The sequence below is a fragment of the Nicotiana sylvestris genome, chromosome 1, assembly GCF_000393655.2.
Source record: "Nicotiana sylvestris chromosome 1, ASM39365v2, whole genome shotgun sequence".
Lineage (NCBI taxonomy): Eukaryota > Viridiplantae > Streptophyta > Magnoliopsida > Solanales > Solanaceae > Nicotiana > Nicotiana sylvestris.
The window spans coordinates 27,048,800-27,120,888 of record NC_091057.1 but is presented as its reverse complement, the minus strand read 5'-3'; the positions used below and the strand labels follow the sequence as shown (position 1 = coordinate 27,120,888).

At 40.3% G+C, this 72,089-nt stretch overlaps 2 protein-coding genes and 1 non-coding gene across 4 annotated transcripts; 1 reads left to right on the top strand and 2 right to left on the bottom strand.

Moving 5' to 3' along the window:
• Positions 1 to 45,782: 45,782 nt before the first annotated feature.
• LOC138882045 (U6 spliceosomal RNA) lies at positions 45,783 to 45,886 on the top strand. Its single transcript, XR_011403506.1, has one exon. It is a non-coding gene; the product is annotated as a U6 spliceosomal RNA (small nuclear RNA).
• Positions 45,887 to 57,744: 11,858 nt separating this feature from the next.
• LOC104218710 (uncharacterized) lies at positions 57,745 to 58,125 on the bottom strand. Its single transcript, XM_009769275.2, has one exon. It carries the CDS (start codon positions 58,123 to 58,125, stop codon positions 57,745 to 57,747), a length of 381 nt encoding a protein of 126 aa, XP_009767577.1.
• Positions 58,126 to 59,204: 1,079 nt separating this feature from the next.
• On the bottom strand, positions 59,205 to 67,623 carry LOC104218709 (probable GPI-anchored adhesin-like protein PGA55). Of its 2 annotated transcripts, none has more exons than XM_009769273.2 (6): positions 67,516 to 67,623; positions 66,784 to 66,895; positions 61,229 to 62,861; positions 60,304 to 60,603; positions 59,905 to 60,158; positions 59,205 to 59,810 (listed from the first exon to the last, which is right to left on the bottom strand). In XM_009769273.2, exons 1-6 carry the CDS (start codon positions 67,568 to 67,570, stop codon positions 59,591 to 59,593), a joined length of 2,574 nt encoding a protein of 857 aa, XP_009767575.1. In that variant the 5' UTR covers positions 67,571 to 67,623; the 3' UTR covers positions 59,205 to 59,590. The 2 variants fall into 2 exon arrangements, with proteins under 2 accessions (XP_009767575.1, XP_009767576.1); XM_009769274.2 differs by having other exon boundaries at positions 66,784 to 66,908; positions 67,516 to 67,603.
• Between the last annotated feature and the right edge of the window lie 4,466 nt (positions 67,624 to 72,089).

Genomic DNA, 72,089 nt, shown 5'->3' with positions numbered 1-72,089 from the left:
ATTCGACCTGTAGTGCCCTGAAGGGTTTTCACCAACAAGACTCTCTCATTTGTTCATCTCTCAACTCACCATCGCCTTACGGTGCCCGCGAGGGTTTTCACCAATAAGACTCTCTCATTTTAAATTTTCTCTCAGCTCACCATCGCCTTACGGTGCCCGTGAGGGTTTTCACTAATAAGACTCTCTCATTTTAAATTTTCTCTCTTGCGCCCATGAACAAAGTGTTACCCATGATGTAAATCATACCTCTATCTCGCTTGACTTGGCATTTTCAAAGATTGATCGGAAGGTCTTTCTTTGGACCGTAATGCAGGCTTTTGGACGGGGTTAAAAAGAAAGGGTGGCATGAAGGCTCAAACTAACTTAAGATGTGAAGGGGTCAAAATTAAAACTTTTGGAATTAGACCTTCTCAAAACCAAAACTTCTGCTCCAGTCTCTTTTGGTCTGGGGAATTTTAATTTTTATTTTGATGGGACCGAACTGTAAGGTTGCCTACATATCCTTAAAAGGAATCAGGTCGAACGTAGTTCAAAAGAAAGTTGTTTGTTTTTGTTACTTTTACTTTTCTTTTCTTTTCTTCTTTTTTTCTTTTTCTTCTTTTTCTTCTTTTTCTTCTTTTTTTTCTTCTTTTTCTTTTTCTTTTCTTTTCCTTTCTTTTTTTCATTTTTCTTATTTCCACTCATTCATCATCAATTTTTTTTCCTACTTCTACTACTGATTCCAAAAGAGGGGTATGAAAGAATATAAATAACGCTCAAAAGGGGTAACAAAGGATGAAAGTGTTTGGGTAGCGGAACAAAATGTCTTCGTCATTTCAACTTTGAACATGCCAAGTACAAAATACAACTGAAGGTAAGCAAAGAAATCATATGTAGTACCTCTTAACTGCATCAGAATTGATAGTCATATCTACACATTTGTCTTCTATGTCTGTTAAATACAAAGCACCATTGGGCAACACTCTTGTCACAATGAATGGCCCATGCCAGTTTGGGGCGAACTTGCCTTTAGCTTCCACCTGATGAGGAAGGATGTGTTTCAATACCATCTGGACCACTTCGAATTTCCGAGGACGCACCTTTTTATTGTATGCTCTTGCCATTCTTTTCCGATACAATTGACCATGACATACTGCAGCCAATCTTTTCTCATCAATCAAACTCAACTTCTCGAGTCGGGTCTTGACCCACTCATCATCATCAATTTCAGCTTCTGCAACGATCCGAAGGGATGGAATTTCAACTTCTGCAGGAATAACTACCTCAGTTCAATATACCAGCGAATAAGGAGTTGCACCTACTGAAGTGCGAATAGTAGAGCGATAACCTAGTAAGGCAAAAGGCAACTTTTCATGCCATTGCCTAGAACCTTGCACCATCTTACAAAGTATATTCTTTATGTTCTTGTTAGTAGCCTCAACAGCTCCATTTGCCTTAGGGCGATACGGAGTGGAGTTCCGATGCATGATCTTGAACTATTGGCATACCTCTTTCATCAAATGACTGTTGAGATTAGTAGCATTGTCTGTGATGATCACCTTGGGAATTCTGAACCGACAAATTATATTTGAATGAACAAAATCCCCCACTGCCTTCTTGGTCACAGACTTGAAATTTACAGCTTCGACCCACTTGGTAAAATAATCAATGGCCACCAGAATAAACCTATGCCCATTTGACGCTGCCGGCTCAACTGGTCTAATGACATCCATGCTCTAGGCAACAAAAGGCCAAGGTGCAGACATTGTGTGTAACTCAGATGGGGGAGAATGAATCAAATCACCATGTACCTGGCATTGATGACACTTGCGAACAAAACTGATACAATCCTGTTCCATGGTGAGTTAATAATAACCTGCTCGAAGTGTCTTCTTTGCCAAAACATCCCGTTCATCTGCGGCCCGCAAACTCCAGAATGCACTTCGGTCATGATAGTTAAAGCTTCTTTAGCATCTATGCACCTCAGAAATCCTAAATCCGGAGTCCTCTTGTACAAGATTCCTCCACTCAAGAACAATCCACTAGCTAGATGTCGAATGGTTCTCTTTTGGTCACCTGTAGCATGTACTGGATATACCCCCGACCTGATGTATTCCTTGATATCATGGAATTAAGGTTCGCCATCGATTTTCTCTTCAACCACATTACAATAAGCATGTTGATCACGAACTTGTATATGCACAGGGTCGACATAAGCCTTGTCCGGATGATGTAACATTGACAATAGAGTAGCCAAAGCATCGGCAATCTCATTGTGAATCCTGGGAATATGTCTAAATTCTACCGACATGAATCATTGACAAAGATCATGCAGACACTATCGGTACGGTATAAGCTTCAAGTCCTAAGTCTCCTATTCTCCTTGAATCTGATGAACCAACAAATCTGAATATCCTAAAACCCGTATTTCCTGGACTCCCATGTCTACAGCTAACCTCAAACCCAATGCATGCTTCATACTCGGCCATGTTGTTGGTGCAATAAAATTGTAGTTGGGTTGTTACAGGGTAGTGTTGCACTATTTCAGAAATAAGTACAGCCCCTATTCCGACATCTTTCATGATAGCAGCTCCATCAAAGAAGAGTTTCCAACCTAGATTTTTATCACGGTCAAAATCGTCAACACGCATGACCTCTTCATCAGGAAAATAAGTCTTCAGTGGCTCATATTCATCATCCACTGGATTCTCGGCCAAGTGGTCGGCCAAGTCTTGGGCTTTCATCGCGGTCCGAGTCACATAGATGATGTCAAATTCCGTAAGTAAAATCTGCCACTTTGCAAGTATTCCAGTGGGCATAGACTTCTAAAAGATATACTTTAGAGGATCCATGCGAGAAATGAGGTAAGTAGTGTAGGACGAAAGATAATGCTTCAACTTTTGTGCCACCCAAGTCAGGGCGCAACATGTCCTCTCAAGTAAAGTGTAGTTAACCTCATAGGGAGTGAACTTCTTACTGAGATAATAGATTGCTTGCTCCTTCTTTCCCGTGATGTCATGTTGACCCAATACACAGCCAAAAGAATTATCCAAGAATGTCAAATAGAGAATTAAAGGTCTTCCAGGCTCTGGTGGGACCAGAACAGGTGGATTTGACATGTACATCTTAATCTTATCAAATGCTTCTTGACATTCGTTAGTCCACTAGACTGCAACATTCTTCTTCAGCAGCTTAAAGATGGGTTCACAGGTTGTCGTGAGTTGAGCAATAAACCTGCTGATGTAATTTAACCTTCCAAGTAGGCTCATTACCTCTGTTTTGTTCTTTGGCGGCGGTAACTCTTGAATGGCTTTGATCTTCGACGAGTCCAACTCAATACCACGTCGACTGACCACGAATCCCAACAGTTTCCCCGATGGGACACCAAATGCACATTTCGCTGGTTTGAGCTTGAGGTTGTACCTGCAGAGTCTTTCGAAAAACTTCCTCAAGTCCTTAACATGGTCAGACTGCTTCTTTTACTTTATGATCACATCATCTACATAAACCTCAATCTCCCTGTGTATTATGTCATGAAATATGGTGGTCATCGCCCTCATGTAAGTTGCCCCAGTATTCTTCAAACCAAATGGCATTACCTGATAACAGTATGTTCCCCAAGGTGTGATGAATGCTGTCTTTTCTACATCTTCCTCATCCATTAAGATCTGGTGATATCCCGTGTAACAGTCCACAAAAGACCCAATCTCATGATTGGCACAATTATCGATCATAATGCGAATGTTCGGCAATGGAAAATCATCCTTTGGGCTTGCTTTGTTAAGATCACGGTAATCAACACATACCCTGATCTTACCATCCTTCTTTGGTACTGGCACAACATTAGTTAACCAAGTGGGATATCTCGTGACCCAAATGAACTTTGCAGTAAAATGCTTTGTGATTTCTTCTTTGATCTTCACACTCATATCAGTCTTGAACTTTCGCAACTTTTGCTTGACAAGAGGGAATGCTGAATCAGTTGGCAATTTATGAACTACTAGATTAGTGCTCAGGCCCGGCATATCGCCATATGACCAAGCAAAGACATCTTTGTACTCAAACAATGTTTTGATTATTTCCTCATTAACTTGCGGTTCTAAGTGCACGCTTATCTTGGTTTCCCTAACATCATCCTGGTCCCCTAAATTGATTGCTTCAGTTTCACTCAAATTAGGCTTTGGTTTTTCTTCAAATTGTTTTAGTTCTTTACTGATTTCCTCAAATGCTGCTTCTTCATCATATTCTATTTCATCATTATATTCCACTTCTTGGATTATTACTTTAGAATTAGATTGACTTTTAAGACTTGGCTGAAACTTCTTCATACATGTCATGTAATTGCAACCAGCATAAAACGAACTGTACAAAAGAGGGAAAAAAGCAAAATAAAACACTATTAGGAATACAGAAAACGAGAAGTTGCATTTTATTGAAAATAAAAGGAGAGAAGGGTTTGAACATCAAAACAAGAAAACACTAAAAATCTGGATTACAACCGTGGAATAACCCAGATAACAGAAACGAAAACAAAGCAAACTACCAAAACTCATTCATGGTGGGGAGTGGAGTAGCTTCTCAATTGCTAAGCTTCACATTTGGGCCAACAAGCTGCACATCCACTTTACTAGAGCCTTCACCAACTTCTATCATATTGACCTCATCGAATAGACTTTGGAACCTCTTGATCAGCTCTTCATCAACATCGACCACAGGTTTTGGGATTGAGGAGGTTGGAGGTTTTTCGGCCCCTGGCTTGACAAAAGACTTAGAGATGTGTGGGACAGGCTTGGGGAGTTACTATACCTTCTGTTTCAGATTTTTAACCCTTTTCACGTCCTTCTCTGTGGGCATGAATCCCAAACCAAATGTACCAGGATTCCTACTGGGGCGCACTGGATGCAAAATACCCTGCAGAGATGAGCCCAGACCCTTGCCCAACACAAAACCATTCTTCAACATTTCATTCACAACCATGACGGACGCGGAAGATAGCTTAGGACCCGGAATGCATTTTCCTTCAGAAATCTTCTCAACAGACACTGTTTCAAAAGTTTGATAGACCCAAGGTCCCTTATCATCTTCAGCGTCGATAAACAAAACAATTGTGTCATTACAAACTAATAGGTCCTCATCACCATGCACAACTATTTCCTGCCTTTACCATTTGATGCAGAGAAGACGGGACTGCCTTAGCAGCATATATCCAGGGCCTGCCTAACAACAGATTGTAGGAGACAGCCACATCTAACACTTGGAATTCCATGGTAAACTCAACTGCCCCTATCGAGAATTCGAGCATTATATCTCCAACAGAATCTTTACCTCCCCCATCAAAGCCTCGAACACACACACTGTTCAAGTGGATTCTTTCGGCGCCAATCTTCAGTTTTTGTAGAGTAGACAGGGGGAAAATATTCACACTAGAGCCATTGTCAACGAAAACCCTTTAGACAACAGAATCTCCGCACTTCACCGTGAGATAAAGAGCTCGGTTGTGTTCTGTATCCTCCATAGGAAGTTCATCATCTGAGAAAGTGATCCTGTTTACTTCGAAGATCTTTCTAGCTATCTTTTCCAAGTGATTCACAGAGATCTTATCAGAAACATGTGCCTCATTCAAAATCTTCATCAAGACCCTGTGATGTTCATCTGAATGTATCAGCAAAGACAAAAGAGAAATCTGAGCTAGTGTTTTCCTTAACTACTCTACAATGGAATAATCCTGCACTTTCATCTTTTTCAGGAATTCCTCAGCCGCTTCCTTGGTGACCGATTTCTTTACTGGCATTTGGCTATCCTTGAATGGCTTGGCTTTCTTTAATTCTTCTGGGGTGAAACATCTCCCAAAACGAGTCAATCCTCCAGTTTCATTAACTTCTTCCTCTATTTCTTTTCCTTTGTATGTCATTATCACCTGTTTGGAATTCCACGGAACAGCCTTGGCATCAACCACTGGCAGCTAGGTTACTAGTTTAATGATGATAGGTGTAATAGGATCCCCTTTCACAACTATGACAGGCTTACTTAGAATCCCTGGCACTACCACTTTTTGAGCTTTCTGGACTTGTCCCAATATCTTTTGACATCCCTTTCATGACCAACACCGGTGGTTTCAAATTGAGCAGGCTCGACTTTTCTGTCGCACCTTCAATTGTTAAAGGCTTTACTTTGGTAGAGTCTGGAGCTTTAACCAAATTACTTTCACTGGCCCGAATCATCATGACGGACTTAGAAGACTTCTTGGGCTCCCCATCCTTGTGAACTATTTCAATCATATGTGTCTCTTCATGGGCTGGCAAAGGGTTTTGGTTGATGTTTGGCGCATCTGGGCTATGGACTACAATTTGGTTTGCATCAATGAGCTCCTGGATTGCCCTTTTCAAATGTCAGCACTTCTCTATGTCATGCCCTGGAGCATCAGAACAATAGGTGCACCTCAGGGAATAATCGAGGTTATTTGGAGGAGGATTTGGCATCTTTGACTCAATCGGCCTCAAGACGTCCAACTGACTTAACCTTTGAAACAGACTAGCATAGGATTCTCTAAGCGGGGTAAAAGTTTTTTTTCGCTATTGCCTCTCTCTTCTATACTCTGGCCTTGATCAAATATTTGAACCATTGGGGTTTTGGTAAGGTTGTGGAGGTGGATAGGCATTTTGTGGAGCTGGGTAGGTATTTTGTGGGACTGGGACACGCCATTGTGGGTGAGGAGGGGGTTGAGCATATGCATGTGCATGGTGAACAAGGTATTGGGATGGCCTGGCTGAGTATTGGGGGTTTTGCGGGGAAAAGTAATGTTGAGGTGGATTATATGGAGCTTGGGCGTAGGTTTAAGGTCGGGGTCAAGGATGGGTGTACTGATGAGGTGAACCCCTCTGGCCATGCCATGATCCGGAGACAACCATAGCGATATCTTTCTTCTTCTTCTTCTTGCCTAGCAAACTTCCGGTACCACTCTGGATTGCCTGGGTGGTTGCTTTTATAGCAGAATAGTTCATGATCTTACTCGACTTGATCCCCTCTTCCACTATTTCTCCCATCTTTACCACATCATTGAAAGACTTACCAATGGCTGAGATCAAGTGGTCATAGTAAGTGGGCTTCAGGGCTTGAAGAAAATATTTAACCATCTCGGCCTCTTCCATCGGAGGATTGACTCGTGCAGCTTGCTCCCTCCATCGGAACCCATATTCTCTAAAGCTTTCACTAGGTTTCTTTTCCACCTTGGTCAGAGATAGGCGGTCTGGAACAGTGTCTATATTGTATTGAAAGTGCCGGGCAAAGGCCTGAGCCATATCGTCCCAGGTGTACCACATGCTGGCGTCCTGGCGGGTGTACCATTCTAAAGCTGCCCCACTCAAACTTTGGTTGAAGTATGCCATTAGTAATTCTTCTTTTCCCCCGACGCCTCTCATTTTACTGTAATAACCCCTCAGATGAGCTACAGGATCCCCATGTCCGTCATACAAGTCAAACTTGGGCTTCTTGAACCCGGCAAGCAGTTGGACATCGGGGAACAAACACAAATCCTTATAGGCCACACTCACCTGGTTTCCCAACCCTTGCATATTTCTCAATGATTGCTCCAGACTATATACCTTCCTAAACATCTCTTCTTGCTCTGCATTCTTGGGTGGTTTGTCAGTTTCAACATGAGGCTCAAATTGGGGAGTGTAAGAGTAAGTATTTGGGACTTTGAAGGTGGGCTCCAGTGCATAGTAGTGGGCATTTGTAGCAGCGAAGGCGGGCTCACTAGAGGATCGGTGAAGGGTAGCTTGTGGAGGTCGTACAAAAATAGGAGCAGATGTCGGAGCAGGGTACGAGGTTGTTTTGGCTGGCGGAGCATGAACAATTTGGGCTGAAGTGTCGGGGTAGTTATGGTAAGGGGTAAAGCCAGGTGCGTGTTGTGGGGAAAGATTAATGGTATTGGGCATCTGGGATTGAGAGAGTGGTGGAATGGAAGCAGGGTTTTCTGTGTAGTTGGTAGGGAACGAGGGTGGAGGGTATCCCTTAATCCAGGCTTTATACATTTCCGCTATCTGGTGCTTCAACCTCCGGACCTCCTCTTGCAATCCGATTCCAACTCAACAATCTCCCTTGGTGGGTCTACAACTCTAGTGTCTATTTCCTTGCTAGCCATGACTGTTTGACGCTTTGATCGAGTGTTGAATGGATGACTTGCTAGGATGCCAACAAACTAACCACCTTCCTGTTATTAAATAAAGATAACAGAGGACAACAACACAAAACCACCATATTAGCATTAAGGCATTTATCAAATAATAATATCACATTACATAAAATGCACCTAGCAACAATTAACAGTTCTAAAATGGCTTTGAGGGTCGCAGGGTCATAGGGCATCATCCCGATTTGCTCATTTCGATCCTTCCTTCTCTTTCTTTTCCAACGCCTCTTATCACTTTTTTCTCTTTTATCTCTTCTCTCTCTCTCTCTCTTTTTTTTTGAACCAAAAATGATTTGATTGAACCTGATATAGGTTGCCTATATATCATATCCCTCATGAATCAGACCAAGCGTAGTTTTGGAAAAGTGATGGAAAATAAACTAAAAACAAAATCTTTTTGGGATTTTTCATTTAAAACTTTTCGATATTAAAATATAAAGGGAAGTACGATAATGAAAGACGTGATAGACTCGACTACACTATGACAGACTCTTACACTACCTAAAGGACTTAGTACTCCTAGACAAGACGCGGAAGTAAAAGACAACATAAGACAATCTCAAAACATCTAAATAGAATGACTCCTCAAGCTGCTCGTAAATGCGACGATCCTGGCTGGGACGGGTCCGATGAAGATCCGGATGGCCCCGTCAATCCTTTCAAATCTAAGCTCTGTATTATACTCTGCAAGGACATCTCGAAGCTGGGAATGAGAATCCTGGAATGCGCGTCTGCATCTAGAAGGCTGACTCTAGTAAGGTACTCGCGGTGCTATCCCGTGTTTTCTACCAACCCTGCCAACTGTGATCTCAGTGACTGAAGTGTAGCTCGAACCCCAACCCTTTCTACTGCATGGGCCTCCTATGCCTGGGTAAATCGATCCATCAACTATCTAAGCAATATCCGTAAGGTGGCCTCCTCATAAAATACTCCTCTAACATGTTGGGGCAATGGCCTGCTAACCCCCCGCTGAGTAGACTGTAGCCATATGAAGTACTCATGGGTATACCCAGGTGAATATGGGTCAGCAGCTAAAGTATCCCTACCCATCTTCATTGCATGAAGGAAATAGGTCTGGATGTCGACCTCCCTATGCGGCATAGTGTCAAATTCCTTAATGAAGTCACGAGAATCGGGAATGTAGGGGACTTCTTGTCGTCTCCCTAACTGACGCATCACTCTAGCAGGGGTATATGGTCTAGCACACCAAAGTCCAATCAGTACCAAGAAATCTTGCACGCGAGATCATGCTAAGATCACGTCTAAATCAATCCATAAGTATGACCACAAAATCTTCTCTTCAGTCAAGGATTCTAAATAATCAACCCAATCCTGAACTCCGAGTGGTAAGGCAAACTTATCGAATGTCATCCTATGCTCGATGCACTTCACTGGATCTCTTAGACAACAGTCAATCACATCTTTCTCAAACATGGTGGCGGGATATAAGTGTTCCATCATCCACAGCTGTAGCAACAAGTTGCTTCCCTCAAAGAACCTCCAACCTTCTCGAATCCTGGTCAAAGCACGATAGATCTCTGCCAAAATTGTCAGAACCACGGTGACCTTACTACTGTGTTTATCATGGAAGAGTGCAAAGTCCATTGACCCCAGACACGTGCTAATATGTCTACCCTCCTAAGGAAATACCAGGAGACCCAACAATGCAATAGCGAAGACCATAGGGCGCCTCTTCTTCCAAGAATCATATGATATGGAAAATTCATCTACGAAGCTCTCATACCCAGTAGGATGAGCAAACCTCTCAAATAAAAAGTCCAAAGGTACCCAATATTGATCTAGACATCCCATGTGAGTTTCCAAATTCATCCCTATGATCTTAAGGAACTTGGTTCTTGAATGAGCCCTTGTGTAAATCAAATCCTTGTCTATGTATGGCAGGCGGGTTAGCCCGGCTATCTCAGCTAAGGTGGGTGTCATCTCAAGATCCCCAAACTTGAATACCATTCCATGTGGGTCCCAAAATGTCAACATTGCTTCTACAAGGTCGGGACGGGGAGTGATGTCCATCAAAGAAATAAGAGTCCCTAATTTACCCATCAAATCATGTTGCTCAAGTAATCTGAACATGTTCCACCATTTTACTAGCCTTCTAGGGACTTTGACCACCATTGATACTCTAGCATTGGTGAGTGGATCCATACTTGAATGGGAACAACATGGTTAATGACTCAAGACATTATGTGACATCACAACATTTCCTAGGGGATGGTTGGGCTATTTCTGCAGAATGGCCTAAGGGGCCAAAAGTGGCTAAGAATGCAAACTCAAGAAAGGTGACCTCAAAGACATGGGAATACCTCACTAAAGCTTATATGAATTCTAACTCTTAATAATCATGGCCCAAAATAAATTTGCAGAAATGACCAATTTTGCAGAAACGGCTGATATGGCCAGAAGTGGGTAAAGATGCAAACTTGAAAAGGATGGACCTTAAAATAATATGACACCTAGTTGTAGACTCAAGATCCTAAGACATGAGTTATTGAACCACTTTTGCGGAAAAAAACCCCAATTTGCAAGAATGGCCGAAAGTGGCTAGAAATGCAAGATATGGCTAAGACCCCGCAAAGCCAAGAACCTAAGACACTAGGAAGACCAGACCCTATGTGGGTTGCCTACGTATCTCGCCCCGAGAGACAAGAATCAGGTTCGCGTAGTTCGGGAAGATTGGACATGGGAGAAAACCTTTAAAAAAATGCAACTAATTTGGAAAAACCATATTTTTTGTCTTCTTGAGAAATGACAGAAAATGTAAAATCTTTTGGATTTTCTTTTTCTCCTTTTTTAAAATTTTTGGAAAAAATGATGGAAAATGTAAAATCTTTTTGGATTTTTTTTGAATATTTTGGAAAATAATGGAGAAGTGTACAATCTTTTTGGATTTTCAATTTTCATTTTTTTTGATTTTTGGAAAACTATGAAAGAAAAATGCAGGTGGACCCTACTTGCTTCATTTTATACTTCTCCCTCAAATATTGTTGGTCCGCCAAATGACCTTTTTACCCTTAAAGAGATGCAACATGTAGCACATAGGGATGATTAAATGTCTTTTTGGGCCATAAGCCCACTTTTGACATAATTTGGATAGGCCTCCTACAACGGGACACGGTGTGGGACCGAACCCTGCTAAGTTTAAATGATATGATGCACATAAGTATGACCTAAAGGCTAACCTACGGTTGGGGTTCACTAGACAAGGCAATTCGGGGCGGCACGTGGTCGATGGCGGCTGCTCTAGCTGTCTGCCCACTCCACACTCCCACGCCACTCCCCTAAAGACACGGGTGACTCACAAAAGTCCGTGTACGCACAAACGTACTCCGGAAGACTTGTTGCAGAAAGAAGACTCGGGGTTATGCAAATGATGATAGTTATAAAGCAGTAAACAAATAAAGCAAAAACTGTAAACACATAAACAACTAGCAAATAATAACAAAAATATAAAAATATAATAAAAATCAAGTAAAGCTAATGAAAAAGCATAGAAACCTCAACCAAATATTCTAAAAGCCAACAAGATCGTAGAACTAGCTCGAACCTGCAAGTCCCCAGCAGAGTTGCCAGAGATGTCATACCTCTTTTTTCAACCAACTTCACTAACCCTCTTAAATAAATAAAAAGATTTGTAAGGCTCAAAAGGGTTTTTAATTAAAAAGTGATAAAATTGTGTTCAAAAGGAAACAACTCAGAGTAGCCACCTGACTTTGATTTCGGTGTGCCAGGTCACCATTTTTTTTAAAAATAATATTTCCTTTAAAACACTTTGGACTCCAAACTGAGTCTACACCAGAGATTCGGGTAAGGGGGTTTATTTGACTCGGGGAGAAGGTGTTAGGTACTTCCCAAGTCCCGTAACTAGTACGGTTGAATACTTGATCAAATCGGCTTTTAAAATATTCAAGTTGAGGTAAAATCACGAAAAAGCAAAATAAACACACATGAGGTTCGAGGTTGTCCCTGCCTAGATAAAAGAAAAATAAGATAAGAATAAAATAAAATACTACACTAAGCTTCCTTCACAAACTCATCACGGCCTCCAGAATATTTACAAAGTACTTCGGGGCATTCCCCGGATAATATAATCAGCTAAAGGGACAACCTCTCGCCTCGACAAAACAAAACTAATATATAAACACCCTAAAGATTTGCCTACCCGAATGTGGTCGGCCTAAGCATGCTCCTAGCGATTAAAAGATAGAAATAAAATTAAATAAAACTCATTTCATGTTCACTTTTCGTTTAACTTCTTATTTCATGCATTTGACCAAGCCCAATTCCTAAAACATGCGAGTAATTTCAAATCACTAATGGGCTAGGCCTTTACCGACCTCCACGGCCCATGATCCAACAGACATTCAAGATAACATCATTTTAGTAGATGAAATGTTCCAGACAAGAAAACATCCAAACAGGTAGATCAAATATACTAGCGTAAGAAAGAACGATAGTGAAGAAATGGAACAGAAAAATGGACTTAAAAATGTGGCAAGAGCCAATTACCAACCCCACCCCATTCTGGCAATCATTAAGTTAATGAACTATCAATTTAATACAAAAATTTCCTCCTTTAAAGATAATTAAGGACTTATTATGAACTGTCACTTAATTTACTCCTCACCCCTAAAATTACAATTGAAACTCGACAAATATGTACAGCTAATAGCATCACCTTCCCATTCACCCAAAATTCTTGTATTGACACTTTGCAAACAAACTGATGGCAACCAAAATACAATATTAGGAAAGGTAACCTACATGATGAGCACTTCATGAAATCATGATATGAGCAGGACAAGTTACCAATAGATCAGGAGGGGGATAGTCTAGTTATTTAGAAAGATCTAACAAAAAAATGAACCTGAAAGAACAGCTTGACCTTTAGTCATCAATAGCGGACAATGCAACCAACTACAGATGTAAAAGGATATATGCATTAACAGTCAGAATGCATACAATGCCGCTCGATATCAGACCATAATCATAGACATGCCATTTTTGTTAACTATTCAATCCATACAAAACTCAATACATGGATAAACAACATGAGCGCGAGAATCTAAATTCTAGTAAATTAAACAGAGGCAGCTATGATCTGGGTGTCCAAGATCAACAAATATAGACAGTAACTCCTTTTGCCGTAATAATCACGGGATCGATCGAATTCACAGTCATTCGTCTTGATAAACAAAGCAAATTCAAACTAAAACAAGGCTTTAATACTTACAAGCAAACTAGATTAGCATTGAAGTCTTAGATTCATTTTTATTCCCCGAATTAGCAAATTGTATTAACTTCGACAAATAATTTTGTAATATGACTGGGATGTCAAAACACCTAACTGAAGCCAGCAAAGAAAGGTATCATTTGTAACACTATTGCAGTCACTAACAGTAAGTAACTAGCAACAAACATTTATAACAGTGATACAAACAATCTAAGCTAGTATTGCATACCAAGCTTTATATTCCAATCACACCAAAATAGTCAACAAAAGAAGAGAAATGAACCTGGTGTGGTGAAAATTTTGATTAGTTCTGTAGATTAAACACAAGCAGAGTTGACAGCGAGGTTTTAGAATGAACAGCAAACAACAGAAGGAATCAAGAGCCCCGAACAGAAACCTCGATCAGCAATCAAATAGCGACTTCAAAACGACCTTGGCAAAATCTCGGACTACAGCTTCAACTCCACGATGTCTCCATTAATCTCCATCAAAGAGAATCAAAACCAAACTGAGAATAATAATTTTTTTGTATTTTTCGAAGATTTAAATCAAACTAAAAATCTAAAAAATAGAATCCGAAAATGAAGAGGGCTAACTGAATCTTTTTTTTTCATTTGTATTTTTCTGGTTGCTCCAAGAAAACCAAGAAAATTAGAGGAGGGGATTGATGATTTCTCAAACCCTAATTTTTATCCCAATCCCCCCTTCAATCTCTGTCCAAACCCAAATATATAGCCCTCTCGAAGCTTCTCTCCTTCCTTTGCAAGAAATCGTAAAACCCTTCAAAAATCCGAAAATCCCCACGAAATTCTCAAAAAATTAAAACCAAAATCGGAAAATCTCTTCTATTGGTGAGATAAGAAAATGGAGGAAGTAGATCGAGTGCAACTCAATCCTACACACCCCATTTATCCTATTTTCGCCTAAAAGAGAAATCCGAAAAATGAAAAATAGGAAGAAAATGCGTAGAATCAAATCCTAATGATGAGGGGGACCATGAGGGGACCGTGTGAGTTAACTCGGCCGATTTGCTGAGTTTTACGGCGAGGTAGAGTGGCAAGGGACGCGGGCAGAGGCTGGGAAAGGGGGGGCACCGATTTGGGTTGGGATTTAGGTTTAGGGTTTGGGAAATATTAGGGTTTTATATGGGGTTAAAATGAAATGTGGGCCATTGGATGAGAGTAAATGAATGGCTGAGATTTAAGGCCAAAATCGGGGCGGATCAGGTAGGTTTGGCGGGTCGAAGGGGTTAGGTGTGGGTCACGAATTAAGGGAATTAGGTTGCCCCAATTTAGGCTCAAGCTTGGCCGAATTTGGGCCTAATTTTGGGACTATAACCCTTTAAAATCCATCAATTAAGAAAGACTTAAACCTTTTCTTATCAAAATATAATTCAATTCTAATTAACTAGGGTAAATTATATAACAAAATGCAACTATATTATATATATATATATATATATATATAAATTAATACATTAAAAATAAAAGTAGAGAAAAATACCTAAAAATCATAGTAAAAATAAAAAATAAAATAAAAAAATTTATTTGCTATAAAATATTGATGGCCTTAAGTTAAAAATAAGAAAATATATAAGGAAACTATTTTTGTTTTTTTATTCAATTTTTGTTCCTTTAAAAATAGAATTAAAATTAATAATAAAGTGAAATCTTATAGAAATAAACCCAGACAAATATCCTAAAAAAATTACTAGGACTATTAAAGGTAACTCGAAAGTGCGGGTCAAAATTACATATCTACAGCATCATCGGGCCATGGTTCGCACAGTTCACATCAGGGTCACTCATCTCTTAGTGCCCTTCCAGCACTGAGCTCTCATCATGCCCCGTCTGCTCAGATTCTACGGGTAGTTCCATAGGGTATCAAGAGCAGCAGTTTCATCAGAGGAGGGGTTGTTTCAAGTGTGGGGATCTTGGTCATATCAAGAGAGACTACTCTAGGTTGTTGAGTGGGACCCCGCAACAGAGTTCTAGGCCATCGACTTCAGTACCAATTACTTAACCACCCGCCTAGTTATCTAGGGGTAGGGGACAGTCGGCTAGGGGTCGCTCTAGAGGGGGAGATCAATCAGGTGGCAGTCAGGCCCGTTTCTATGCACTCTCAGCCAGACCAGATGTTATTGCTTCAGAAGTTGTGATCACAGCTATTGTTTTAGTTTGCCACAAGGATGTCTCTGTATTATTTGATCCCGGTTCTACTTTTTCATATGTGTCATCATATTTTGCTCATTATTTAGATACGCCTCGTGAGTCTCTTGTTTCATCTGTTCATGTATCTACTCTGGTGGGCGATACTGTTGTTATGGACCGCGTAATCGGTCGTGTGTGGTGACTATTGGGGGATTGGAGACTCGAGAGGACCTTTTGTTTCTTAGTATAGTCGACTTTGATGTGATATTGGGCATGAATTGGTTATCTCTGTATCGTGCTATTTTGGACTGTCATGCTAAGACAGTGACGTTGGCTATACGGGGGGTTCCACGGACTGAGTGGCGAGGTTCGACAGATTATGTTCCCAGTAGGATGATTTCATTCTTAAAAGCCCCAGCGGATGGTTGGGAAGGGTTGCCTTTCTTATTTGGTCTTTGTAAGGGATGTTAGTGCAGAGTCTCTTTCCATTGATTTAGTTCCGGTAGTGAGGAATTTTCCGGATGTGTTTCCTACAGACCTGTCGGGCATGCCGCCGGACAAGGATATTGATTTTGGTATTGATCTGGTGCCGATCACTCATCCCATTTCTATTCCATCGTATCATATGGCACCGGCGGAGTCAAAGAAGTTGAAGGAGCAGCTTCAGGAACTCCTTGATAAGGGGTTTATTCGGCCTAGTGTTTTGCCTTGGGGTGCGCATGTTCTATTTGTGAAGAAAAAGGATGGCACGATGAGGATGTGCATTAATTGCAGGCAGTTGAACAAAGTCACAATCAAGAACAAGTATTCTTTGACTCGTATTGATGATTTATTTGACCAGCTTCAAAGAGCGAGAGTGTTCTACAAGATTGACCTCAGGTCATGGTATCACTAGTTGAAGATCAGGGACTCGGACATTCTTAAGACAGCTTTCAGGACCAGATATGGTCATTATGAGTTCTTTGTAATGTCTTTTGGGCTGACCAATACCCCAGAAGCATTCATGCATTTGATGAACAACGTGTTTCAGCCTTATCTCGACTCGTTTGTTATTGTATTCATTGATGATATTCTGATGTACTCACACTGTCAGGAGGAGCGCGCTAAGCATTTGAGAGTTTTATTGCAGCTTTTGAGAGAGGAGAAGCTTTCTGCAAAATTCTCCAAGTGTGAGTTTTGGCTTAGTTTAATGTCGTTCTTGGGGCACGTGGTATCCAATGAGGGTATTCAAGTTGATCCAAAGAAGATATAGGTAGTTTAGAGTTGGCCCAGACCATCCTCAGCGATAGAGATTCGTAGTTTTCTGGGTTTGGCAGGTTATTACCGCCAGTTCGTCCGGGGATTTTCATCTATTGCATCACCCTTGACCATATTGACTCAAAAGGGTGCTCCTTTCAGATGGTCGGAAGAGTGTGAAGTGAGCTTTCAGAAGCTCAAGACTGCCTTGACCACAGCTGCAGTGTTGGTTTTGCCATCAGCTTCGGGTTTATATACATTATATTGTGATGCTTCTATAGTTGGTATTGGGTGTGTGTTGATGTATGAGGGTAGAGTGATTGCTTATGCTTCTCGTCAGTTGAAGCCCCATGAGAAGAACTACCCTGTTCATGATTTGGAGCTGGCTGCCATTGTTCATACGTTGAAGATTTGGAGGCATTATCTCTATGGTGTGTTTTGTGAGGTGTTTACTGATCACCGTAGCTTCCAGCACTTGTTCAAGCAAAAAGATCCCAATCTGAGGCAGCAGAGATGGTTGGAGTTGCTAAAGGACTATGATATTACAATTTTGTACCATCTGAGGAAGGCCAATGTAGTGGCTGATGCCTTGAGTAGGAAGGCGGTGAGTATGGGTAGTTTTGCATTTATTCCTGTCAGGGAGAGACCTTTTGCAGTTGATGTCCAGACCTTGGCCAATCGATTTGTGAGGTTGGATATTTTGGAGCCCAGCAAAACCTTAGCTTGTGTGGTTTCTTGGTCTTCCTTGTTTGACTGTATCAGAGAGCGACAGTATGGTGATACTCATTTGCTTATCCTCAAGGACAAAAGTTCAGTACGGCGATACAAGAGATGTTACTATTGGTGATGATGGGGTATTGAGGATGAAAGGTCGGATATGTGTGCCCAATGTAGATGGGCTTCGGGAGTTGATTCTAGAGGAGGCACATAGCTCGCGGCATTCCATTCATTCGGGTGTCACAAAGATGTACCGGGATTTGAGATAGCACTATTGGTGGAGGAGAATGAAGAAAGATATAGTGGGGTTTGTAGCTCGGTGTCTCAATTGTCAGCAGGTAAAATATGAGCATCAGAGATCGGGTGGCTTGCTTCAGCAGATGGATATTCCAGAGTGAAAGTGAGAGCGGATCACCATGGATTTTGTAGTTGGACTCCCACAGACTTTGAAGAAGTTCGATGCTATTTAGGTGATTGTGTATAGGCTGACCAAGTCCACGCACTTCATTCATGTATGTACTACCTATTCTTTAGAGCGGTTAGCTGAGATTTATATCCGAGAGATTGTTCGCCTGCATGGCGTCCCAGTTTTCATCATTTCAGATAGAGGTACTCAGTTTACATCACAGTTTTGGAGGGTCGTGCAGCGAGAGTTGGGTACTTAGATTGAGTTGAGCACAGCTCTATATGAGGCTTTATATGGGAGATGGTGTAGATCTCCAGTAGGTTGGTTTGAGCCGGGTGAGTCTAGACTTTTGGGGACTGACTTAGTTCATGATGCTTTGGACAAGGTGAAAGTGATTTGGGAGCAGCTTCGTACAGCGCAGTCAAGACAAAAGAGTTATGCTGACAGAAAGGTTTGCGATATGTCTTACATGGTTGGGGAGAAAGTTCTACTGAAGGTTTCACCCATGAAGGGAGTTATGAGATTTGGGAAGAAGGGCAAATTGAGCCATCGATTCATTGGGCCTTTTGAGGTGTTTCGGAGGATCGGGGAGGTGGCTTATGAACTTGCTTTTCCACCTAGTTTGTCGAGTGTTCATCTGGTATTTCATGTTTCTATGCTCCGGAAGTATATTGGCGATCTGTCTCATGTTTTGGATTTCACCACAGTTCAGTTAGATGGTGATTTGACCTATTGTGTGGAGCCAGTGGCTATTTTGAAGCGGCAGGTCCGAAAGTTGAGATCAAAGGATATAGCTTTAGTGAAAGTGTAGTGGAGAGGTTGACCCATGGAGGAGGCTACTTGAGAGAACGAGCGGGAGATGCAGAGAAGATATCCACACCGGTTTGAGGCTTTAGGTATGTTTCTAGACTCGTTCGAGGACGAACATTTGTTTAAGAGGGAGAGGATGTAACGATCTGACCGGTCGTTTCATATGTTATAGCCATGTTTCCCCCATTTCTCCTTCTTTATGTGTTCTTCAGCTGTATTTCAATGCATTGTGTTGGCTAGTTCGGGTTTGGAGAGATTTCTGTGTGGAATGAGACACTTAGTCTCCTATTTAGAAGTTTAAGTTAGAAAAGTCAACTGCATGTTGACTTATGTGTAAATGATCTTCTATGTGAATTCTGATGGTTCGGTTAGCTCCGTTAGGTGATTTAGGACTTGGAAGCGCGTACGGAATGTGATTTGGGGGTCCGTGGTAGATTTAGGCTTGAATTGGCGAAATTAAAAATTTGGCTTTTCTCGGCCGGTAGTGAAAATTTTGATATCGGGGTCGGAATGAAATTCCGAAAATTGGAGTAGGTCCGTAGTATCATTTGTGATATTGTGAAAATGTTTAGGTCATTCGGAGGTGATTTGATAGGTTTCGGCATCGTTTGTCGAATTAGGAAGTTTGGAGGTTCTTAGGCTTGGATCTGAGGGTGATTTGGTTTTTTTATGTTATTTTTAGAGTTCCGAAGGTTTGAATAAGTTTGAATTGTGGTATGTGACTTGTTGGTGTTTTTGGTTGAGGTCCCTAGGGCTTCAGGATGAATTTGGATTGTTGACGGAAGAGTTGGAATTGAGTTGGTGCAGCTGAGATTTGCTGCTTTTGTCATTTCTACACCTGTGGATTGGGGACCGCAAGTGCGAGGTCGCAGATGTGAAAGGGAGGACGTAGATGTGGTTTTGGCCAGTTGAAGCTTGATCACAGGTGTAGAGGTTGTATTGCACTTGCGAGGGTATAGCCGCAGATGCAAAATTTTGCGGATAAGTGGAATCCATTGGTGCGCTTGATGGACCGCAGATGCGGTAGTGCAGGTGCGCTTATATGGACCATAGGTGCGAGACTTCTGGGCAGAAAGTATAAAAGTCATACTTCGCGAATTTTTGCCCATTCTTCACCATTTTTGAACGAGTTTGGAGCTTTTGGCAGTGATTTTCAAGAGGAATCGAGGGATATCAGTAAGGGTAATTGATAGGTTTTAAATGTTCTTGCCTTATGTTTGATAATCTAACAAACTTACTGTTAAGAACCAGATAGGGAACCTGACCTACTTGGACTATACTGCAAGATTAACGGATTCCAGCTAAATGTGAACTGCTACAGCTTCAGGAGCTAGGAACCCAAACAAGGACCTAATACCCTTGTGGTTTTCTCATAGCAGTACAAAGTCAATTGAACATAGCTGAAAACGAAGTGACTGCCTGCACTGTTTCTGACGCACTGCATTGTTTCTAGCGCCCACGCATTCTCTAACCAACTAAAGTGCTCACATATTTTCAAGTGATGTGATCAAGGTGTAGAATCAATGAGTTTATACAAAAACATCACTTAAATGTTTCAGTTTCTCATTCAAGCCTTTTGCAAAAGCAGAGAAATCAATACTCACGAGTTTGAAGAACAAAGTTGAACGCAACTACGGACCAGTTCCTAAAGTTAGCTTGTTCTTGTACTACTTGAATTGTAACTTTGTAATTGTACTTATTATATCTCCTAAATTTCTTATCTAGAAGCGTTGATTAGGAATCCTCTTGTAAATCCGTAAACTCCTTGAGTTTATGTTGCGACTAGGTTTAGTCATAAGCAAAAGCCTTTGTAACTGTAGAGTGACAAAGTGGCTTGTGGTGAGAGCATCACAAGTTAGTAAAAGTCTTTATAACTAGGGAGTCACAAAGTGGCTTGTGGTAAGAGTACCAAAAGTTAGTTGAGTAAATTCTTTGTAATAGAGTCATTACAAAGTGGCTTGTAATAGGTTTTTACAAGTTAGTGAAGTTGAAAGCCTACATGTATAGACCGTGATTTTTTTGATCCCCTTGTGTGAGATTTTTCCACGTAAAAATCTTCTGCCTTATTTACTTGTAGTTTTATTAGCATTCTCAGTAAAATCTCGTAGAGGACCAGGTACTCTACTGTTTTGTGGACTCACACAAACTAAGAGTAAGTTACTTGGGCTTTATGACTTGTATTTATGATGATTTTCCCATTGTTTAATCATGAAATTAGTGGAAATTTGCGGTGAAGTTGAAGGGGTTAGGGCTTGAGTTTTGGAGAGTTTTGATTGAGGATTTGAGGGACCATTTGAGGTCGGATTTTGATGATTTTGGCATGTATATACTCGGGAATGAAAGGAGTTTCTAGTTTTACGATTTTTTTCGGATTCCGAGACGTGGGCCCGGGGACGGGTTTGGGTGAATTTCCGGATTTTAGTATAATTCAATAATTTTTCATATGGTATTGGTTCATTGGCCTATATTGATTGCTTTGTAATGCTTTTGGTCAAACTCGGGACATTTGGAGGCCGGTTCCATAGGCAAGGGCGTCGCGAAGTAGGGGTTTGACCGGTTCGAGGTAAGTAATGATTGTAAATCTTGTCCTGAGGGTATACAACCCCGGATTTCACATTGTTTTACTATGTTGAGGTGACGCACGTGCTAGATGACAAGCGTATGGGAGTGCACCGTTGGGGATGTGACTTGGTCCATTCTGTAGCAACTATTAAGTTGCGTATTTGACTGGAAACTATATTATACTTATGTGTTTTAGAAAAAATTTCGATGATTTGGGCTGAATGCCATATTTGGGCCTCGTGCCAAGCTGTTTGGACCCTTAGGGGCCTTTTCTTATTATTTCCTAACTGTTTTGACTTAAGATCTATACTCAGTCATGTTATGTTTTACTGATTTCATAATTCAGTCTTTATTACTTCGTTTTGAAGCATAAAATAATTTTTTTGGGCTGAGCACCCTGTTTTTACTGATAGCCCGAGTGGCTTGAGAGATCTATGACTGAGTAAGGCTGAGAGCCTGTAATTGTGAGGATATTGATAGTATAGCACGTGAGTTATCTGTGCAGCACATGAGTTGTCCGTGCTGATTCTGATATTGATACTATAGTACGTGAGTTGTCCGTGCAACACGTGAGTTGTCTGTATGTGTTATAGCGCTTGGGCTGTAGGAGCCTCTCCGGAGTCTGCACACCCCCAGTAAGCGCGAGTACCCTGAGTGAGTAATACGAGATATGCCCGGGGGGTTGTTTATGATTGATGTTGCGCCCGAGGGGCTGTTTATGATTTTCATTCACTTTTACTATCAATTGTATTGAGTCTTTGTTAAAAACTGTTGAAAGATATCTTCAATGGCTTTTCCGAAAAATTGGATTTAAAACGAGATGACTTGACTCACATAATGAATTTGGAAGCATGTTATACTTACTGAGATTTCATGATGTGGTTTTTATGTGCTTCTTACTGCTCAGTCTTTATTTACCTTTATTACTTACTAAGTTGGCATAAATTACTCCATGCACCTTGTGTGCAAATTCAAGGGTTGCTGGATGTGATAACGAGCATTGATCTTCATCCGTCGCGGATATTTGGAGTTGGCAAGGTAGCTGCATGACGATCGCAGCCTTGTCCTTCTCCCTCCTATCTCCCTATAGTTATTAGTATTTGATTTCTGGATTATTCTAGTCTTGTTATATTTCGGACAAGTTGTAGTGATTGCTCATGACTTAGTGATACCCGAGGTTAGGCTTTATTTTCCGCGTTTTGATTTTTTACTTTATACTTTTTATGAGGATTTCAGTATGAAAAAGGTTGTTATTTAAATTTTAATGGAATGTTGAACTATTTTGGAAATATGGTGGCTGGCCTAGTTCTATGATAGGCGTCATCACGATCGGGATGGTTTTGGGATCGTGACATAACTATCCGGTATCAATACCCTACTAACATGATTAATTCGAGTTCACGCCAAGTATGTTTTGTTGAGGTAAAACACTCTTTACCATGAAATTCTCTATTATAAGGCTCAAACCTTTGGTTAACGATAGAGAATCCCAATCATCCAACGACAACCCAATACCCCTATTGTTACAACCCATATCTACATGTGTTAGTTCATGCCATATATTAGTTAACATAAATCCAAGAAGGAATTATCTTTGAGATGATAAGATGTCAATCCTATTGGTCTTAAGTGATACAAGAGTGTATAAGGGTAATTAACAAGTATTAGAAGTTAAACGAATCAAGGATGTTGTAACTCGTATTTTCAGGTAATCTAGCAGTGCTTAATACACTCAAGAGGTCATTTATTAATCTATTTTAATCATATAATATCCGTATCACAAGTCTTGAAGTCAAACGAGTTATGAAACAAAAGTCGACAAAAGTTGTCGCAACTTAGGTTCATAATTTTACTTAAACATTAGGTCAAATATTTCTAATCTTTTCTCATAATTTACAAGGAATTACGGGGTGATCTATCAACAAAATTAAAGATCTATGAGTCTAGTTTCCAACTCATTAAACCGTTCATCGATACAATCTCGGAGTACAGAGATATTCGCGTTTTCGCGAGACTGCGCCAAGCACCTCTCTATGGGGCCCACTAAGGCGGTTTAAGATATTTAGACCTATATAGGATGCCTCCAACCCGTTTTAAGTCATTTCTTCTCACTATTTCAGTCCTTAGAACCCTAGGAACATCCTCTCAAGGTTCTCTCAAGATTCAAGACCCAAAAAGGGGCAAACAACACAAATCAAGTGTCGGGAATTCCGTGGCGCTAGTAAGTCTCTTGTTCTTCTTGTTGTTGCTCATTTTTGTGTCGTTCCAGCTCATGTGGGAGGTTGTTTTAAAGGGTTTATGTTCTTTAAATACTCCCTCATGTTCTTAATATCAATCCTAGGTGATTTCAAGCCTTCTAAAGTGATTCTAGTGCCGAAAAACACTAATTGATCGCTAGTTTTGCTTTTTTGTTGTTGTGGCAGCATTGGAGGGATATTTCATGGAAATTTAAGGTCAAATTGGAGTTGTTCTTTCTGTATAAAGGTAAGGAACCTCTTACTCTATATGTATTTAAGATTATCCAAGTTGCGGCTAAGACATTGAAGCTAGAACTTGTGAAATATATATCGAAAGGCTTGGTAGTAATGTTATTATTTTGTGGACTGTTTTGCGTTGTTGTTGGGCTGCGTATTTTACTACTATCTTGTGGAGTTTTGGAGGAGGAAGGGTGTGGAGAAACACCATATATATGTAGGGTTATGGGCTGATAGTTATTCGTAACATTTCCAGGTTGTTTGACACGACTACGGTGGTCGTCGTATGTATGGAGTGATTAGGCTATGTGTGGACTATTTTGGGAGGCTCAATATGTTTATTATTGATGTTGTTTGGGCTGTTTGGTGACTGTTTTGAATGGTGTGAGGTCATATATATAGGGGAGGTGCTGTCCGTTTCATCGTAAAATAGGTTGTGGTCGATACATAATAGTTATGACGCTTAAATGATAACGATAGTATCGTTTCTCTTATTGTAGACTAAGGAGTTTTGACAATTGCATAGCTTGAGATTGGGGAAGTATATACAAGGTATGTGAGGCTATCCCTTTCCTTCTTTTGCACGACTCCGATTGTACATAATGTAATGAACGAGCTTCCAAGATACTCTACTCTTAGAAGCTAGCAGTACTTACATTGTTTTCCCTCTTATGGAACGATTGATGTTAATGTTGCTTCTCTTATTCTTATGTTATCAATGTTGTTCGTACTTCCTAAATCTTATAAGGTTCATAGTGAAGAGTTAGTCCTAATAACGTGTACAGAGGATACCGACCTTACGTCACTCCGAAAGGTTTAGAATGTGATTCCATGAGTCGAGCATGCATTATATATATGTATCTATTTTACTCTACCGAGCCACGCTATAGTTGGCCGGGTACGGCACCTATTGTGCAACCACTGATCAGTTGGGTTTTACCGAGCTCCACGTGGCCGGGTACGATTCTACCGAGCCTTATGATGGTCGGGTACGGTTTTTTTACCGAGCCTATTATGGTCGGGTACGATATGATGATGATGATGCCCACAGAGGCGAATTTTTTAAGGGTTTATGTATTTATACATATGTATCATGCATTTCATGTAAGTAGCCCTCAGAGGTACTAAGATGTTACAGGTTGTATATTCTCTATCCTTGCTTACATTACTGATCGTATTTATGGTTCCCTGCCTTACATACTCAGTACTTTATTCGTACTGACGTCCTTTTATTTGTGGACGCTGCATGTCGTGCTGCAGGTCCTGATAGACAGGCAGGTGCAGCTCCCCCACCACAGTAGGCTGTCCAGTTCAGCGGTGATTGGCGAGATCCCTTCTCCGGACTTGCTTTGGTCTTGGTATGCATTTTTGTTATAGACATTATGGGTATGTCGGGGCCCTGTTCCGGCTATGTTGCAGCACTTACGTTCCTTTAGAGGCTCATAGACAGGTGTCGACTCATGTATAGTTTGGTATGCCTTGTCGGCTAGTTTTTGTTGTATAGTCTTTCATAGTAGCGTGGTAGCTCATACCTTATATGTAGTTTCTTGATTGTCTAGTCATCCCCTGCTTTGTATGTTCATGCCGTCATATTTTATTGCTGGTTGTCCATGATCCAGGTCTACCATTTATATTGATCTCGTCAGCCCTAAAAGATAATAATGAAGGTTAGATGAAATGTACGTTGGTGCTCGGCAAGTGTGGTCGGGTGCTAGTCATGGCCCTCCAGTTTGGGTCGTGACAAACTTGGTATCAGAGCAAGTCTGTCCTAGGGGTTGTCTATGAGCCGTGTCTAGTAGAGTCTTGATTATGGATGTGTAGCGCGCCACATTTATAATCAGGAGGCTACATGACATCTAGGGTTGTTACCTTCTTCCTGAATCTAGATCGTGCGTAGAGTTGAGTCATAAGTGTTTGTCTCTAATATTCACCTTGTTTTTTTCAGTGATGCCTTCGACTAGGAAGCAAACGATTAGTAGACGGCTTGATACAGCAGCGGGAGAGGGTACCAGTCAGGTGCCCCAAGTCAGAGCAGGACAAAGTGAGGCTCAAAGTGAGATGCCCTCTCATACCTCATCTACTCCATCTCCTCCAGAGGATATTAGAAGGCACCCAGCGCCTCCAGTTCCTCCGTCTGGCACTCCAGACCAGGATATGCGGAGTGCTTTGCAGTTATTGACTAGCTTGGTAGCTGCTCAGGCTCAGAGGCAGAATACAGGTGCTGCTGAGAAACCAGTTAGTACAAGAGTTCGTGATTTTATTAATTTAGACCCTCCAGTGTTTACCGGATCAGACCCCAAGGAGGACCCACAGACTTTTATTGACCAGGTTCATCGTACACTTCGGGTTATGCATGTTAGTGATACAGAGGCAGTAGAGTTGGCTTCTTATCGGCTACGGGATTTAGCGGTTCTCTGGTATGATAGTTGGGAGAGATCCAGGGGTCCGAACCCTCCTCCAGCTGTGTGGAAGGAATTTTCTGAGGCCTTTCTTCGTCACTACTTGCCAGTTGAGATACGACGAGCTAGAGCTGATAAGTTCTTGAACCTTAGACAAGGTAATATGAGTGTGCGAGAGTACAGTATGCAGTTTGATTCTTTGGCAAGGTATGCTCCCCATATGGTGGCCGAGATGAGTGATAGGGTGCATATGTTCATGAATGGGTTGGGACCACATCTGATAAATAAGTGTACGATAGCCTCCTTGGTGGAGGGCATGGATATTTCCCGTATTCAAGCTTATGCCTAGACCCTAGAGGATCGTAAGCGCCAGCAGAGGGCAGTTAGGGAGTAGGATAGGGGCCAGCATAAGAGGGCGAGATTTGCAGGGTATTCTGATGATTTCAGAGGCAGCATCAGGCCACAGTTTTCGAGGAGTTCGGCGCCACCTGTAGCTAGTGCTCCTCCACAGTTTCAGAGGCCTCGATATGATCGATCCTATTCTGGTCCAGGTCAGAGTTCGCGGGCATCTGGCTCGCAACATCACAGGGATACTAGTCAGATGAGACCCCCAACACCACATTGTGATCAGTGCGGCAAGGCCCACTTTGGACTGTGTCGTCGAGGTTCTGATGCATGCTATTCGTGCGGGCAGCCTGGCCATATGATGCGGGATTGTCCTAATAGAGGAGGTGATGGTATGGCTCAGCCGACTGGATCTGTGTCTGGTTCTTCCTCATCAGTTCGACCTCCAGCACGGGGTTTTCAGCAGTCGACAGGTCGTGGTAGGGGTAGAGGTGCAGTGCCGAGTTCGAGTGGTGCTCAAAATCGAACCTATGCTCTAGTAGGTCGACAGGATCTCGAGTCGTCTCCAGATGTTGTTACAGGTATTATATCTGTGTTTTCTTATGATGTATATGCGTTGATTGATCCGGGATCTACATTATCATATGTTACACCCTTTGTGGCTAATAAGTTTGGCATTGAACCTGAATTGATAAGTAAACCCCTCGCGGTATCTACTCCGATAGGAGATTCTGTGATTGCTAGAAGGGTATATAGAGGTTGCACTGTGATGATTTGTAGTCGTCAAACCTCGGCAAATTTATTTGAGTTAGAAATGGTTGATTTTGATGTGATAATGGGAATGGACTGGTTGGCCTCATGCTATGCAAATGTTGACTGTCGTACGAAGATGGTTAGGTTCCAATTTCCGGGTGAACCCGTCATTGAATGGAAAGGGAACATTGCTACACCGAAAGGTAGGTTTATTTCCTATCTTAAGGCAAGGAAAATGATCTCAAAAGGTTACATTTATCATCTCGTTCGCGTTAGGGATGCGGAGGCGAAACCGCCTACTTTACAATCAATCCCTGTGGTCAACGAATTCCCAGATGTTTTCCCAGATGAACTCCCAGGCCTTCCTCCTGAAAGGGAGATTGAGTTTAGCATTGATGTGTTGCCTGACACTCAACCGATCTCTATTCCTCCATACAGAATGGCCCCGGCAGAGTTGCGAGAGTTGAAGGTGCAGTTGAAGGACTTGCTGGATAAGGGCTTTATTAGGCCTAGCACTTCACCTTGGGGTGCACCAGTCCTATTCGTGCGGAAGAAAGACGGGTCGTTACGGATGTGTATCTACTATCGACAGCTGAATAAGTCTACTATAAAGAACAAGTATCCACTTCCAAGAATTGATGACCTGTTTGACCAACTCCAGGGTGCCAAGTATTTCTCCAAGATTGATTTACGTTCAGGGTATCATCAGGTGAGGGTTAGGGAGAAGGATATTCCAAAGACGGCCTTCCGGACAAGATATGGGCACTTTGAGTTCTTGGTGATGTCGTTCGGGCTAACAAATGCCCCAACAGCTTTTATGGATCTCATGAATACTATATTCAGGCCCTATCTTGATGTGTTCGTGATTGTATTCATTGATGACATTCTAGTGTATTCTCGTTCGGAGGCGGAACATGCGGGCCACTTGCGGATAGTATTACAGACGCTTCAGGATCGTAAGTTATATGCTAAGCTCTCCAAATGTGAATTCTGGCTGAACTCAGTAGCATTCCTTGGCCATGTGATATCTGATGAGGGTATTAGTGTCGACACTCAGAAGATCGATGCAGTAAAGAATTGGCCGAGACCTACAACACCATCAGAAGTCCGCAGCTTCCTAGGGCTAGCAGGATATTATAGGCGGTTTGTAGAAGGATTTTCCTCTATATCATCACCATTGACTAAGTTAACACAAAAAGCTACCAAATTCCAGTGGTCTGACACTTGTGAACGTAGTTTTCAGGAGCTGAAGAATCGATTGACATCTGCACCAGTGCTCACTCTTCCTGAAGGAACAGAAGGTTATGTGGTATATTGTGATGCCTCAGGTATAGGTTTGGGGTGCGTATTGATGCAGCGTGGGAATGTGATTGCTTATGCATCAAGACAATTGAAGAAGCATGAAAAGAATTATCCAACCCATGATTTGGAATTGGCTGCAGTAATATATGCTTTGAAGATATGGCGGCACTACTTATACGGCGTCCATGTTGACATCTACACAGATCACAAGAGTTTACAATACATCTTCAAGCAGAAAGAGTTGAATTTGAGGCAGCGTAGGTGGCTTGAATTATTGAAAGACTACGACGTCGAGATATTGTATCATCCCGGTAAAGCCAATGTTGTGGCAGACGCTCTCAGCCGTAAATCAATGGGAAGCTTAGTACATATTGAGGCAGGTAGATGGGGGTTGATTAAAGAGCTTCATCAGCTAGCCAATATGAGAATCAGATTGTTAGACTCTGATGACGGAGGTGTTACTGTACAGAATACATCAGAATCATCTTTGGTAGCCGAGGTAAAAGCACGACAATATGAAGATCCTATCTTAGTACGATTAAGAGAAAGCATTCAACAGTGTAAAAGTATGGCTTTTGGGATCGGAAAAGATGGGGCACTGAGATACCAGAGCCGATTGTGTGTGCCTAATGTGGCAGGGTTGCGAGAGAAGATTATGAATGAGATTCATCAATCCCGATATTCCATCCATCCCGGCTCGACAAAGATGTATCATGATGTCAAGGAGCAGTATTGGTGGGATAATATGAAGAAGTCTATTGCAGAATTTGTAGCCCAGTGTCCCAATTGTCAACAAGTAAAGATAGAACATCAGAAACCCGGTGGATTGCTTCAAAATATAGAGATTCCGACCTGGAAGTGGGAGGTGATTAATATGGACTTCATTATTGGATTACCTCGCTCTTATCATAAGTTTGACTCCATCTGGGTGATAATTGATCGACTTACAAAATGTGCCCATTTTCTGCCAGTGAAGACAACTTACACGGCTGAAGATTATGCGAAGTTGTATATCAAGGAGATTGTTAGGCTTCATGGTGTGCCCGTATCTATTATATCAGACCGAGGAGCTCAATTTACGGCTAACTTTTGGAGATCTTTCCAGAAGTGTTTAGGCACACAAGTAAATCTCAACACTGCATTTCATCTGCAGACTGACGGATAGGCTGAACGTACCATTCAGACACTGGAAGATATGCTACGAGCATGTGTTCTAGATTTTAAGGGGAATTGGGATGATCATCTTCCACTCATAGAATTCGCCTATAATAATAGCTACCATTCCAGTATTAAAATGGCCCCATACGAGGCACTATACGGGAGGAGATGTAGATCACCAGTTGGATGGTTCGAAGTCGGTGAAACAGAATTATATGGGCCAGATTTGATTCACCAAGCTATTGAGAAGGTGAAAGTGATACAGGAGCGATTGAGGACGGCACAAAGCAGGCAAAAATCTTATTCTGATGTCCGACGTCGTGATCTAGAGTTTGAGGTTGGTGATTGGGTTTTCCTGAGGATCTCACCAATGAAGGGTATTATGCGTTTTGGGAAGAAAGGTAAGCTGAGTCCAAGGTATATCGGGCCGTATAAAATTCTTCGACGAATTGGACAGGTTGCTTATGAGTTAGAATTGCCATCCGAATTGGAATTTGTCCACCCGGTATTCCATGTATCTATGTTGAGAAAATGTATTGGAGACCCTTCTCGAGTCGTCCCTATCAAAGATGTACAAGTTACAGAGGACCTATCATATGAAGAAGTGCCAGTGGCGATATTAGATCGGCAAGTCCGCAAGCTGAGAACAAAAGATGTAGCTTCCGTCAAAGTATTGTGGAGGAACAAAAATATGGAAGAAATGACATGGGAAGCAGAAGAGGAGATGAAGTCTAAATACCCTTACTTATTCCAGAATGAAGATAACAAGGATGCTGGTAGAAGACAGGATACATTGGAAGGTGAAACGGCTCTATGAGGTAAGCAATAATTTGAGAATACTCCTCCTTAATACAAAATAGTGATATGTAGATAATGTAAATACGCATAATGACTTGTGTAGCCTTGTGAAGCCATATGTTGGGCTTAATTACTTGCAAATTTTGCTAGTGACCATTTTATGGGGGAAAATTGATCGGAAATTTCCATTGGAATCCACGATGATTTAAACTCCCCATAAACCCTTACATTCGAGGACGAATGTTCCTAAGGGGGAGGGTGTTACAACCCATATCCACATGTGTTAGTTCATGTCATATATTAGTTAACATAAATCCAAGAAGGAATTATCTTTGAGATGATAAGATGTCAATCCTATTGGTCTTAAGTGATACAAGAGTGTATAAGGGTAATTAACAAGTATTAGAAGTTAAACGAATCAAGGATGTTGTAACTCGTATTTTCAGGTAATCTAGCGGTGCTTAATACACTCAATAGGTCATTTATTAAGCTATTTTAATCATATAATATCCGTATCATAAGTCTTGAAGTCAAACGAGTTATGAAATAAAAGTCGACAAAAGTTGTCGCAACTTAGGTTCATAATTTTACTTAAACATTAGGTCAAATGTTTCTAATCTTTTATCATAATTTACAAGGAATTACGGGGTGATCTACCAACAAAATTAAAGATCTATTGATCTCCGTTCGGGTTATCACCGGTTGAAGATCAGGGATTCGGATATTCTTAAGAATGCTTTCAGGACCAGATATGATCATTATGAGTTTCTTGTTATGTCTTTCGGGCTAACCAATGCCCCAGCAGCATTCATGCATCTTATGAACAGTGTATTCCGGCCTTATCTGGATTCGTTCGTTATTGTATTCATTGAGGATATTCTGGTGTACTCGCATAGTCATGAGGAGCACGCGGAGCATTTGAGAGTTGTGTTGTAGAGACTGAGGGAGGAGAAGCTTTATGCAAAATTCTCCAAGTGTGAGTTTTGGCTCAGTTCAGTGGCTTTCTTGGGGCACGTGGTGTCCAACAAGGGTATACAGGTTGATCCGAAGAAGATAGAGGCGGTTCAAAGTTGGCCCAGACCGTCCTCAGCCATAGAGATTCGTAGCTTTCTTGGGTTAGCAGGCTATTATCGCCGGTTTGTTCAGGGATTTTCATCCATTGCATCGCCCTTGACCAAGTTGACTCAGAAGGGTGCTCCATTAGTATGGTCGGACGAGTGTGAGGAGAGCTTTCAGAAGCTCAAGACAGCCTTGACTACAGCTCCAGCATTAGTTTTTCCATCAGCTTCAGGTTCATATACTGTGTATTGTGATGCTTCAAGAGTTGGGATTGGTTGTGTGTTGATGCAGGAGGGTAGAGTTATTGCTTATACTTCTCGGCAGTTGAAGCCCCATGAGAAGAACTACCACGTTCATGATTTGGAGTTGGCTGCCATAGTTCACGCATTGAAGATTTGGAGGCATTACTTGTATGGCGTATCTTGTAAGGTGTTCACTGATCATCGCAGTCTTCAACATTTGTTCAAGCAAAAGGATCTTAATTGAGGGAGCGGAGATGGTTGGAGTTGCTTAAGGATTATGATATCACTATATTGTACCATCCGGGAAAGGCCAATGTGGTGGCCGATGCTTTAAGCCGAAAGGCAGTGAATATGGGGAGTTTGGCATATATTCCAGTTGGGGAGAGACCTCTTGCGGTTGATGTTCAGGCCTTGGCCAATCAGTTCATGAGGTTGGATATTTCGAAGCCCAGTCGGGTATTGGCTTGTGTGGTTTCTCGGTCTTCTTTATATGATCGCATCAGAGAGCACTAGTATAATGATCCGCATTTGCTTGTCCTTAGGGACAGAGTCCAGCATGATGATGCCAGAGATGTGACCGTCGGTGATGATGGTGTGTTGAGGATGCAAGGCCGGATCTGTGTGCCCAATGTGGATGGGCTTAGAGAGATGATTCTGGAGGAGGACCATAGCTCGCGGTATTCCATTCATCCGGGTGCCGCGAAGATGTATCAGGATTTGAGGAAGCACTATTGGTGGAGAAGAATGAAGAAAGATATTGTGGGATTTGTAGCTCGGTGTCTCAACTGTCAGCAGGTGAAGTATGAGCATCAGAGACCGGGTGGCTTGTTTCAGCTAATGGTTATTCCCGAGTGGAAGTTGGAGAGAATAACTATAGACTTTGTGGTTGGACTTCCTCGGACTTTGAAGAAGTTCGATGTTATTTGGGTTATTGTGGATCAACTGACCAAGTTTGTGCACTTCATTCCTGTGTGTACTACCTATTCTTCAGAGTGGTTGGCAGGGATTTATATCCGGGAGATTGTTCAGTTGCATGGCGTTCCTATTTCCATCGTCTCAGATAGAGGTACTCAGTTTACTTCGCAGTTTTGGAGAGGCGTGTAGAGAGAGTTGGGTACTCAGGTAGAGTTGAACACAGCGTTTCATCCTCAGACGGACGGACAGTCCGAGCGTACTATTCAAATATTGGAGGACATGTTGTGTTCTTGTGTTATTGACTTTGGAGGTTCATGGGATAAGTTTCTACCACTTGCAGAGTTGCTTACAACAACAGCTACCAGTCGAGTATTCAGATGGCTCCATATGAGGCTTTGTACGGGAGGCGGTGTAGATCTCCGGTTGGTTGGTTCGAGCCCGGCGAGGCTAGACTATTGGGGACAGATTTGGTTCAGGATGCCTTAGAGAAGGTGAAGGTGATTCAGGAGAGGCTTCGTACAGCGCAGTCACGTCAGAAGAGTTATGCGGACCGGAATGTTCGAGATGTGTCCTACATGGTCGGTGAGAAGGTCTTGTTGAAGGTTTCGCCCATGAAGGGTGTTATGAGATTTGGGAAGAAAGGCAAATTGAGTCCTCGGTTCATTGGGCCTTTTGAGGTGCTTCGGAAGATTGGGGAGGTGGCTTATGAGCTTGCTTTGCCACCCAGCCTGTCGAGTGTGCATCCGGTATTTCATGTTTCTATGCTCCGGAAGTATAGTGGGGATCCATCTCATGTTTTGGACTACAGCACGGTTCGGTTGGATGATGATCTGACCTTTGATGTGGAGCTAGTAGCTATTTTGGGTCGCCAGGTTCAGAAGTTGAGGTCAAAGGATATAGCTTCAGTGAAGGTGCAGTGGAGAGGTCGGCCCGTGGAGGAGGCTACCTGGGAGACCGAGCGGGAGATACGGAGCAGATATCCTCATCCGTTTGAGGCTTCAGGTATGTTTCTTGACTCGTTCGAGGACGAACGTTTGTTTAAGTTGGGGAGGATGTGACGACCCGGCCAGTCATCTCATGAGTTACCACTCCATTTCCCCCCATTTCAGCTTCTTTATGCTTCGTTCTCCGTGTTTTATGTGATCGAGTTTATTAGTTCGAGTTCGGAGAGGATTTGGTAAGAAATGAGACACTTAGTCTCTTTTAAGAAGGCTTAAGTTGGAAAAGTCAACCGGATGTTGACTTATGTGTTAGAAGGCTCGGAAGTGAGTTCCGATGGTTCGGTTAGCTTCGGGAGGTGATTTGTGACTTAGGAGCGCGATCGGAATGGGTTTTGGAGTTGTAGAGAAGATTTAGGCTTGAATTGGCGAAATTGATATTTTGGCAAATTCCGGTTGATAGGCGAGATTTTGATATAGGGGTCGGAATGGAATTCCGAGAGTTGCAATAGCTTCATTGTGTCATTTGGGATGTGTGTGCAAAATTTCAGGTCATTCAGACGAGATTTGATAGACTTTTTGATCGAAAGCATAATTCAAGAGTTCTTGGATTCTTAGGCTTGAATTCGATGTAATTTGATGGTTTTGATGTTGTCTGAGGTGTTTTGAGGATTGGAACGAGTTTGGAGGATGTTTTAGGATGCGTTGGTACTTTTGGTTGAGGTCCCGGGGGCCTCGGGGTGATTTCGGATGGCTAACGGGAAGTTTGGATTTAAAAAAAATATAACAAAAAAATGCAGCAACTGTAGCAGGTCCAAGAGGACTGCAGGGGCGCGGCCGCGGTAGGCGTCGCATGGACCGTGCAGTGATGCGGACCGCATAAATACGGAATGCGGCCGCATGAAGACTGGTGCGGACCGCACAAAGTTGTTGTGCGGCCGCATGAGTGGGTTTGGCAGCTTCTCTGATCTTCACTGACGCGGACCGCGTGACCATAGGGTGCGGCCACATGAGTGAGACGCGGGCCGCATGAAGTGGGACGCGGCCGCATGAGTTGACTCGTAGTTTCACAGTCTCTAAACTTGCGCGAACCGCACAAAAACGGGCGCGGTCGCGGTGAGAAGACCTGAAGGGTACTCTATATAAATACGAGGTTTTGGGTTTTATTTAATATTTTGACCTACAGAGCTTGGATTTTGGCAATTTTTCGATGGTTTTTCAAGAATTTCATCGGGGTAAGTGATTTTAGCTCAGATTTGGCTAGAATACATGAATCTATCACTGAATTCATCATTTAATTCGTGATTTGAGATGGAATTTGGGAAGAAAATTGTGAAATCTTTCAAAAATGCAAAATGATGATTTGAAGGACCAAATGGTATCGGAATTGGATAATTTTGGTATGGTTAGACTTGTGAGGGTATGAGGATTCGGAAAATGTAAATTTTACCCGATTTCGAGACGTGGGCCCGGGGCTCGGGTTTTGCTAATTTCGAGATTTTGATATCTTTACGAATGTTTTCGCTTGGGCTATGTTCCCTTAGTATATTGTGACCTATTCGTTCTGATTTTGGGTAGATTTGACGCGTGTGGAGGCCAATTTAAGAGGCAAGGGCATAGCGAGCTAGAGTTTTGGCCAGTTTGAGGAGTAATGATTTTAAATGATGTCCTGAGGGTTTGAAACCCCGGATTTGCACAACGTAGTGCTATACTAAGTTGAGATACACGCTGTGTGACGAGCGTGAGGTTCAATGCTATGGGGATTGGGACTTGGTCCATCCCGAATGATATTTTACTATATTTTTTATTGAGACATATACTTTATTGTTGTGAATTGGGCTTGTTGCCATGCTTGGGGCCTTGTGCCGACCTGTAGAACCCTTAGGGAATTTTTGACTGGTTTTCCTCACTTACTTTGTTAAAGAATTTATATCCTCAGTCATGTTTTCAATTGTTTAAGAATGATATGAACCAAATTTTTGAAATGTTAATCATAAATAGGAAGAGATAGGAGGGCCGAGATCCCGACCGTACATTATGCCCGAGAGGCTGTGATTTTTAAATGACTAGGAGGGGTCGAGGACCTAATAGTGAGGATATTTTATATGATATGGATCGGGCTACGGGCCGCAGCAGATATATATATATATATATATATATATATATATATTATATACATTATGGATCGGGCTACACGCCGAAGCAACTACTTATATGGATCGGGCTGCACGTCGCAGCAATTATAAAGCGTTTGGGCTGAAGGAGCCCCTCCGGAGTCTGCACACCCCCAGTGAGTGTCGTCGCCTATTATTATTATGGATCGGGCTGTACGCCACAGTGATATACGGATCGCGCTGCACGCCGCAGTGATATATATATATATTTATTGACTCGATTATCGTGAGAAGTATATGAATTGAGAATTGAGGATAAGAACGAATAAATGAACTAAAATGCTTGAGGAGCTGATTTATACTGATTATATCTGTTTTACCTGGTTAAAAGAATTTCACATGATTTTCTTATTCACTGATATTTAAATGATTTTACTGTTTTGATATAGAACTGCTTAGTGACTTTACGTGATTTCATACTGTCAGCCATTATTTATTTTTATTACTCACTGGGTCGGAGTACTCACATTACTCCCTACACCATGTGTGCAGGTACAGGTATTCCTGAGGCATAAAGCGAGCTTTCCTGCCGTTCTGTTTTCATCGGAGTTATCGAGGTAGCTGCATGGCGTTCGCAGACCCGGTTTCTCCTTCTATCTCCACTTATTATTCCGCATTTTAGCCATATTTCTGTATTAGATTGTTGAAACTTTGTATTAGAGGCTCAGAATTGTGACACCGGATCAATGGGCTGTTTTACAAAGATTTTTTCGTGATTATGGTTTCCGCACATTTCATCTGTTAAATTCGTACTTCTATTTGTATTAAATTGGTATTAAATATCGAAAATTGGTATTGAATTATAAAGAAAGAGATTGTGAGATTTAGTTGGTCGGGCTTGCCTAGCATTGTGTTGGGCGCCATCGCGGCCGGGGTTGGGGTCGTGACAATATCCCAAAGGAGAAAGATGGGGTTGAGTTGTGTACATCTCTGTTGGAAAGAAGGGAAGATCCAATGGGTCATTTTGAGGGTTTATGGGGTTGAAGTGGGGTGGCATGCTCCATTGTTCTCTCGTCGTTTGAGCCATTTGAGGGTTTATTGATGGAGCCATCGGGTGGATAATATTGTTGAGCCATACTTGATTGAGATAATTGTTCATGGCCAACCTCATTCCCTTCGTGATGAGTTGTGCTAGATATTGAGTGTTGTGGAGGATCACAATAGCTTCTTGGCCATTGACTGGGACTGTGAAAGATAGTGAATGGACCATGAGACCTAGTTCCATCCAACTCGAGGGTTGGTAGTCTTGGGCTTGAGGTGGTTGAGCGTAAATTATCTGGGGTTGTTCTTGGGGATGGAGGGGGAATGTTTTCCATGTTGAGAGGACGGTGTTGCCTTAGAATTTGGATTAGACGATTCCTTCTTCTTAGGGTTGAAGGAACTCTTGGCATTTTGGGTAATGGAAGATGTATTTAATACACTGGTAGTAGGTGTGGGATTTTGGGTAGGAGAAAAGGGGTTATCTGATTGGTTGGGGAAACAATGATTGTTTCTTCCAAGTTTGTTTCTTTTGGTTGCTCTAGGTCTTGATTTATTGGACACTTAATAGCTATGTTTGGGTTTTCTAAGAGAATGTCCATTTGGCTACTTTCTCCTATAGCCATTGCCATTTGGCCAACATGCATGGAGGGGGAATCTTGCCATATCTTAAGGAAGGATCTTGTAGAGATCCTTTAGATAAAAAAATATTTTGGGAGGATTTTTGAATAAGGGGAGGGTTTAGGGCAGTAGGGGTAAGATTAAAGGGAGGGGTAGAAGCGTCCATTCTAGGGCCAATTTGCATGGCATTGTTAGTATCTAAGGATTTGGTAACACTAGATGCCACGTTGGAATCTTTCATGCAAGTGTCTTGTATGTCAAGAGCCAAGTCATCACTTAATTGATTGAATTTATTTTCACAAAGAAAATTAGCATTATCCATAGTGGTTTTTGGCAAAACTGTTTGCCTCTTATATAATTGGTGGTTTTTATCGACGGTAGTAGTTTGATCAATAGCCATGCTAGGATGGGTATTAACTGATGAGTTATGGTTATTAGAGGAATAATTTTTAATTTTTTATTGAAGAGTTTGAGTAACCAAGTATTTACCTGTATTTGCATTGAATAATTTAACTGGAATACCTGGATCATGATTGCCTTTTGCTTGGATGGTGGCCGGTTGGTTAGGAATTTTTTTTTCCTTGATTCTTCCGCTTGTTGAATGAAATAGTTTTCCATTCTGTTTCATTATCTTTCTTTGTAGATTCTTGTTGATGTTCTTGTCCTACATGGTGAGGATCTATGCTATGCTTATTGATATAGGTGCACTGCCTTAGTGTGTGACAAAAACGGCCACAATTTTTACAGAGAAAGTCTTCCCCTTCATAGTGTATATCTTGCTTGTGGTGTCCAACAAATAGGTAGGGTTGAACTAGGATTTCCAAAAGAATTTCAACACAAATCCTTGCATATCGACCTCTTAGAGTTGTTGAAGTGCATGTGTCAATTTTCAGTAGGAGTCCTATTGCATTACCAATTTTTTCTAGGATTTTGCCATCATAAAATTCCGTTGGTAATTGAGGCAGCCTAATCCAAACTGCAGAGGTAGTTAATTTTTCATTTCTACCCACAAAATTTGGTTTCCATTTGGAGATAGACAGGAAATGACCATTAATGAACCATGGACCTAGGTGGATAGCTTTGTCCATGTTTTCTTTCTTTGTGAATTTGATGATGTAATAGTTCTCACCAAGATCAATTAATGAGAAGTCCTATGTTGGTTTCCATAGATCTTGGATGTTCCTCTTTAGGTAATGATGCAGCATATGTTTACCTACTAACTTGATTATAATAGAGTATTTCTATGATTCATAGATACGTTGTCTATCTTCTAATAAAAGGGAACTTTAAATGGCATCTCCTGCAATAATTTTTGGATCATACATAGGTTCCTTGGCTTCCATTACATTTGTTGTGTCGAGCATATCTTCATGTTCTATGGAAGGAGTGAAATCCATAGGGTTTGATTCCAACAGTATGTCCTTGAAGGATGTTAGTTTTCTCAAATCATTTTATAAAGGATTTTGATGGACTAAGTCCGGTGGTTTTGGAGGAATAGTGTTTTGTTTCTCAAGGAGTTGGGAGTACATTCTAGAGAGAAGTTGGAGCTTCTCTCACTAAAACTCTTTGCTTTTTTAGTTTCAAACAAAAAACTAATGTCCACAATACCCTCAAAATTGAGATATAAACTCCAAATAATATTCCCAATTGTTTGCAACAATATTCAATCCAAACAAATAATGGTTTTTGAAAACCCAAATTCTCATTCAAAGCTTCAAAACTTTTTAATGGTTGTCAATGGTGGAGAGTCAAATACCTTCAAAATTTATTGATTGACAATTTTAATTTGAACACCAATTGTGCAATATTACTGGACCAATATTAGATGAGATACTTTTCTTTTTAATCTGTTCCAAAACAAATAACATATTTCTAAATTTAGAAATAATTCAACGTTAAACTCTTCATTTTACTCATTTACCCTTAATGAGAAGCTTTTATAGCCACACAAATATCATGGCCCCACAAACCTTTTACCCTTTAATCTTTTAAGACCACCAATTTCAAAAGTCTTCTTCTTTTTTCTTAAACTTCGTGTCGAGTTAAACTACCTCATCTAATATGGAACGGATGGAGTATTATTTTAGGGGGTCAAATAATGATTTCTTTGATCACTTTTTTTTGCAAATACTTTTTAAATATTGTAAATTGTTAAGTATTGTAACTTGTAGAATTTTTTATGTAGTTCCTAAATATGTAAATTTTATTTCGAAAAATTTAAAATTTAATAATTGAATTCTCGGCTATGTAGTTCCTAAATATGTAGATTTTATTTCAAAAAATTTAAAATTTTATATTTGAATTCTCACCGGAAATTAGTTACTTTAACCTTTGTATTCCGAAAAGATTCACATAATTAAACTGGAACGGAGGGAGTAAAAGAAAGATAAAAGGGAGAAACTTTATTTTGTGTCTCATATTCCACGTCATACTTATGTGCGTCTCTTAATTACTTGACAAGTGGATTCATGGGTCCCATTTGTTTACTTTGAAGATAAAACTAAAAAAAAAAGCAATTTAAAAATTATTTAATATGTCTAACTAAAGATAGAAGTTAGTAATAAATCAAAATGGTAAGAAAATATGTGAATTTAAAAAGCTAATAACTTTTACTTCCGTTCAGCAGCACACATGAATTTTCCTCTACTTGTGTTGAAGAAGAAAAACAAAATAACCTTTTGCTCAAAGAATTGATATGGAGGATGTACATGCTGCCGACGACATTAACTTTACGCAATTAAGCAAGACTTTCGTATCTCGAAATTCTATTCGATTACGTAATTTTTTTAGTCTGCTCATCATTTTAGAGAATGATAAAATTTAATCTTATATATTTATTGTTACTTATATATAAATATTTCACTTTATTGTTTAGATCATATTGGCGTTAATGTTCAAGGTGGTTCTACATTAGTGCATAATGTGATTAATATCGACAACAACTTTGCTTTTAAGATTGGGAGAAAATTTTATTCTGAAAATGAATTATATGAAGCTTACAATTCCTATGTTGTGGCAAAAGGTTTTTGTGACGACCCAGCCGGTTGTCTTATTAATTGTTTTCCTCGAGTTTATTTTTGCTATTTTGATTTGCTGCTTTTGAGTTTCAGAGAGTTTTGGGACACTTAGTTCTTAAATGAGAGCTTAAGTGTTAGAAAGTTGACCGTAGTCGGAACAGTATGAAAACGGCCTCAGAACGGAAATCTAATGGCTCTGTTAGCTTCGTTGGGTGATTTCGAGCTTAGGAGCGTGTTGGGGTTGTGTTTTGGAGGTTCGTAGCTAATTTAGGCTTGAAATGCCGAAAGATCGAATTTTGAAGTTTCCAGTTTGATAGTGAGATTTTGATCCGAGGGTCGGATGGGATTCCGGAAGTTGAAGTAGTTCTGTAGTTTTGAATGTGACGTGTGTGCAAAATTTCAGGTCATTTGGACGAGGTTTGATAGACTTTTTGATCGAAAGCGTATTTTGAGAAATTTGGAGTTCTTGGGCTTAAATCTATGGTTAATTCGAGGTTTCGATGTTGTTTTAGGTGTTTTAAGGATTGGTACAAGTTTGGGGAGTGATTTGTGACTTGTTGGTGCCTTTGGTTGAGGTTCCGGGGGCCTCGGGGTGAATTCGGATGGTTGACGGAAGGATTTTGGAGTTTGAGTTGCAGCTTCAGCTGCTGGTTCTGTCATAATCGCACCTGCGGTTTGGGTTCTGCAGGTGCGGTGCCGCAGAAGCGGCTCAGTGGCCGCAGAAGCATAATTTGGGGAGTTCTTCAGGAACCGCAGAAGCAGTGGTAATATCACAGAAACGGTACCGCACCTGCGGGTTGGAAGTCGCAGATGTGGAAGTTGGCTCTTTAATGAAAAGCCGCAGATGCGACCTTGGCTTTGTAGAAGCGGGACCGTGATGCGGTCCCAAGTCCGCAGATGCGGAAATCACTGGGCAGAACATATAAATTCTTGTCTTCGCGAAATTTAGACATTTTTCATCTTATTCAAGACGGGAAGAAACTTGGGAAGCACTTTTCAAGAGAGATTTTCAAAGGAGTTCATTGGGGTAAGGTATTTGGTCCCTAAACTCGTTATTGGAATGATTTTTATCAATTTAAGCATGAAAAATTAAGGAAAATCATTGGTAATTGGGGGTTAGGGCTTGTCTAATTGGAGACCTATGAGTGATGATTTGAGGGACAATTTGAGGTCCGATTTTGGTACTTTTGATATGACTGAACTCATGAGAGTGCGAGGTTTCTGGAAATATAAATTTTACCCGATTCCAAGACGTGGGCCCGAGGGGCGTATTGGTCATTTTACCTAATTTCGTGTACTAGCTTAGAATTTAATTGTAGAATCAGTTACTTGAAGTGTTATTTACATTATGCAATTGAACTGAATAGATTTAAGCCATTTGGAGTCGAGTACTCGTGGCAAGAGCGTGGTTTCGGGTTGATTTAAGTTGGTTCGAGGTAAGTGGCTTGCCTAACCTTGTGTGGGGGACCTTCCCCTTAGGATATGATATATTTGATAATTGAAATCCCTTGTACGTGAGCTGACGAGTGCGTACTTGAGCTAATTGTTGAAAATCCGGTTTTTCTTTAAGTATTTCAATTGAGTTCCTTTTTCCACTTTTATTCTACTTGCGAATTTAGCCTGTTGTTAGTTTAGAAAAGCATGTTTAGTTGACTTAATTGCCTATTTGCTTAAACTGCCTTAATTGCATTACGTGAAGCATGTTGGGCTAGAATTAACGGTTTACTTAGTACGAAATTTAGCATTTATTGAGTATTCTTGTGTTGCTGCTGTGTATTTTTAATTTGGGACTACGGGACGGCATCCCAGGAGATCCCATGTACATATTTATGATCTTGACTGAGGTGCGGGATACTAAGATATCCTTGGCACGTATATTGAGGATACCAAGAGATCTCTAGCATATATTGAGAAAACCAAGAGATCCTCGGGATACCAAGAGATCTCTTGTATACATAGAGGATACCAACAGATCCTCGGGATACCAAGAGATCCCTGGTTATCATCCTTGTTATGAGTGGTACTTCCTTGTGGTTTGCCTTTATCTCTGTTTCCGTTATTGTACTCTTATTATCCTATATAGATTCTTACTGTAGATTTTCAATTGTACTGCCTATCTTATCCTGTCATCTTTATATTTATTTAACCTCAGTAGGGCCCTGACCTTCCTCGTCACTACCCGACCGAGGTTAGGCTTGGCACTTACTAATGTACCGCTGTGGTATACTCATGCCCTTTTTGCGCATGTTTTTCATGTGCAAATCTAGGTACCTTTGCTCAGACTCACTATCTTTGAGGCGGGGTGCTCTGTAGAGACTTCGAGGTATATCAGCCGCGTTCGCAGACCAAAGAGTCCCTCTCTACCTTACTGTAATAGTGTAGCCCTTCAGTATTTCCCTTTATTAGACATTTCTGGAGTTAGAGCTTCTTATGTATCTCTTAGCTTGTGATTCGTGGGTTTCCGGGTCTTGGATTTAGGTATTGGTTTTGAGATTTAAATATGGTATATGCCGAGCGGCTCATTTAAACACTGTTATTACCTTATTTCTGTTTTAAATTGTATTACTTCCGCAAATTTGGTTTTTCCTCCGCAATTTAGGCTTACCTAGTCGTAGGGACTAGGTGCCATCACGATGGTTCACGGAGGGCGAAACGGTCGTGACAGTTTTGGTGTTCGAAAAGGTGCAAAAACTTATAATAGAAACAAAGAATTAACTAATGTTTATTTCTTTGTTCTTGCGAAGGGCAATACCCATTGTGTTCCGATTATCAAGAAAAGAAACGTCAAAGGTTGGAATATAGATGTGGTTGCATGGCTCGCAAAAAGTTTAAGATTTCAAATGGGTATGGGATGTATTTGAATTTTTTGATGAGCATAACCACCCGATGGTAAAGGAAAATTTGAGGCATTTCATATCGTCTGGCCGACAGCTTACAGATGCTACTAAAGACATTCTTAGTTCTATGTTAGATGCTGGTATTCGCACCAAAAAAGTTGTCAGATACTTCAAAATTAAGCAGGTGGTATTGAAAATGCTGGATTTATTAAACAAGATGCTCACAATTTTATACAAGCACGTAAGAAAATTATGATCAATTGTGGAGATGCTCAAACTCTTTTGAATCATTTTATGCATTTGCAATCAGATGATTCAAACTTTTTTTTACGCTTTTCAAGTAGATGAAGATGGAAGAATATGCAATTTTTTCTGAAGAGATAGTATATCTAAGTTGCACTATGAGTGTTTTGGTGATGTGATGATTTTTGACACTACGTATCGTACAAATAGATATGGCATGATTTGTGCTGCATGTGTGGGTGTGAATAATCACTGAAAAAATATCTTTTTTGGGTGTGCATTCTTAAGTGATAAAACAACTAGTTCTTTTATTTGGCTATTTCACACATTTTTTAAGGCAATGGAGGAAAGGCACCCAAAATTATTTTTACTGATCAAGCTCCTGCAATAGCGTCTGCCATTAAGGAAGTTTTTCCAAGTACTTGTCACCATCTATGTGAATGAAATATTGACAGAAATGCTTAAAAACGATACCTCAACTTTATTGGAAAACAGGATTTAGAGAAAAATATTTTGATAAGCTCTTATGTAGGTGCAAATCAGAGTCGGAGTTTGAGTCAGTATGGAAAGAAATGACTAAAGAATGGGAATGTGGAAGTAATAGTTGGCTTCAAAGATTATATGATTTGAGGGAAAAGTGGAGCCCCGCATTTAGTCGTTATATTTTCTCTGCAGATATTAAGTCAACTCAGAGAAGTGAGAGCACTAATAGGGCCTTTACTGAAATGGCTTGCAAGACGATGACTTTAACTGAATTTGTTAATCATTATGAGCAACGGACAGTTGTAATGCGTGACATTAAGGTGACAGAGGATTTTAAATGTCGAGGAACACCTAAACTTGCTATAGAAGATTGTGGAATATTAAAGCATGCTGCGAGTATCTACACAAGAACCATATTTACAAGATTTCAACATGAATTCTTGCAAGGAACATCTAAAAAAAGTGATCAAACTTGAAAGCAATGACACTTGTCACACACATATAGTTCTTAGAGGGGAAGGAGGACAAACTGACACCGTCCAATTCAATTCATTTGACAATTTCATAAGTTGTAGTTGTCTTATGTTTGAATCCTTGGGTTGGTTATGTTGTCATGCATTAAAAGTGTTATTCTTTAACTTAGATTTTTCTTATATCCCTGTACAATATATTCTGAAAAGATGGACAAAGAATGCTAAACAAGGGAATGGATTTGATGAGTACAACAATAAGAAGAAATCACCAACTTCATCTATGGCCATTCGCTTGAATGGTTTAATGAAAGAATCATTTGTCGTTATGACTTTAGCTGCAAATGATGCCGAGTCCGAAGAAATTGCTAGAAAGTTTTTGTATCAAGCAAATGTTGAGATTACTAAACTCCAAAATGAGTTATATGCAGAAGGTACTCGTAAGAACTATTACAAATTTAGTACAACTACTAGTCTTTCAGGAACAAATGATCGTGTTTTCGATCCAATTAAGAAGAAGGGTAAAGGAAATGGACATGGAAGATTGAAACCAAAACTTGAGCGAAAAAAGAAGAGGGCACCTCAAAAGACTTCAAAAACTAGAGCAATGCAACAACATGACCAACCATCCTTGAACTCAAATCTTGAGGTTCAATCTTTAAACAATCAAATTTTAATTTTCTTAGTTTGTTGGTAGTCTTTATATTTTATTTTTTTATTGGTATTGATTTTCTTTCTTTTCCTTTAAATTCATTGATGCAGTTATATGAAGGTTCATATACTAGCTTTACACTACTGTTGACTCAGGCTTCTGCTAACCAGTTCGGAGGTTGCATTGAGAACCAAAGTTCATACATCACCGGAAGAAATATTTATTTTAATGGTTCAGAGAATTAGTTGCTTTGCTTTGAGCAATCTGAACGCTCATAATACTTATCGAGACGGAATCATCTATGTACATTTTTTACCTTATGCAATACTTTGGATAGCGATTATTTGGATTTGATAGCATGGTTTTGCATTGTTTTATGAACATATCTTCCTCACTGAAGTTTTCAACACTTTGGAACAAGTTGTTCATACAACCAACAATTTCAACTTTAATTTTAATGAGTCGTACTATTGTTCCCAGTGGTAAAGTGAGAAGGCTAACGAGTAAACAAGCAATAATAACTTTTCCTACTTTTTTGACATATTACTTATAATTAAGCACAACAAGATGATTATTTTTTCAAACTCTTGTCAACTGATTTAGAGATTATTGTTAAACAAAGTTTGTTGCTTCAGAGACATCCAATAAAATTAGAACGATACAAAAAAAAATTAGCAAAGTCCTTGCGGAAGAATGACACGCACAAATCGAGAAATGGTCAAAAAGTATTTTCAAAAAAAGTTATTCAACGGAGTTCTACTTTCATATCCAAAAAATATTACTATAAGTTAGCATATTTTTCCAACTCAAATATATGTTTTAGCTGACGCAAATATAAGTTAGCATGTTTTTCCAAGTTCTGTCTCGACTAGGTGTTCCGTCTCGATTTGGCACTCATATTTGTCCAACTCAAATATATCTTTTAGCTTAGGAAGGAAAAGCTGCAAAAGGTTATTTTGCTTTTCTTCTTCAACACAAGTAAAGGAAAATTCATGTGTGCTGCCAAACGGAAGTTAAGGTTATTAGCTTTTTAAATTCACATATTTTCTTATCATTTTGAGTTATTACTTACTTTTATCTTTAGTTAGACATATTAAATGATTTTTAAATTGCCTTTTTTAGTTTTATCTTCAAAGTAAATAAATGAGACCCATGAATCCACTTGTCAAGTAATTAAGGGCCTCACATAAGTATGATGTGAAATGTGAGACACAAAATAAAATTTTTTGATAAAAGGTATTGTCAAAAGAGTAATGGAGGATCTGATATTAATAGGAGAGAGGAAAACTAAACTAGCTAACATAGGGGTTGGAATTCCACTGTGTTCTAAAATGAAGCAAAAACTAGCTTGTTTCAGAATCAGGATGCTAACCACGCAAGTTTCTTCTTCTTCTCTGAAATTCCAAGTCAACCTCGAAGCATAATTTCACGCAATTGAAGAGGTTTTGTGCCTGTTTAAGTAATTTCTGCAAAAATAACCTCGGGGCATAATTTGCCTAGCCAGATTGGCAGAACTTGCCTTGTTCACAAGCTATACCGGGCAGGGCTCAGCTTGGTACACAGTTACACACAACGCTTGTCAAAACTTATCTTGTTCGCAAGTCATTACATACATACATAACTTGTACAAATTATTCACAAGTCTTAACGGATTGGCAAAACTTGCATGTTTTATTCAATTGTTCACAAGTTTTGACGGAATGGCAAAACTTGTACTATCTTCATGTAACAAGACTTGCATGTCTTGTTAAATTGCTCTGAAGCCTGACGGATTGACAAAACAGCAACTCGCTTGCGTTGTTTAATAGTTCACAAGTTTTGACGAACTAGCAAGGCTTGATTGTTATTTTCATTCTATATATCTAGTTAAATTGTTCATGTTTTGTCACGACTCTAAAACCGACCCGGTCGTGATGGCGCCTATCGTGAAACTAGGTCAGTCGATACAACACCTGAATTAACCATTTAATCAATAAAAGTCATTTTTAAGTCTTTAATTAATCAAATATTTCATAATGAAAGTTTAAATGAACAGTGCAGAATAAATACACAAGCCCGACATCGGGGTGTTATAAGTCACGAGCATCTACTAAGGTCTGAATACAACGAAAAGTCTGAAAATGTACTAAATGCAGTCTAATGAAAACAAGAGAGACACAAGCAGTGTTGCGGACGTCGGGCAACTACCTTGCTAACTCCGATGACTCTGTCACTGAGCAATCAACACCCACTACCGGGTTCAGAAATACCTGAATCTGCACACAAGGTGCAGGGAGTAATGTGAGTACTCCAACTCAGTAAGTAATAAAGGTAAATGAAAGCTGAGCAGTAAGAAAACACGTAAGCCACGTCAAACGCTACAACAAATGAGGATATTTCCAACTCTGTACAGAAATCATTTATTTCGTAAATCATGCTCAGCTTATGTAAAACCTTTTAAAATAATTTTTAATAGTTTCAAACGAGTGATAAAATAGTGAGTAAATATGATAGAAACGTAAACGGCCCCTCGGGCAAAACATGTACCATAAACCGCTCCTCGGGCATAATATCAACAGAACTAACCCCTCGGGCTACCTCACAATCACTCGCAATCAACCACTCGGGCATAACATAAATCAAGAACCGCCCCTCGGCCAATAACATGGAACAACAGCAGCCCCTCGGGCTATATCACATCTCACACTGGATACCCGCGCTCACTGGGGGTTTACAGACTCCGGGAGGGGCCCCTTACGGCCCACGCGCAATATCAAGACACCTCGTGGCATAATCAATAGGCTCCCGACCTCATATCAAGCCACCTTGGGGCGTACAACTCAGGCCCTTGGCCTCATAATCATGAATCAGCTTAATACCGCTGCGGTACGCAGCCCATAATAACCTCACAACACAGGCCATCGGCCCTACTCAGTTAGAAATCTCTAAAAGCCATTCGGCCATAGTAAAATATGATACTCAGCTCAAAATATCATTTAAGATGTCAAAACAGTGAGGAATAGTAGTAAAAATCCCCTAAGGGTCCAAAATAATTGGCACGAGGCCCAAATATGACATTCAGCCCAAAACATGATGATAGCAAACAATTTTCAATCAAATACGTAGTAAAACAGTCATTTGGGACGGACTAAGTCAATATCCCTATAGTGTACGACCCCACGCTCATCATCTAGCATGTACGTCACCTCAAAATAACACAACGATGTGAAATCCGGGGTTTCACACCCTCAAGACAAGCATTTACAATCATTACTTACCTCAATCCGGTCCAGACTCTAGCCCGCGATGCCTTTGCTTCTCGACTCGGCCTCCGAATGCTCCAAATCTATCCAAAAGAAGATTTATACCATCAAAATATGCTAAGGGAACAAAGTCCATCGAAAATATCCAAATTACATCAAAAATTCCGAAATTGCTCAAACCCGGCCCTCGGGCCCACGTCTCGGAATCCGATAAAAATCACATCAATAGAATCCTCACCCTCTCACGAGTATAGCCATATCAAATTCATCAAAATCCGACCTCAATTGCCCTTTCAAATCCCCAAAAGAATTCTCAAACTTCTCTTCCATTTTTCCCCAATTCCCACTCTAATTTCTCAAATTAAATGATGAAATTCAAGACTAAATCATAGAATTAAACCAAATATCAGTGAAGAATACTTACCCCAATTACTACACTAAAAATCTCCTCAAATTTCACCTTCTCCCGTGCTCTCTAATGGTTTCTGTGATATTGGACTTAAACCATCGATTTTGAACTTAAACATTCTGCCCAGATATTTTCTTCATCACGAACGCGATAGCACCCTCGCGTTCGCGAAGCACAAAGCTTCACTGACCAAAATTCCTTCTACGCGAACGCGACAACCCTAACGCGAACGCGGAGCTTTAGCTCATCAAAGCATCGCGAGCGCGACTACCAGCTCGCAAACGCGAACAACAACTCTCCAGGACCCCAGATGCACGCCTTTCCTCTACGCGAATGCGTCAACACCCTCACGAACGTGATGACCACTGACCCCAGCCCTTCGCGAATGGGGAACCACTTTCATGAACGCGAAGGCTAACTCTACTGCCTCACATCCTAACCCTTCGCGAACGCTGGACATCCATCGCGAACGCGAAGGCCAAAAGCCTGCAACACCAACAATAGTTTTTCTGCAACTTTTTCCAACATGAAATGATCCGTTCAACCACCCGAAACTCACCCGAGGCCCTCGGGACCTCAAATAAATATGCCAACATATCCCATAATATCATTCAAACTTGTTCCAACCTTCGAAACGCTCAAAACATCATCAAAATACCAAATCTACATCAGATTCAAGCCTAAGAATTCCAAAAACTTCCAAATTCCGCTTTCGATCAAAAAATTTATAAAACTTCGTCCGAATGACCTGAAATTTTGCACAGACGTCACAAATGACACAACGAACCTACTCTAACTTCCGGAATTCCATTCCGACCCCTATATCAAAATCTCACCTATCAGCTGGAAAATGCCAAAACTCCAATTTCGCCAATTCAAGCCTAAACCTTCCACGGACCTCCAAAATACATTTCGATCACGCTCCTAAGTCCCAAATCACCTAACGGAGCTAACCAAATCATAAAAATTCTAATCCGATATCGTATACTAACAAGTCAAAACTTGGTCAAACCTTTCAAATCTTAAGGTTCAAACTGAGAACTGTTCTTCCAAATTCATTCCGATTACCCTGAAAACCAAAACTGGCAATTTACATAAGTCATAATACATCACACGGGGCTAGTAATGCCCGAGAACTGGCGAGTGAAGTGCAAAAGCTCAAAACGACCGGTCGAGTTGTTACATCCTCCTCCACTTAAACATACGTTCGTCCTCAAACATGCTCGGAGTTGCTCCGAAGGCCATCAAATCACTGTGTAACCTTGCCACACACATACCCGGGGGTGATCCCACGTCACCCTATCTCATATAGGTTCGATAACACAGTGTAACTGAAGTTTCGCAATCCAACTTAGCCCATAAACCTTAGAGCCACATTTCCTCTTCTGAAATCCTTTACAAGATCATAATCTCACATCTGCACACCGAATAAATCTGAACACTCTGTACCAAGCCATAATCTCAAGTCAAGATGAAATCACATGATATATCACACAACTCAAACTCTCATAACGATAACTTCTAATCACAACAGCTGCTCAAACGACCAAATTCCGGTAATAAACCTCTTATCAACTAAAGCCCCATTCCAACACTTTTGTATACTGCCTAAATGAAACACGTAGAAAGTCATAACCATTCCTCAGATAAACCATTCATGAAGCCACTTCTCCCTTGGCAAGGACCATAGCAAATTTCTGAGTCGAACATCGATATTATCCTTCCAACATGCTGACACCGAATCCGTTTGTTTTCATTATGGATCCCAACGATCTCATCTAATCCAACACAACTACTCTGGTGACATAACACATCAATACAATCCAAAGCCACAACTCGTGCGATCCGCACACCAACCAGCAACAATCTGAACATACTCAAATCATGAAAATGTCTCAAATGAGAGAGCTGTACCGCAAGCTCACCAGTACCACCACACGCAATGCTGAGAAACCATCACACATCGTAGAAACAGAACACACGAATCTAAACTGAAGGGTCATACCTCCACATAACTTCAATGCAATGCGCGACCCTATCCAAACACTGGTCCACATGAAACACCTCAAGTCACTCTACTCAAAATTGACAACCACGCGCAATTTGATGTCTAGAACCAAAGAAAATCATCATAACCACTGGGAAGCAATATACATAACATTACACACCCAAAATGACATAACTGATATGTCATCCACCGAGCAATACCCCATACTCTTCCCACTCGAATTACACTGAGAGGCCCCAATAACACCGCACCACATATGCCTATAACCAACAAATCCTAATGCCTTGCAACACGAAAAGATAACTCACAGATCTCCCTAGATCACTAATAAGCTCAATAACAATCGAATCAACACATCCCTCAACAATACAACTCGGAGCCAACCAAGCCGACTCGAGTTAGAACACACATCCATATTGGCCTACCAATGAACCCCTTGACGAGGAGTTCCTGAAGCTACTCCTTCAACTCCTTTAACTCAGCCGGTGCCATACGATACGGTGCCCGGCACCAAATCCATACCGAAATTCATAACCCTATCCGGCGACATGCCCGGCAGCAGGAAACACACCCGGAAAAGTCCCTCATTACTAGAACTGAATCAATGGTAGGAGTCTCTGCACTGACATCTATCACGAAGGCCAAATAAGAAAGACAACCTTTCCCATCCATCCGCTGGGTCTTCAAAAATGACACCACTCTACTGGGAACATAATTCGTTGACCCTCGCCAGCCAATCCGTGGCATTCCCAGCATAGCCAACATTGTCGCCTTAGCGCAATAGTCCAGAATAACACGACACAGAGACAACCAGTCTATACCCAATATCACATCAAAATTTTACATACCAAGCCACAAAGGATCCACTCGGGTCTCCAAACCTTGATAGTCACCACACAAGGCCGATACACGCGACCCACAACCACAACATAACCTATTTATGAGAACTCCCAGCTTCCAAATCCATATAGCACACGAATCACCATATCTAATCCCAATTCCGTCATCCGAATACATACCACACCTCTAATACCCATCATTCCATGAGAGATACTCTAAAAATTCTCTTGTGACACCAAGCAAACTCGAATATCAGCAGCCGATCCAACAAGAGAGAGCCACGATACCAATGATGTATTATTGACTCAATCACATTGCCCCCTTTTCTGAAACGTATGCCCTCATCAAGATACACCAATTAGCTATATCATTTGCCTAATCATCTGAAACTGCCCATGCTATCTAAGAATTTATGACCCTTCCTTTCAGAACTGAACCATGACCTTACGCATACAAATTGCAACCCTACACAACATACCGCATATACCATGTCATCCTATGATAAATATGAGAACTTCAAAATCCCCTTCCGAGCCACAAGCAGGTACATACTCAACTGGCTAAGAACTTTCCATTTGATCCCATCTAGAAGAAAATCACTATACATCACATGCTCGTCACGCCCGTAGAAAATATACATCTCTAACCGTGGTAGAAACCATCAAGAACTCTCCGAATTCCATTTGCACAAAACTAAACCGTCAGGACTGAATCCTTCTAACTCAACCAAGCTACACAGGCCACTAAAACCTAAAAGCATTTTCGTGAAACGCCTGTAGAAACTTATTGCCTCGTAATCACCCAAAGAACTAATCATAACCCTTACCATGTCGGTCCGACCTACTACCAAGATGTCCTATTAATTCAAGTTCCTTCTAAATTTCCTTCAAATTGATACTTCTCCTTACCATAATACCGCAATTCCTCAACCCAGACTTACCACAGGAGACCCAAGCATAAAACCACACCGTCTAAGGCTTATAAGCCGCTGAATACTCTCTTAAATATTTTCAAAAACAACACATTCAAAATACCTACCCTGAAGAAACTTCCTGTGAATCCAAAGCCATTAAATTCGCCTTCCTGATACTGATATATAGAATTCCCTAATTGATATAGAAATACCACAAGTCTTGACAACCTCCAATGCAAACCTTAGTTTCTAACCAACTATACAACCTGAAGATTCCCAATTACTACATGTAAATCTTGAATCCTTCAAAACCATTCTCGGGAGTCGTCCACTCTACTCAACCTCAATTGGACTGATCAAATGAACCGAACAACGTGTGCCTCCTTAGTACAGCAACACCTAAGTAAGTAACCCCACCTTAATGCAACCAAACAAATTCTTGCCCTACGCACCGTACATCCTTTACCAATAACAACTCAACTCATTATGTGATTCTTGTACACCCATGCAGCATAACACAACCTTTATTAAAATTTCCTCTACTCGAACCATTCTTGATCTTAACCCTTGCAAGCCACGACTGATTCACTAGCATGCCTCAAACTGAAACCAATATAGCACATAACCGTGTAATCAACTACTCAATAGCAGACTCCCCCACTTGACTCAAAGCCATAGATGAAAACACACAATAACTCATAATGCATATGCTCTATTATTTCTATAATACCATAGTGAGATTAAACTCAATCCTTCATAAAGCTCGTGCAACACAGACCATCTAGTACTTTAAATCTTCCGCAAATCGTGCATTCACCCTCGTAACAATCAAGCCCACTCTCTTAAGCGACCCAAATTCAAATTGCAACACATATTTTTCACTGGTTAACAGAGATCTTCCAATAAACGGCATAAAGGATCACACAAACTTCAGAACAATCCGCAGGAGATAACCCACCTGCCTCGCCTCAAACTAATATCTCCTTATACCCTTCCACCGTCATAAACATTACACAGTCACTGAATTCACAATGTGAAATCTACTTCACTTGCCACTAGGCAACATGAAAAGGTCCTTCAACACGCCCACAACTCGGGCTATAATCCAAATCATGATGGAAATCAAGCACCGGATAGTGCTTACTACCTCCAAGCAGACCCTTCTTGTCTCGTTCAAATCATGTGCACACATCTCGCAGTCACCTCATACTCAACACGTTACTATCCAGTCATCACTCCCACTAATAGGGACATTATCGGACATATAAATCCAAAAGCACGTGCTCACACTATCAATGCCTCAGTGCTCAAGCTATAGGCAAAACTCGGCCTCAAGTCCTCCAAACTGCCCCAATATCAACACACAGAGATCACACCTTACCCCTCGATCAGGGAATCACAAGCCATCGATGTATATCTGGTACTGAACGCTCATGCACGCATACGAATGCATGGAAGGAATTCAAGGAGTTACATTTCAAGCTGAATCAAGGACGCACGATAAGAATTCAAGAATGTGAAGTTTTTTTTCCTAAAGGTTCTACAGCCTCCAAAGGATAATTATAGACGTCTCCGTACCGATCCGCGAGACTCTACTAAACCTGCTCATGACTCGTGAGACCTATTTAACGTAGGCTCTGATACCAACTTGTCACGACCTTAAAACCGACCCGGTCATGATGGCGTCTATCGTGAAACTAGGACAGACGACACAACACCTGAATTAACCATTTAATCAATAAAAGTCACTTTAAAGTCTTTAATTAATTAAATATTTCATAATAAAAGTCTAAATGAACAGTGCGGAATAAATACACAAGCCCGACATCGGGGTGTCACAAGTTACGAGTATCTACTAAAGTCTGAATACAACAAAAAGTCTAAAAATGTATTAAATACAGTCTTACGAAAACAAGAGGGAGAAAAGTATTGCTGCGGACGTCGGGCAGCTACCTTGCTAATTCCGAGGACTCTGCCACTAAGCAATCAACACCCACTACTAAGTTCAGAAATACCTGAATCTGCACACAAGGTGCAGGGAGTAATGTAAGTACTCCAACTCAGTAAGTAACAAAGGTAAATGAAAGGTGAGTAGTAAGAAAACAGGTAAGCCACGTCAAACGCTACAACAAATGCAGGATATTTCCAACATAATACAGAAATCATTTACTTTGTAAATCATGCTCAGTTTCGGTAAAACCTTTTAAAACAATTTTCAATAGTTTCAAACGTGTCATAAAATAGTGAGTAAACATGATAGAAACGTAAACAGCTCCTCGGGCAAAACATGTACCATAAACCGCTCCTCGGGCATAATATCAACAAAACCAGCCCCTTGGGCTACCTCACAATCACTCGTAATCAGCCCCTCGGGCATAACATAAATCAAGAACCGCCCTTCGGGCAATAACATGGAACAACAGCAGCCCCTCGGGCGATATCACATCTCATACTGGATACCCGCGCTTACTAGGGGTGTACAAACTCCGGGAGGGGCCTCTTACGGCCCAAGCACAATATCAAGTCACCTCGTGGAATAATCAATAGGCTCTCGGCCTCATATCAAGCCATCTTGTGGCGTACAACTCAGGCCCGCAACCTCATAATCATGAATCAGCTCAATACCGTTGCGGCGCGCAGCCCGATCCCATAATATCCTCACAACACAGGCCCTCGGTCCTACTCAGTCAGAAATCTCTAAAAGCCACTCGGGCACAGTAAAATATGATACTCAGCTCAAATATCATTTAAAATGTCAAAACAGAGTAAACATGGTTGAGTTATAAAAACAGTAGAATATAGCATGACTGAGTACAAGTATAAAGTCAAAACAGTGAGGAGTAGTAGTAAAAATCCCCTAAAGGTCCAAAACAATTGGCACGAGGCTCAAATATGGCATTCAGCCCAAAACATGATGATAGCAAACAGTTTTCAATCAAATATGTAGTAAAACAGTCATTCGGGACGGACTAAGTCACAATCCCCAATAGTGTACGGCCCCACGCTCGTCATCTAGTGTGTGCGTCATCTGAAAATAGCACAACGATATGAAATCCGGGATTTCATACCCTCAGGACAAACATTTACAATCATTACTTACCTCAATCCGATCCAGACTCTAGCCCGCGATGCCTTTGTCTCTCGACTCGGCCTCCGAATGCTCTAAATCTAGCCAAAAGCAAATTCATACCATCAAAATATGCTAAGGGAACAAAGCTCACTCAAAAATATCCAATTTACATCAAAAATCCCGAAATGACTCAAACCCGGCCCTCAGGCCCACGTCTCAGAATCCGATAAAAATCACATCAATAGAATCCTCACCTTCTCACGAGTCTACCCTTATCAAATTCATCAAAATCCGACCTCAATTAACCTTTCAAATCCCCAAAAAGAATTCTCAAACTTTTTTTCCATTTTTCCCCAATTCCCACTCTAATTTCTCAAATTAAATGATGAAATTCAAGACTAAATCATAGAATTAAACCAAATATGAGTGAAGAATACTTACCCCAATTACTCCACTAAAAATCTCCTCAAATTTCACCTTCTCCCGAGCTCTCTAATGGTTTTTGTGATATTGGACTTAAACCCTCGATTTTGAACTTAAACATTCTGCCCAGATATTTTCTTCATCACGAACGTGGCAGCACCCTCGCGTTCGCGAAGCACAAAGCTTCACTAACCAAAATTCCTTCTACGCGAACGCGACAACCCTAACGCGAACGCGGAGCTTCAGCTCATCAAAGCATCGCGAACGCGACTACTAGCTCACGAGCGCGAAGAACAACTCTCTAGGACCTCAGCTGCACACCTTTCCTCTATGCGAACACGTCAACACCCTCGCGAACGCGATGGCCACTGACCTCAGCCCTTCACGAACACGGGACCACCTTCGTGAACGCGAAGGCCAACTCTATTGTCACACATCCTAACCCTTCGCGAACGCGGGACATCCATCGCGAACGCGAAGGCCAAAAGCCTGCAACACCCATAACAGTTTTTCTGCAACTTTTCCAACATGAAATGATCCGTTCAACCACCCGAAACTCACCCGAGACCTTCGGGACCTCAACCAAACATGTCAACATATCCCATAACATCATTCAAACTTGTTCCAACCTTCGGAACGTTCAAAACAACATCAAAACACCAAATCTACATCGGGTACAAGCCTAAGAATTTCAAAAACTTCCAAATTCCGCTTTCGATCAATAAGTCTATCAAACCTCGTCCGAATGACTTGAAATTTTGCACACACATCAAAAATGACACAATGGACCTATTCAAACTTTCGGAATTCCATTGGGACCCATATATCAAAATCTCACCTATCAACCGGAAAACGCCAAAACTCCAATTCGCCAATTCAAGCCTAAACCTTCCACGGACCTCCAAAATGCATTTCGATCATGCTCCTAAGTCCTAAATCACCTAATGGAGCTAACCAAATCATAAAAATTCCAATCCGAGATCGTATACTAACAGGTCAAAACTTGGTCAAACTTTTCAAATTTTAAGTTTCAAACTAAGAACCGTTCTTCCAAATTCATTCTGATTACCCTGAAAACCAAAACCGGCGATTTACATAAGTCATAATACATCACACGGGGCTAGTCATGCCCGAAAACTAGCGAGCGAAGTGCAAAAGCTCAAAACGACCGGTCGGGTCGTTACATGTTTATTAACCGATTAGCAAAATTTGTTTGTATTGTTCAAATACTTACAGATGACGTTGATTTTGAGTTGTGGCTTTTAAATATTCACAGATAACGTTGATCTGTTAATTCTTTGGAGGTCTCTTTATTTGGAGAAAATTATGAGGGAGATAACCACATGTAAGTTAAATTTGCCCACTAAAAGGAAAATCAATTCCCTACTAGGATTATTCTGGTTAGCGAGTTAGGAATATCGGATGATTAAACAACAAATAACAACAACAACAACAATAACAGACCCAGTGTAATTTCACAAGTGGGGTTTAGGGAGAATACTATGTACGAGAACCTTACCGCTACCTTCAAGATGACAGAAAGGCTGTTTTCGAAAGACCCTATCGGATGATTAAACAAAAGAATAAGCACTTAAAACGGATAAAAATAATTTCAACCAAAAATTAGAAAGACTAACAAAATCTTGCAAATATTCTATTACACATGCAAATTAAATAACAATTTATGGCCACTTATACACTAAACTAAACTGGCCATTAATAACAAGGTAAAGCCCATCTGGTCTTGCTTGCCAGAGACATCTTCCATTAAAACATCTGTTAGGTTCTTTTGAAGGATCAAAAACCACAAAATTCCCTTGCAAATTTCCAGAACTTAGTTGACATGTAGCAGTTGGATTAGCAAGATTTGTGTCAATAGACATATTAAGAACAAAACCAGCAGGGGCATTGTCTCTACTAACATTTTGTCCTTGTGCTATGCAATGGATAGTTAATGGTGCATTCAATATATTAGCAACAGAAACTGGATAAAGTGTAGCTAAAGAAGATGTTAAAATTTGTAAAAGGACAAGAATTGGGAGATAGAATTTGAAGGAATTCATGGTTATTAATGTTATGAGAAGGGTGTCAATTTTTACTTGGTTTTATAGTTGTCATGGTTTACAAGTTAAAGTAAGTTAATTAAATTGGGGGGAAGGGAACAGATTGTATTTCCAAAATTTTCACAACACACAAAAGAAATTCTATGTTTGCATGTGAAAAGAAGATCCTAAAAGAAGTTAGTGATCTGTTTTTGGTTCTTTTGATGTCTATATAAAATTGAATAATCTGATTAGATTTAAGATCTTTGGAAACTTAAGTAATGTGGATTTCAGTTCAGCTTTAGCTGACAATAGACCATTGATTTCAATCCATGAAAGAGATCATGTTGCAATAATTTCTTTTAATTTTGGAAAAAGGGAGAGTGAGGAGATTTCATAGGCGTTTGGCCATAAGTTTTGGAAGTTTTCTTTTCTAAAAAATTTAAATGTATTTGTTTATAGAATTAATCTAGTTTTTAGGAAATTTTAAAAACCAAAACTTCAAATCACAAATATAGCTTAAGACCTCTTTTGGGACCAAATCATTACCATTTGGGACTTTTTAACATGCCAAAACTTGCCCAAAATTCATGTCCAAACACATTTTTAATTTCAAATCAAACTTCATCTAATTCAGCTTTTTCACAAAATATTTGGGAATCTATGTCCAAACGGGTCCTTAAATATTTCAAGATTTGATGGCTAGTTGCTATTACTGCCTACCGCTCTATTGCTATCTCGGCTTCAATTTTCTTACTTGTTGTCGATGCTTCTTTCATCTTTTCTTTAGTTAAGGGTGTATCGAAAACAGCTTTTCTACCTTCTCAGGATAGGGGTAAGGCTGTATCCATCCGACCTTCCCTAGACCCCACTTGCCTCTCTACTTTCCCAGGGCAGGAATAAGGTTGTATACATCCGACCCTCCCTAGACCCCACTTGTAAAAATTCATTGGGTTGTTATTCTTTAAGATTTGACGGCTAACTTGAAATACTATTAACCGCGAGACTTAATATTATATTAAATACTCTAAAATTTACTTTACTTAATGGGGAAAAAAAGAACTTTAGGAAGACTAGTTGTTATCAGCCTTTAGAATAGATGAGAAAAAAGAAAAACATTAGCCATTACATTGATGTTAGAAGTTACAACTTCTACATTGCATACATGAGCTGCAAAGCTCGATTCTGGTATTTAAAAATAGCTATTACTATATGCCATCCCTAAAAACCTTAATTACCAAACAAATATACAATCCCACATTTTCTCATCCTGGTATTTCTGCTGAAGAAGTGAGAATTAATAAAGCCGACCCTAACTTGTTTGGGACTAAAGCGTAGTTGTTGCCATTGTTTACTCTTATAGTAATAGATAGCAGGGTAAAGCAAGTCCTTGTCCACAACAATCCTCACCTGTGGTCCTATGATTTGGGGATTTTCCACTATGGCTAAGATCATACCTTACCATCTATAAATGTACATAGAATAATTATCTTTCTTGTGCATCAGTATAAAAGTTGTCTACAACTTCTGTCATAGCAACTGCACCCACACCTTTTCCCCCGAATTTCAGTAGCATGTCGTTGAACGTGGTTTTCAAATGTCTTCTCCCCTCCGGTTGACTCCAGAGAACGTTAAGGACATTAGGGGAATAGACAGGTGCAGGCTTCGCGACCAACTGGCAACCATCTACTTCAACTCCGTTCAGCCTTGGCACAACCATAATAAACGTAATGAGAAACAAGGATGAGGAAACAGATGTGCTAATTAAGGGGAACCAGTTTATGATAAGCAAGCAATTACCTGTTTAAAATCTTTAACATTCTTGGCCATTCAGCAAAATCGAACCGCACATCTACGATGTTGCTAGCTCTTTGGAGGACTTCCCTAACATTTCCAAAAGATCGGCAAACGGAAACCAGTTTACTCAGTGGAAAATGGATATTTGATATCCTTATAGTGGTTGTTCTTGGTGTATCAATTCTTAAGATCGGTAGTCTTTCTCCAAGAACAATCAAAGAAGCCTTCTCAACAGCAATTTCTTTGTCCTCAACTGTCTGCAGAAGAAAGTTCCGAATGTGAATAACTAATTGCTAATATAACAAATCCACTTATGTTATTAAAAACATTACCGTATAAGAATTTAGATGAACTCAAAAGAGGGAAACCAGAAGGAAATTTATTTCATTAGAAATAAATTACCTCAAATTCCACATAAGCAATAGAGCTTGACGAACCAAAGAAGATTCCAGTGATATTGCTTCTGCAGAAGGCGAGCGCTTTTTCAATGTCATGAAAGGACACATTGTGTTTCAAATTTTTTATCATAGCTGTCCTTGGGGGATGCTTTACTAACGAGGTAGGAACGTCTGGACAGCCAATTAAATCAGGTATACGCATCCTCTCTTTCCCTTTCGGAGGAGAAGTGGCCTCCAAAACTAGTACTACTTTCGCCATGCTCACATCAGACGTTTCAAGAGCCTTTTGCCTTCCTTCTTCTGACTGCAGTAACCAAAAAAATGGTAGATGAAAGCTAGAACGTTAAAGTGGCGATTCACTTCATGAGCGTACACTTCCACAGGTAACATCTTATTCACAGCGGCACAAGTTGGTGCTGAACATATCATTTTGTGCAAGTCGTGTGAAGAATGGAAGCAAAAAAGGAGTGCAGAGAGGAACATACTTTTATAAGAAAGTCAAACCCCGACAGATCATCAGTTTTAACCTCTCAAGCTGAACATACAGGGTGTATTGATAAATAATTAACCCGTTTATCTACCAGTTACATAAATTTATTAAGAATTTTAGTGTAAATATTGGTATACTATTAGATCAATTTCACTTTTACATCTAATCATTAAGCGACAGGGCAGTAGTGCTTACATCATCTGTTTTCATGCTGAAGTGCAGCTCATTTCATATTGGTCTGAAAAATACATGAATCTATTTTTTAATTTTTAATTATTTTTCTATTTTTTTCTGTTTTTGTTTTTCTTTTTGTGCTTGCGCTTTTTTTTTCTTCTTTTTGTTTCTTGTTGTGGTATAATTTGAATAGACACAACTTAAGAAAGTCGAGAACACAGCCGTGCAGCAAAATGGTCAATGAATTAGAGTACTGAAAACGTACCTCAAAATAAACATGTGCAACTTTAAATTTAGTTGATTTGACACTTGGGAATACAACCTTCTTAATAGCCCCAAATTTCTTGAGAGCGTTAGAGACATCACTTTCTGTAGCTTTTAAGTTCACAAACTTTACCGTCACTTTGTTTTCATCAGATAAATTTTCAGAAAAAGAGGCATTCTCACCCTTAGTTTCTATTGACTTGCAGAAATCAACCCCACTGTTCAGATATTCGAGGACTGTGTTAGATCGTCTACTCTTTTCCTTCTTTCCAACCACACCCGGAGATGAAGTCTTACTTTCTTTCCTGTCAAATGTCTGCTTATCAGTTTCTGCTTCAATACTGCTATTTGCAGTCCTTTCCCTAGAACTGTCAACACTTCTGTCGACAACATTTTCCTCAGTCCTAACAACAGATGGCTCCCGAGGTGGCAGATCGCTGATACATTCTATTAAGCTCTTTATGACACCACTCTTTCCGAATGTATTCTGAGAAGTTTCATTAAGATGCTCAAACTCTCTAGATACAGATTGTTCACTCTTTGGGTAGACAATCTGATCTCCTGCTCCATGATCAGTCTCCATGTCGTGATCCCCTAAACTCATTATCTGAAAAGAATTACTGGATACTGATGAAATTTCCTCCATTTTGGACTTAGAAATTAAGATAGGACTAGAGATGTCTTCGGATGGGCGGTGTTCACTAGCAGAGAAAACTGATTTTTTAACAAGAACATCCCGCCATTTGTTGGTTGCTTCGCTCGGCAAGAAACTATTAGAATATGCAACCTGCTCGAGATTGGATGTTCCTTTCTTCTTCAAAATTGAAACAATTTCTGATATTACTTCCTCTTTTTGCATTTGGTCATTCTTACCCTCCAACTCTGATTCATTATTTCTCTTTTCCTGAGAAACATCTAGTAAGTTGGCCACCCTCTCTGGGCCACAAGATGAATCAGAGGTATCACTCCTTTCTAGTTTTAACTTTGACGAAAATTTACACGACTCCATAATGTCTTCCTCATATTTTGACAGGATCTCTCCACTAGAACTGATTTGTACACTTGATGATGCTTCCTCAACTAACAATGGTTCTCTCTCTTTCTCAACTAACTCTGGACGGTGGCAAATGTTACCAAGTTGAACACCGTCATTGCAATTGGCTTTTCCACAGATAGATGAGGCACCAGAAGACATGCCATTTACTCTTTGGCCAGCGATTTCTTCACATTCTTTTGAGGAAACATTTAATAATTCTTCAGGCGCAGCAGAATTTGAAGTGTTTTTCATATTAACAACCTCCAAAGGTTCACTCATGTCTGCATAAGAAGACTGAGATGTTTCACTGTCGACATTTTCTTCCTTATCAGCTACAGATGTCTTTTCTGAATGAATTGTAATCTTAAGGTTATTCTTACTTCCGCTATCATGACTATCAGCAGATACAACATTATCAGAATCCTTAAGATCAGAAGTGGAAGCTAATGCATGAGTGCTACTGCTCTTCTGTTCCATATGATTTCCAAGAAACTTCTTTTTAGTTCTTTGAAGAATGCCTACCAAATTATTCCATGCACCTACTTCCTTCTGGACATGTGTTTCTCTAGGAAAGACTCCTTCATCTTCAGTAATATGCCTATAACGACAATTATCACAGATATGTTTCAGGACCAATGAGAAATTAGAGGATAAACTTGTTTCAGAAATAAAACTTTCTAATTGTTACGAACCTAAAAAACCAGATACAAACTGGCTCAAACACAAAATATCGTAGACTTTTGCAAGCTGAAGCAACTATATTATCAAAAACGGAGAGGAAAAAGAAGAAATAAGGAAAGAAGCACCCTATAATTGAGAAATGACATTACTACAGACAATGGGTAAGCCAAAGAAGTGAAGAAGCAATTAATCTGCATGAAATTAGTCCACTACTAAGCATGATATGCACACATCTTGGAACACTGCTATCAACCCCAATTCACCTACTAACTTTTTCTTTTATCAGTATTTATAACTTAGTTTTCCATACGAAAATGGCACAGTCGATACTTTTGATACCTAACACTTATGTTCACAGTTATACTGCAACACATCATCGTAACGAACTCCACCGTGCATTTACGACAACACATCACTTTGTAGCATGTATACCTGAAGGAAGATCGTCCTGAGCTACAAATATCTAAACAGATCAGTAGCATGTATACCCGACGGAAGATCGTCCTGAGCTACAAATATCTAAACATATTGACACCATACTTTTTTCCGACGCCATACCTTTTATAGGTGTACTAACACTAGTAAACCTCATCACAATAAGTTAGTAGTGCCTATATGATAATTTCTGCTTATATTGTGTTCTATCCTTAGCTAATTCCACATAGGTGCGAAGAGATTACAAATCCTTGAGACAACTATCCTCCATGTGATTTTAGGTCTACCTTGTTCTTAATCTATCACCTTCAGACGTCGTAATGTTATACTGACGTACCAATCCATCTGAAGGTATAAGCCAGAAATGGTCAAACTATCTCATTCTCGTTTATCATCTTTGTTCTACTTGTACCGTCTACCTCAAATGTGATTATTTCTGATCTTGTATTACTACATGTCCATCTTAAAATCCTATTTGTATGACACTCAAACTGCGAATACATTGGGCCATAAAAGCCCAACACTCCCTCCCATGTAACATTATTAATCTCACAACCATTCCATAAAACTTGCCTCTTACTCTAGTCGGTGCCCTCAGCTAGCGTGCACCTCGACTAATTCCACAGGATACTTGTTGCCTCCCACCAGCACCACGTAACTCTATCCACCAAGGCTTTAACAGATGGGAAGAAATTACTTAGTGTTTTTTGTCTCTGCTGGGATTCGAATCTGAGACCTTAGGTTCTCAACCTGCTTCATTGACCATCAGACCACACCCTTGGGTGCTCTGGTAGGTGCCTTTTATCACGTATCACTCCCATAACACACGTCTATTTTAATCCCATAACACACATCTATTTTAACTATCCTATTTCAATTATATGTGCTATATGTTAAATCTCTCGTATAATTATCCTACAACATTGAGCTTAAATATTTGAAATCCCCTCTAATCGTTTTTTGATAACTACAGTCTAATCTCATTTCAACTTCATTCTTCTACAAAAACTAAACATGCATTGCATATATTCTCTGTTACCTCTAAGTATCTAATATCTTAAACCTTAAGTAGGTCGCTTATCCATAATTCAACCTTTGGTTGACTCCCTCGCTAGTTTTATCAATTTAACACAATATTATCTACAAAAAGGATGCACCCTGAACCTCAACCTGAATATCCCTAGTGTAACCCATTGTTAGGGATAACTTAATTGTATGTCCTTCCACATTACAGACGCTTGTGATGGCTCCTTCACAGATATCATTTATCACAGTTATAGACAAGTATCAACTCCTCTCCCCTCTAATACCTACCAAAAGATTTTCTTGGTACTCTATAATATGTTTTTTAGGTCCATGAATATTATATGAAGAACTTCCTCTCCATTATCTATTGCACTTCTCCAAATTGGTTCCATAAAGCGTGTAGTGTCTTTACATCTAGTCTATGCTCTATCACTCTTTTCCAAGATTCCATTGTATGACTCATAATCTTAATACTATTATAGCTCGCATAATTTGATATCTCCTTTATTATTATATATACCAAAACTAGGGTACTTTTTCTCCACTCATTTAGCAGCTTTCACTCCTTTGCATCTCTAGCTTTTGGTACAAATTTAGAGTTTTTACATCCGAATTTGCTAATAAGCTTCTCAACTTCTCTATTAGCTTTCCAATAGTCTTCAACCGGCTTCAGCCTCTTGTGTTTTGATAACTTTCTATACTAAGCTCTTTTTGCTTTAATAGTTCTTTCTACCTCCTTACTGCTTGTCCCAAGTCTTATGCTCCCTCTTTCAACTGCTTGTCCCAAGTCTTATGCTCCCCTTTTCAACTGCTTGTCCCAAGTCTTATGCTCCCCTTTTCAACTGCTTGTCCTGAAGTGCTAATTGATCTATATCTTTTCATGTCCACCTATGAACTCTTCGTTGCATGTAATTCTTCTTTCTTTACGCTCCATCCTTCTCTTTACTTCCAGGACTACCCGTCCATGTTGGGTGGTTATGCAACCTTGCTGTACATACATATATACCTATCACGTCTCTAGTAAGAAGAAGTCAATTTGGTTGTGCATACCTCTATTGTTAAATGTTATCAAGTGCGGTACAATCTTTTTTTCTTTTTAGAGTAAGCATTAACTAAATCTAAATCATAAGCTAAGGCACAATTATTTATCAAATAATAATCCAAATTCTAACATAATGACTTCTTCGCTATTCCTAGTATCTTAACATATCCTTATGTACTCGGTTGAAATTCTCACTATATTACCGACAGGAGGCATCATTACAAGCATCTAAGGGCAGCCCGCTGCACTAAGCTCCCGCTATGCGCGGGTCCGGGGAAGGGCAGGACCACAACGGTCTATTCCACGCCGCCTTACCTACATTTCTACAAGAGGATGTTTCCACGGCTCGAACCCGTGACCTCTTGGTCACATGACATCAACTTCCAGTTACGCCAAGGCATCATTACAAGCATCTAAAATCCTTAATTCGGTGAATTTGTCTCATTTGAACGTGAAGGATAGCTTCTGTCGGAAAATCTCAGCATTAGAGAGAAAAATATTTTAAAGTGTAATGCAATGTGATCAGCAGCACTATTTTTCATTTCTCAATTTCTTCAGTGTGTCTTCAATTGTGTGCTAGTAATCAGCCAAATCTTGTTTTTCGTTTTCTTTTTATTCCCCGTTTTCCTAAACCTGGTTTATGATTTCTGACTCGATTATTTGCGATGGCCACCAGGATACTCTAAAGATCCTGCTGTTCAAATTTGTTTAGGTCCAAATCTTTGCCATGGTTTAATTATCTATATGGGAACTTCTATTGGTCATTTTTCTGTATTATATAATTTCAGATATAACTCACAATGGCTTCAAATCAATCAAGGTTTATACTTTTCTATTCATTCTAATTTTTATGACATATGAAATTTTAAAGTAAGTAGTCAGATTTGCATGGGTTCTTTCCCTCATGGAACAAAGCCTAATCTTCCACAATTTTATTTTATCATTTTCTCAAAATATGGTTACTCTTTTCTTCAACATTTTCCATAATATGATTCACAAACAAACTGCAAGCATGTGTACGATGAACTTTAATGTCCAACACCTTCTTTCTTTTACTCTAATCTATGATTTTCTTTGTATTTTGACCTCTATCAGTTTTGAGCGCAGGGTAGTGATCTCGTACTATTATACATAAATATTTTTAACAGGTTCCATAATTCATAAATCAACTTCACGTCATACTACCAAAACTACTAAGCTCAAAATCTTGCAAATTCATACATAATAAGCAACTAAACTTTTAGGACCTCACCAATATGATCATCAAATTTCAACCAAGTACTTGAGCTCAAAATGAAGTTAAAGACTTATAGTTATTCTAATCAAGAAATCTTACTTCTTTTCAAATATCTCCACAGCCATGGCATTCTGCTGCTCCACTTCTGATTTCTTTAATGACTGCGAAATTCCGCCCTTATTATTCACTGAAGAACACCATCTTCTACATTCTGTACATAGCAACTAGGTCCATTAATACATACAAGTGAAAAAAATCAGTAATCCACCCCCAAACCTCGATACAAAGAATCAAGAAACAACAGTTTTTAGGCCAAAACATAAAAGAAAAAAGACATTTTTCCACAAACTGTAAATAGCAAAGAGGTATCCATACCCCCAAATCCTAAAATAGAAAATCAGGAAACAACATTTTGAGGCTAAATGAGAAGAAAAAAAATATATATCTTTCCTAATGGTATTTGAAAAACTACCTTTTCATCTGCCTAATTCTATAAATAGCAAATAATTCCAATTTTGAGTAAATACAAGTAACAAATTCACTTCTTTCAACCCCCAACCCAACACTATACATTTACAAGAACCAGTAACAACATTATGAGGGGAAATGAGAGAAAAAAGAATTTTTTTTTCATAATGGGTTTCTGCTAAAATACCTATTCATCTGCCTAATTCTATAAACAGCAAATAAGTCCAGTTTTTAGATAAATACAAGTGAAAGAATCACTTCTTTCAACCCCACCCCAACAGAACACAACACAAAAATCAACATTATGAAGCAAAAATGAGAGAAAAAAAACATCTTTTTCAAAATGGATATTTGATAAATTACCTAAAATGTTGATTCTTGATCGTAATCTAGGTAAAAGAAGACGAGAGAGGGTCATTTCGCTCTCCCCCTTTTAGCCTGGGAGAAGAAGGAAGAGACAGCAGAGGGTTTTAGTGAGGTTTTAACACACGGACAATGCTTCTAAATAACTTTAATGAAGTACCTAAAATACCCTTGGTCAGACATATAACATATTCATTGCTCATTGTTTGGGAAGTACAACAACAACAACAACAACCCAGTATAATCCCACAAGTGAGGTCTGGTGAGGGTAATATGTACGCAAACTTTACCCCTACCCCGAAGGGTAGAGAGACTGTTTCCAGGAGACCCTCAGCTCAAAAAGGTAATAGGAGCCGATATATTAGTACCATAAAAATGCATAATAAAATAACAGCAATATAAGAGATATGAAATACAAAATACGAAATACGAAATAGATGGCTGGTATAGTAAAACTAGCAGGTAAAGCCCTGCATCAATAGACGACCAATGACATTCTTAGTCTAACTCCTAACTAGCTAGTCTCACTCTATTGTGCTGTAGAAATATTCACAACTTTCCCCTAACCTACAACCTTAATGCTCGACCTCCATAATTCTCTGTCAAGGGCCATGTCCTCAGTAATCCTAAGTCGCGCCATGTCCTGTCTGATCACCTCTCCCCAATACTTCTTAGGTCGCCCTCTACCTCTCCGCGTGCCCACTACAGCCAGTCGCTCACACCTCCTCACCGGTGCATCAGTGCTCCTCCTCTGAATGTGCCCGAACCATCTGAGTCTTACTTCCCGCATCTTGTCCTCCATGGGGGCCACGCCCACCTTCTCTCGAATATCTTCATTCCTAATCTTATCCATCCTTGTATGCCCGCACATCCACCTCAACATCCTCATCTCTGCTACTTTCATCTTCTGGATGTGTGAGTTCTTTACCGGCCAACATTCAGTTCCATATAACATGGCAGGCCTAACCACTGCTCTATAAAACTTACCTTTTAGTAACGGTGGCACTTTCTTGTCACACAAGACTCCCGACGCTAACCTCCACTTCATCCACCCCACCCCTATACGGTGTGTGACATCCTCGTCAATCTCCCCGATCCCCTGAATAACCGATCCAAGGTACTTGAAACTACCCCTCTTGGGAATGACTTGAGAGTCAAGCCTCACTTCAACTCCCGCTTCCGTCGGCTCAACTCCAAATTTGCACTCGAGGTATTCCGTCTTCGTCCTGCTCAACTTGAAACCTTTAGACTCAAGAGCATGTCTCCAAATCTCTAGCCTCTCGTTGACGCCGCCTCGTGTCTCGTCAATTAGAATAATGTCATCAGCAAATAGCATGCACCATGGCACCTCCCCTTGAATATGATGAGTCAGTGCATCCATCACCAGGGCAAATAGGAATGGGCTGAGCGCAGACCCTTGGTGCAACCCCGTAATAACTGGAAAGTGTTCAGAGTCGCCTCCTACTGTCCTAACCCGAGTCTTAGCTCCATCATACATGTCTTTAATCACCCTAATATAGTCAACCGGAACCCCTTTATCCTCTAAGCAGCTCCATAAGACCTCCCTAAGAACCCTATCGTACGCTTTCTCCAGATCAATAAACACCATGTGGAGATCCTTCTTCCTATCCCTGTACTGTTCCACCATCCTCCTAATAAGGTGGATAGCTTCTGTGGTAGATCGCCCCGGCATGAACCCGAACTGGTTGTCTGAAATAGACACCGTCCTTCGCACTCTCATTTCTACCACTCTCTCCCAAACTTTCATGGTATGACTTAGTAATTTGATGCCCCTATAGTTGTTACAGCTCTGGACATCACCTTTGTTCTTATACAACGGGACCATTGTACTCCACCTCCACTCTTCAGGCATCCTATTAGTCTTGAATATAACACTAAACAATGCAGTAAGCCATTCCAAGCCTGCTCTACCCACACACCTCCACAGTTCAACCGGAATTTCGTCTGGCCCGGTAGCTCTGCCCCTTCTCATCTTACGCATTGCCTCCATGACTTCATCGATCTCAATGTCCCTACAATTACTTAATTCATGGTGACTGTCGGCATTCCTCGATTCCCCAAGTATAATATCCTGATCCCCTTCTTCACTTAGAAGTTTATGAAAGTAGGTCTGCCACCTCCTCTTAATCTGGTCATCTCCCATCAAAACTTTGTCGTCATCATCTTTTATGCACCTCACTTGGTCCAGATCCCGAGTTGTCCTCTCTCTCGCCTTAGCGAGTCGGAATAACTTCTTCTCCCCACCTTTGTTCCTTAGTTCCTCATACAGACGAGCAAAAGCTGTCGTCTTAGCCTCCGTCACTGCCATCTTCGCCTCCTTCCTAGCTACCTTATACCTTTGACTGTTCTCTCTCTTCTCCTCCTCGTCAGTGCTCCCTACTAACCGCAGGTAAGCCGCCTTCTTTGCTTCCACTTTACCTTGGACAACTGCATTCCACCACCAATCCCCTTTGTGGCCACCATTGTGGCCCGTAGATATCCCTAACACCTCTCTCGCCGCCTTTCTTATACAGTCCGCCGTCGTCGACCACATTATGTTTGCGTCCCCACTACTTCTCCAAGCTCCCATTGCTGCTAACCTTCCTTCCAACTCCTTAGCTTTATCCTTAGTTAAGGCGCCCCACCTAATCTTGGGGCGTCCTTGTACTGACCTCTTCTTCCTCCTTATCCTAATACAAATGTCCATCACCAAAAGCCTATGCTACGTCGAGAGGGTCTTACCTGGGATAACCTTGCAGTCCTCGCACAACCTCCTGTCGCATCTCCTGAAGAGGAGATAGTCAATCTGAGTCTTCGCCAACAAACTTTGGTAAGTAATCAAATGTTCATCCCGCTTCGTAAAACTCGAGTTCGCAATGACTAGATCGAAAGCCTTGGCAAAGTCCAACAGCGAAAAGCCTTGGGAAGTAATGTTTGATATTAGTTACAAATAATCCTTTTTGTTATACTAAATGATTGATGCTAATGTGTTTGGTCATTTTCTTATTAATTTTTTTGAAATATTTCAAGTGACTTGTACTTTCATTAGTCAAGTCATAATTGTTAAGCTCATATGTCTTTTTCGATTTCGAGACAATATTTTATTTTTGTTAACAAAACTAAATGGAGTATATTATTAGTTATCTTTTATGATGAGTTTTTTTATTTTATGTTGAAAATATTTGAGATTTATAAGCTTGAAAGCATGTGTTAATATAAGATTATCATTGATTATATATAGTCTGAAGCCGCATAATAAAACATAAATATAAAACAAGAACTTAGTATAAAAAAATATTAAAACATAAATATATAGTTTGAAGTGGCAAATTAATATAAAAACATAAAGGGAAAAAACATTCATCATTGTCGTCTTAGTATCGGAGAAAAAAAAAAGAAATTGATCTACACAAAAACATAAAACATAAAAGATGCACTTTATTTCATTAAAAAAAGTGGTAGACACAACAAAAATATCATCGCCCTAAAAAGAAGAAACAGAAAATAGAAATTGTCATAAATTAATTGTAGAAGGGACTGCGAGTAACTTAGAAGGAGGAATAGTTGGATCAAGTAATATTTGGACTAGTAACACCAATAGAATGATCTTCAATAGTAGCACGATGATCTTTAACACCAACAGAAATAACAGCAGCAAGAAGAATCTTCAACACCAGCTGAAGTTGGAGCAGCACTAGGATCTTCAATACTAGGAAGAACAACACCAGGAATAGGAGCATCAACATCAATGGGACCTCCTGAGCAGTTATGAGTGAGTACATATCCGATACTCCTCTGAGGGACTACCATAAACCACAAGAGGCCAGCTATTTGCAGCCAAAATCTCATGTGCTCTCTCACTGATAGGAAAAAGAGTAGTTTCACTCATGATACTATTTTAATAAATTATGGTCCTAAATTAGGGGTAGAGACCGGGGCCGAGGTCAAGCCAGAGGCAGAGGAAGATCTTAGCCTAGAGAACGTGCAGCAACACTTATTCTAGGGCTTGAGATCGAGCTGGAGGAGGAGGTTCTTATTCAAACCATGCTAGTTGGACCAACTTAGGTCTCGGATGGGTTTATTATTATTTCGATACTTCAGGATGCTCTAGTCCATTTGGTGGGCCTTATGGAGAGTGTGGCCCATGCCGATGCATTTTCGGTGGCACCAACCATCTCTCAGGCTGGGGAGGAGCCCAGACTCCCGTTACTCACACACCAAAGTAGGTGGCTCATGGATATCAAACTCCGACAGTTCTATTAGTTGGAGTGGCTCAGCCTATTGTTGCTACACAGACCGGGGAGAGACCCGCAATGTCTTTTGAGGGATTCATGAGATTGGACAAATTCACAAAGTTATTTTTTAATTGCTTTAGTGGAACACCTTTTGATGACCCACAAGATTTCATTGATTGTTTCCATGAGGTGTTGTGCAACATGGGTATAGTAGAGTCCAATGGAGTTAACTTCTCGATATTTCAGATGCATGGCTCCACTAAAAGGTGGTGGCAGGACTATGATCGAGCTATACCAGTAGTATCACCACCACTCACTTGGGATCATCTCTCATAGTTA

Coding starts and splice junctions, on each gene's coding strand:
- LOC104218709 (XM_009769273.2), bottom strand. CDS start 67,570: ATGACCCTCTCTCGTCTTCTTTTACCTAGATTACGATCAAGAATCAAC. Junction 66,896..67,515: donor ATCAAGAATCAACATTTTAG/GTAATTTATCAA, acceptor TGCTATGTACAG/AATGTAGAAGATGGTGTTCT. Junction 62,862..66,783: donor GTGGAGATATTTGAAAAGAA/GTAAGATTTCTT, acceptor TTGTCGTTATAG/GCATATTACTGAAGATGAAG.
- LOC104218710 (XM_009769275.2), bottom strand. CDS start 58,125: ATGAATTCCTTCAAATTCTATCTCCCAATTCTTGTCCTTTTACAAATT.